Source organism: Carya illinoinensis, chromosome 11 (genome assembly GCF_018687715.1).
Source record: "Carya illinoinensis cultivar Pawnee chromosome 11, C.illinoinensisPawnee_v1, whole genome shotgun sequence".
Lineage (NCBI taxonomy): Eukaryota > Viridiplantae > Streptophyta > Magnoliopsida > Fagales > Juglandaceae > Carya > Carya illinoinensis.
In genome coordinates, this window is record NC_056762.1 from 17514781 (window position 1) to 17575728 (window position 60948).

Genomic DNA, 60948 nt, shown 5'->3' on the forward strand with positions numbered 1-60948 from the left:
CTTGGATAGAAAACTAGAGAGACTCTCGCAACTATTCCTTTTGGAAGCAATTGTAAGTATTTTGTGTGACCAACTTCCACTTGTGGTTTGGCAGAGATTTGAAGCATCAGGATATGCAACACACGGTCACACATCCCCATTCATGACATGCAATGTAATCTACTGATAATTTAGTTAGTAACATACAATAATCGCATAATCATTGCATCATACTATCTAAAACATAACCTCATAATCATTGCATAACCAAAGTTCAGCCTCTTAAGACTGCTTGAAATGTTTACACATTAAACTTTAAACATTAACAAATGGAGATTTTTTTTTTTTTATAGGGAAAATTCATTATAAAACTGAGAATTACAATGAATTATTATACACCCAAACAACTTGGGAGATAGGCATAGAGTAACATCCTCCCACATGACTACATCATCTACATGCCAAGCATAACGAGCCAACCCATGAGCAGCCTCATTACCTAATCTATGGACATGTTGGACAATACATGAATTAAACCTTCTCATTAAACTCTTAGTTTCCTATAGCAGATGAAATAAAATTGAAAATGATGCTGTTGTTTTATCTTGGATAGCCTTGATCATCATCAAACGGTCACTCTCCAAAAAGATGCAACATCTTGTTCTTTTTTACTGACAGCAGAGCAGAACCTCACCTTTCTAGTGTCTTAGAATTGCTCCCATCCCAGGCTTTTGTTGATTTGAAAACATAGCTCCATCAACATTTAGTTTAACAAAGCCAAGAGAAGGGGGTTCCAACTGCAATGATATTTCAATTTGGATTGTGGAATACTTATCTGTTCTTAAGAATATTTCTGCATAGACAAAGCATGAGCAACTATCTGCATTGGACTTAAAACTATCTGATCAGGCACCATCTTGTTCCTCCTAAACCAAAAGCCTGAAACCAGTAAAAAGAACAACCCCACATCTTCGATTGAGCCTTCTCCATGGATATACAATGTAGTTTCTAAAAACCTTCTTTGAACTTCTTTGTCAAGCACATCAAGCAGAAACTATCTCCAAGTAGTTTGAATAGAGAGGTAGTGTAATAAGGCATGTGAGATACATTCTAGAGCTTGTCTACACAAACTGCATATAGGATCCACATTGACATGCTTTTACAGTAAATTCTTTGTAGTGGGTAGACAATTCTCACATGCCCTCCAAGCAAAACTCTTCACCTTACGAGGGATTTTGATCTTCCAAAACCTTTTGCATAGAGGCACAACTGATGATGATGAGAGCTTCCAACATATGATCCTATCTCTTTTCCTGTCTACAACTTACAAGCACTTTTAACACTGACTCTTCCATCCTTTTCTTTCTTCCATATTCTTTAATCTTCCCCACCATCTGGACTGAGTATAATCTTTAAAATATCTGTAGCAATGCTTGGATTGAATAGAGCTCTAATCTTTTGGACATCCCACCATTTTGTATTGCTGTCAATAAGAATGTCAATTGTTTCATTCATCACCTACACAATACTAACACCCCTTTAGCAGACAATTTTTAGCCACCCATATTTCCCTCCAAGCATAAGAAGGGTTGTATCCCAGCTTTTAGTAACAAAAAATTAGAATGTGGGAAGTAGTTTGCCTTAAACAAGTGTAGAAGAGTATCCTTTTCTTGTAATATCCTTTGGCTTGTTTTGCCCAAAGTGCCATGTTAAACTTCTTGGGACCTTTAAACCCCGAACCTCCATAGAATTTAGAAGTACACATCTTGCTCCAATTCACCCAATGAATCTTCCTTTCATTTTCTTTTCTACCCCATCAAAAATGTGCCATCATCCCTTCCAACTTCTTACATAAGCATTCAGACAACTTGAAGCAACTCATATCATAAGTTGGAAAAGATAAAGCAATAGCTTTAACCAAAATTTTCTTGCCACCTTGTGACAATTGTTTTTCTTTCCTTAAATCTCCTTATTCCTTCTTGGTTAAGAGGGGCTTTATAAAAACTCTTACTTAGAGCATCTGTCTAATGCGCTAGATAATACGCAGGACCATCTCTATAAACATGAGTATCATCTCTAACTGTTGATCCAAGTTGTGACGCTCCCAAATTTTGCTTAGGATTGGACGAACATTTGAAGCGTCGAGACATGCAACACAAGATTACCTGCCTCGTCCATGACATAAAAGATTCAATGTACCTAACATGCATCTAACATTATACAATATTTGTAGTGAATAAATTTTTTGTTTAGCAATACTATGCACCAAACTAAAAATATCCCAAATGCTTAAAACATACTTCATACACAAAGGTAATTATAGCAAGTTAACAGAAAATCTCCACATAGGTTAATGATGCATGCATGGCAGTAAAAACATGAATGCATAGTCAAATTCATAAGTAATTATAGCACAACTTGACATACAACATAGCATAACTGATATAACTTAAACTAAAACGTGAGCTGAACTTGACTTGACATGAACTTGATTTGAAACTTGACTTAACATGAACTTACTCTGAAACTTGACTTGATTTGAACTTGATCTGAAACTTATTCTTTAACAACTTAAACTCAACTTCTTGGGCGCTACATGGGTCCCCTAGAGCCATGTGTCCCTACCGGTTACCACATCACAATACAGGTCTCTGGACCAATTGTGAGTGCATTAATACATACTCCACAGTTGTTGTGGCCCCATGTATTCTACGTGTCACTGATAGAGCTGAAATATTGCATGTTTTAGCTATTTAAAACCAATGTATTTTAAATTCTTCGTGACACTATTATTGGTTTTAGATGGAAAAATAGTTAATAAGCATAAATACGAATTGTAATTTTTAATTGATTGATATCATGTTTATGCTTAATTTTATAACTATAATTGGACAATATTTCCTCACATATATAGTTTATTTTTATAATCTATTTTTTTCTTTTAATTTATTTTTGAGTGTTATTTTTCTTCTTCTTATTTTCAGCTTAAATAAAATTCAGATGGAATTCGGTTGGAACTTGTGACCAAAAGTGCATATTAATTGAGAGGAACGAAGAGAAGAAATGAAGAAGTGTACTTGAGCAGCTAAAAATAAAGACGAAGACTTTCTTACTTGGTTGTTTAAAGATGCATGAAGAAAGCAATTTTCGGTGGATAAATACATACAACGTAAAAGTCAAGAACAAGTTTGGCAAAAGAAGAAGTGAAGGACAGAAGGGAATGGAGCTGGACGTATACAGAAAGAATGATGGTTGGTGCAGCTAATTGATTGATTGGCTTTTTACGTTGATAGAGGAGAGGAAATCGGCGCTTGATTGAATTGAAAAGAGAAGTCGGTGGATTATTTCTTTATTTTCCAAGGGCTTGGTGTTTAGTTCCAGAAATAAGAGTCGATTGATTAAAGATAAAGCAAGGTGTCGTGTGATATTTGGCTGAATAGAAATGGAGATTGACATGGGAAGTAAACGTGTGATTGAAATAAATGCTGGAAACGTGAAGACGTGGGAGACGCTGGTAGAAAGAAGCTTGAGTTTTCTGACTTTATGTTGGACGGTAGAGATAAAGAGGGTTTTGAAGTGAGTAGAGGTTGGTGTGTAAAGAAAGAGTGTCGTGATTAAAGGGGAGTGAAGAGTGGAAAATCGGTGGTGATTGGCTGGAATAAATTATTGTGATTGGAGGAGTGGATGACTAGGAGCAGCTATATATATATATGATGCTGGACGTGTAGTTGGGGGGAGGCAATTGGTTGGAGAGGGATAAAGTGAGAGGGTTACATGGGACATAGGGAGGAGTTGAGGTGTGTTGGTCATGAGTAGAGAGGGAGAGAAGAGATAGGAAAGAGTGAAAGGGATAGGTGGGGAGTTGAGAGAGGGAGAGACGTGTACGTTGGTTGAAGAGAGGGAGAAGAGATACGGATTGAGAGAGTTGAGGGGAGACGGCTGGAAATATTTCTTTCTTGGAGATGTGTAGGCCGGCTGGAGTAATCTAATTGGATAGGATTTATTTTGGTGGAGAAAGGAACATGATGAGATTGATGCTTGAGTTTAACGTGGAGTTGAAGTGGTTGAAGTTTTATTTTTTGCTTCTTTATGTTTTTCGTTTGGCATATGGTGGGGCTGCAGCTTCTTCTTGATGAATACCTTTTAATTTCAATTTCTGTTTTATTGTGAGCTTTATTCCTCTGTATCAATTGGATTTCAGATTTTGTTGTTTTTAAGTTATTGCTTAGTATTTCTTGTGTTAGTTATTTAATGGAGAATACTTATGTGATTACTATAGTATTTGCAATGAATATGTTTGGCTAAATTTTCATACTAAGGTTAGAGGTGAAGTTTAATGATTTACATATTGTTTCCGAATCCACGTAAAATCTATTTTGCGAGCTTGATTGATTGAAAGATTTTATTTGGATAATTTGATTATCTATATACTCGTCTTGATTCATTGTGATTTCCGAATACAGTGAATACTTGAGGAATCCCTGTGGTATTCGAATAGATTTATAAATGTTTTAATCATCAATCGTTCACGCTCAATCATAAGCGTCTGTTTTTCTTGATCTTAAATGCTAAATCTACCAATTAAATGGAATCATTATTCTAGTTTAATTGAAGTAAATTAATCGGAAACAATATCATAAATTATTAGACTGATCCTCGAAACCTTAGTCTTTTTCCATTCATTTTATCATTTTAGTTTGATTCATTTTATCAATCTTCATTTGATTGCACGTTTCTTTTAGTAATTTCGTTTCATTATCTGAATTTATTTTCTTTATCACAAAAGTCAATCCCTGTGGATTCGATCCTGTAAGATACTACAACACCTGTATACTTGCAGGTAAAACTGCACTAGAGTTTTGATTCATTAATTTGAGTCAGAGTTTAGTCGCAACAAGTTTTTGGCGCCGTTGCCGGGGATTGCAACGTGTGATAATTGTTTTTTTTGTTTTTAGAAAAAAAAAAAATTTAGTAATCTTTTGCTAATTATTTTTCATATCCTTTTTGCAGGTACGATTTGTTTTCCAGAAAAGAGAGCATGTAACATTGCTTCCATCTTCATACCATTTGGTAATCTCATTCAAAAAAATATATATATATATAAATAAATAGATAAAAAAATAAAAAAAAAATTTACTTTCTTGCTTGTTTTGCATTTTGTTTATTTTGTTTATTTTTAATATTTGAATGTGCTTGATCCTCTATGATGAATGATCTCGTGGCAACATGATCAAACGGGTAGATTGAGAAGAGAGGAAATTGTTTTAAAAGAATTGGTTAATACTTTGTGAGGTGATTCTGAAAATTCTCATACCATGGCTGACAATCGTAGTGTTCATGACGAACTAGAAAATGAAGAGGCACAAAATAATCTGCAAATGAGAACTTTGCGTGAATATTTGCAGCCTACAAGGACAAGTACTCCATCTTGTATGATTTTTCCTACGAATATGGGAAATTTTGATTTAAAACCGGGAGTAATCCAATTACTTCCCAAGTTTCATGGCTTGGATTCAGAAAGTCCTTATTTGCATCTAAAAGAATTTGAAGAAGTTTGTGCAACTTTACAAAACCAAACTATCAATGATGATGTTGTTAGATTAAAGTTGTTTCCATTCTCTTTGAAAGAAAAAGCTAAGAATTGGTTGAACTCCTTGAGACCAAGATCTATTGGCACATGGCAAGAAATGCAAAGGGAATTTCTAAAAAAGTTTTTTCCTACTCATAGGACCAACACTCTTCGCAGAAATATTATGAATTTTTCTCAAAAGGAAAATGAAACATTTTTTCAGTGTTGGGAACGTTTTAAAGAATTGTTGCTAACTTGCCCACATCATGGCTATGAAACTTGGCGCACCATTAGTTTCTTCTATGAAGGTTTAACATCTCAAATGCGTCAGTTTGTAGAAATGATGTGTAATGGTGATTTTCTAAATAAAGATCCTGATGACGCTTGGGACTATTTTGACCAGTTAGCTGAAAATGCCCAATCTTGGGATAACACAGATCGTTCTGATTGGTCAAATAAGCCCAAACTCAGTGCCATGTCTCAAGAAGGTATGTATGTTCTTAAAGGAAATGATGATGTGAATGCTAGGATAGCAAGTCTGACAAGAAAAGTCGAAGCCATGGAACTTAGGAAGGTAAATCCGGTTAAGGCCAGTGAAAAAGAAGAAGAAAATTGTGGCATTTGTGAGATTAGTGGACACCTAACTCAGGATTGTCCAACAATCCCCGCTTTTAAAGAGGTGTTGCACGAACAAGCAAATGTCATGAATTCTTATAGAAGACCATTTTCTTCCCCATATTCGGAAACATATAATCCTGGATGGAGAAATCACCCCAACTTTAGTTGGAGGAATGAATCTAATCAAAATCAAAATCCTTAAGGGCCATCTTCTTCTAGTCCTTATGTGCCTCCACATAAGAAAACCCTTGAGGAAACATTACAGGCTTTTATGCAGGGACAAGCAAATATCAACACTCAGACAATGCAGGCCATTACTGAGGTGAGAAGTTCTATCAGCGACTTGACCTCTGCATTACATGCTCAAGAAAAGGGTAAGTTTCCTGCTCAACCTCAGCCAAATCCAAAAGGTAAATTTGAGGTAAGAAATTCAAATCCCTCTGATTCAAAATTTGAACATGCCAAGTCCATCACCACTCTACGCAATGGAAAAATAATTGATAAGAGTATTTCAACAACGAAAGTTGATGAGACCAACAACTCTTTAAATTCCAAGAGTGATGGTGGACTTGAGAAGGTTGAATTAGATGTGCCTGTGAAAGCCCCAATACCTGCACCATTTCCCCAAAGATTGCAACATTCTCACAAATTGGTTCAAAATGCTGATATTCTTGAAATTTTTAAACAAGTAAAAATCAACATTCCTTTGTTGGATGCAATCAAACAGATTCCTTCGTATGCTAAGTTTTTGAAAGATTTATGCACAGTGAAGCGTACGATGAAGGTGCAGAAAAAGGCTTTTCTCACTGAGCAGGTAAGTGCCATCCTCCAGAACAATTCTCCACCAAAGTACAAAGATCCGGGTTGTCCAACAATTTCCTGCGTGATTGGAAATTTTAAAATTGAAAAAGCTTTACTTGACCTCGGAGCTAGTGTTAACCTCCTACCCTACTCGGTATATGAGCAGTTGGGTCTTGGTGAGCTTAAACCCACCAAGGTAACACTCCAACTTGCTGACCGTTCAATTAAAATACCGAGAGGGATAGTTGAGGATGTGCTAGTTCAAGTAGGAAAATTTTATTTTCCAGTGGATTTCATTGTTTTGGATACGGAACCTGTCTTTGATGTTTGCACTCAAATTCCTATAATTTTGGGTAGGCCATTTCTTGCGACCTCAAATGCTTTAATAAATTGTAGGAGTGGTGTGATGGTGATTTCTTTTGGCAACGTGACTTTGGAGTTGAATATTTTCAATATTTGTAAACAACCTGGTGATGATGATGATGTGCAGGAAGTAAATCTGATCCAAACTCTTGTTCAAAATAAATTTGATTTGTTAAGTTTTTCTGACCCTCTTGAGGCTTGTTTGGTTCATGGTGAAAATTTTGATGATGATTCTGTGCTTGCATCTATGAATTTTTTGCTAGAATCTACTCGTATAATGGACACTGATAAATGGAGAACACGTTTTGAGGAATTACCACCTCATGATGTCGTGTCTCTCCCTTCAAGTGTGCAAACACCAAAACTCGACTTGAAACCTCTACCTGCTGATCTCAAATATGCATTTTTAGGCCAAGCAGAGACATTACCAGTGGTCATTTCATCAAGACTGGATGAAATTCAGGAGAAAAAATTAATTGGTGTTCTCATTGAACACAAAGAGGCAATAGGATGGACCATAGCTGATATCAAAGGTATCAGTCCTTTGATTTGTACCCACAAGATTTATCTAGAGGACAATTCTAAACCCTCTAGAGAAATGCAGCGTAGACTGAACCCCAACATGAAAGAAGTTGTCAAAGCAGAGGTGTTAAAACTTCTGGATGTAGGGATCATTTACCCTATTTCTGACAGCAAATGGGTTAGTCCCACGCAGGTGGTACCCAAGAAATCTGGTGTGACTGTAGTTAAGAATGCTAACAATGAATTGATCCCAACTAGAGTTACTACTGGTTGGCGTATGTGCATTGACTACAGAAAACTGAATTCTGTCACCAGAAAGGATCATTTTCCCCTACCATTCATGGATCAAATCATTGAACGTGTAGCGGGCCATAAGTTCTATTGCTTCCTAGATGGTTATTCTGGATATAACCAAATTGAGATTGCTCCTGAAGATCAAGAAGAGACCACTTTTACATGTCCATTTGGTACCTTTGCATATCGAAGGATGCCATTCGGACTTTGTAATGCTCCTGCTACATTTCAACGATGCATGATGAGCATATTCAGTGACATGGTAGAGCGTTTCGTTGAAATATTCATGGATGATTTTTCTATTTTTGGGGATTCATTTGATGAATGTTTGACTCATTTGGAAAAAGTGCTGATTAGATGCAAAGAAAAGAATTTGATTTTAAACTGGGAGAAGTGTCATTTTATGGTCACTCAAGGGATTGTTCTTGGTCACATTGTTTCTTCTCAAGGTTTTGAAGTGGACAAGGCCAAAATTGAATTAATTTCTAAATTGCCCATCCCAAAGAACATCAGGGATATCAGATCTTTTCTAGGTCATGCAGGTTTTTACAGGAGGTTCATTAAAGGCTTCAGCACAATTTCTAGACCTTTGTGCAATTTATTGTCAAAGGAAAATTCTTTTGTGTGGACTGATGATTGTGAGTTAGCTTTTACAAAGCTAAAAGGTATGTTGATTTCAGCCCCAATTATGCAATCACCTGATTGGAATTTACCATTTGAGATTATGTGTGATGCTAGTGATTATGCTGTTGGAGCTGTGTTGGGCCAACGTAGGGACAAAAAGCCTTGTGTTATTTATTATGCAAGTAGAACTTTAAACAGTGCTCAAATGAATTATTCAACAACTGAAAAAGAGCTACTTGCAGTAATTTTTGCACTTGACAAATTTCGCTCTTATTTGATTGGATCTCAAATTGTCATCTTTACTGATCATGCTGCGTTAAAGTACCTTTTAGTGAAAAAAGATGCAAAGCCCAGGTTACTTAGATGGATCCTTTTGGTTCAAGAATTTGATTTGATAATCAAAGATAAAAAAGGAGTTGAGAATGTTGTTGCTGATCATCTGTCTAGACTTGTTCTTTCAGATTCCGTAGAGACAGTTCCTATTAAAGACACATTTCCAGATGAGCAACTCTTTGGTATATCTCAAGTGCCATGGTACGCTGACATTGCTAATTTTCTTGCTACAGGTGAAATTCCTCACATTTGGACTCAACAAGATAAGAGGAAATTTTTTGTGGAGGTAAGAAAATTCTTTTGGGATGATCCATATCTGTTTAAATATTGCCCAGATCAGATAATTAGATGATGTGTTCCCAATAACGAATTTCAAAGTGTGATATCTTTTTGTCACTCTGGGGCATGTGGTGGCCACTTTTCTGGAAAGAAAACTGCTTTTAAAATTTTGCAATGTGGCTTCTATTGGCCTACCATTTTCAAAGACACCCATGAATTTTGTAAAACTTGTGAGCGCTGTCAAAAATTGGGAGGGATTACCCGCCGGAATATGATGCCATTAAATCCAATCTTGGTTGTTGAAATATTTGATTGTTGGGGCATTGATTTCATGGGACCCTTCCCAGTTTCTTTTGGCAATCTCTATATTTTGGTAGCTGTGGATTATGTGTCCAAATGGATTGAGGCTATTCCATGCAAAAACAATGACCACAAAGTGGTACTGAAATTTCTGAAAGAAAATATTTTATCAAGGTTTGGAACACCTCGAGCCATTATCAGTGATGGGGGTAAGCATTTTTGTAATAAGCCTTTCGAGGCCTTAATGCGAAAATATGGTATTATCCATAAGGTTGCTACCCCTTATCATCCACAGACAAGTGGCCAAGTTGAGGTATCTAATCGGAAGATCAAAAAATTTTTGGAAAAGACGGTTAACCCAAGCCGCAAAGATTGGTCTTTACGACTAACTGACGCACTTTGGGCATACCGTACTGCTTTTAAAACCCCGATTGGTATGTCCCCATATCGACTCATTTTTGGAAAGGCATGTCACTTACCTGTGGAATTGGAACACAAAGCTTATTAGGCAATCAAGAAATTTAATTTTGATTGGGATAAAGCTTGCTCTCTTCGTAAGTTTCAGCTTAATGAGTTAGAGGAAATCAGGAATGAAGCTTACGAAAATTCTCGTATTACCAAGGAGAGAATGAAAATTTTTCATGACAAAAATATTTTTCGAAAATCTTTTAAGCCTTCACAAAAAGTTTTGTTGTATAATTCAAGGCTCCATTTGTTTCCTGGCAAACTTTGATCCCGATGGATTGGTCCCTTTGTTGTAAAAACTGTTTATCCTTTTGGGGCCATTGAGATAGAAAATCCAGAGAATGGTAATGTTTTTAAGGTTAATGGACAAAGGTTGAAATCATTTTTGGATGATTTTACTCCAGAGGTTGAGTCCACTACTCTGGAGGATCCTGCGTATCAGAATTAATTTCTGATTCCTCATTGTATATACCGTATGTGTTTGTTTTGTTTTTCCTTCTTTTGTTTTCTTTTGTGTTTTTAACTTTGACAGAAATCTACTCCTTGTGTGCACTCGAGTATCTCAGGTGAATTCTTTCCTCTCTGTTTAATCATTTTCGCATCAATATATGTTCTGCAGTGTTTATCTTGCTTCAATTCATGCCTGTATAGCATACATCATCGAACATTCAATTGCTGAACATTGAGGACAATGTCACATTTAGTTGGGGGGAGGGTTTTCTGTTGAAAATTTAGTAGTACCTAATAATAAAAATAAAAAAAAAAACATAAAAAAAATTGTGAGGGACATTGAAACAAAAATGATTAACACACACTTCTGGCATGTTTGTTAGATTTGAGTATCTTGGTGGAGTAGTTGAGCGGAATTATTTTGTGAAGATTTATTTTCAACCTTAAGCATAGAACATGACTTATGATGCATCATATTTTGTTGAGGAGTGACTTGAAACACCGGGATGCGATATTTACAAAAATAAGAATTAGTTTGATTTGTACAGAATGAAGGGCAAGTTTTGAAAGAACATTTTGCACATGCTTACACTTGTAGTGTTCCTCATTAATGTTCATTTATTTAAAACAGGAGAAGTAAACTGCAGGACTACCGAGCCATACTAGAAAAAAAAAAAAAAAAAAAGAAAGAAAGAAAGAAAGAAAGAAAGAAAAAAAATCATGTAATTTTTCCTGAATAAAGAGCTAGAAACAGTTACCCAAAACTTTGGGGGTTGAATGTTCAACCTTTAAACAGAGTTGGCGTGAAAACTGCTAGTCCCTTAGGCTTTGAGGTAGTTAGAATCAATAATGATTAATCTTAAGGTTGAAAAATCCTATGATAAATCATGTTTATTAGTGAGGAACATACAGAAGTTTAGCCACGCACACATATCTGAGTTCTAAGATATTTGCCCTAATTCTATGTGAACAATTATTGAGACTTTCCTTGTGGATACAACTCCTGGTGTTGAGTAGTCACGAATCAATTTTTTGTGAGAATTCAGAATTATGTTTGATTGTTTTTGTTTGAATTTCAAGCTTTATGTAATATTCATCTCAATTAATTTTCACTATTTTGCTCAAGGATTAGCAAAAAGCTAGTTGGGGGGTGTGATTGAGCTGAAATATTGCATGTTTTAGCTATTTAAAACCAATGTATTTTAAATTCTTTGTGACACTATTATTGGTTTTAGATGGAAAAATAGTTAATAAGCATAAATACGAATTGTAATTTTTAATTGATTGATATCATGTTTATGCTTAATTTTGTAACTATAATTGGACAATATTTCCTCACATATATAGTTTATTTTTATAATCTATTTTTTTCTTTTAATTTATTTTTGAGTGTTATTTTTCTTCTTCTTATTTTCAGCTTAAATAAAATTCAGATGGAATTCGGTTGGAACTTGTGACCAAAAGTGCATATTAATTGAGAGGAAAGAAGAGAAGAAATGAAGAAGTGTACTTGAGCAGCTAAAAATAAAGACGAAGACTTTCTTACTTGGTTGTTTAAAGATGCATGAAGAAAGCAATTTTCGGTGGATAAATACATACAACGTAAAAGTCAAGAACAAGTTTGGCAAAAGAAGAAGTGAAGGACAGAAGGGAATGGAGCTGGACGTATACAGAAAGAATGATGGTTGGTGCAGCTAATTGATTGATTGGCTTTTTACATTGATAGAGGAGAGGAAATCGGCGCTTGATTGAATTGAAAAGAGAAGTCGGTGGATTATTTCTTTATTTTCCAGGGGCTTGGTGTTTAGTTCCAGAAATAAGAGTCGATTGATTAAAGATAAAGCAAGGTGTCGTGTGATATTTGGCTGAATAGAAATAGAGATTGACATGGGAAGTAAACGTGTGATTGAAATAAATGCTGGAAACGTGAAGACGTGGGAGACGCTGGTAGAAAGAAGCTTGAGTTTTCTGACTTTATGCTGGACGGTAGAGATAAAGAGGGTTTTGAAGTGAGTAGAGGTTGGTGTGTAAAGAAAGAGTGCCGTGATTAAATGGGAGTAAAGAGTGGAAAATCGGTGGTGATTGGCTGGAATAAATTATTGTGATTGGAGGAGTGGACGACTAGGAGCAGCTATATATATATATATATATATATATGATGCTGGACGTGTAGTTGGGGGGAGGCAGTTGGTTGGAGAGGTATAAAGTGAGAGGGTTACGTGGGACATAGGGAGGAGTTGAGGTGTGTTGGTCATGAGTAGAGAGGGAGAGAAGAGATAGGAAAGAGTGAAAGGGATAGGTGGGGAGTTGAGAGAGGGAGAGACGTGTAGGTCGGTTGAAGAGAGGGAGAAGAGATACGGATTGAGAGAGTTGAGGGGAGACGGCTGGAAATATTTCTTTCTTGGAGATGTGTAGGCCGGCTGGAGTAATCTAGTTGGATAGGATTTATTTTGGTGGAGAAAGGAACATGATGAGATTGATGCTTGAGTTTAACGTGGAGTTGAAGTGATTGGAGTTTTATTTTTTGCTTCTTTATGTTTTTCGTTTGGCATATGGTGGGGCTGCAGCTTCTTCTTGATGAATACCTTTTAATTTCAATTTCTGTTTTATTGTGAGCTTTATTCCTCTGTATCAATTCGATTTCAGATTTTGTTGTTTTTAAGTTATTGCTTAGTATTTCTTGTGTTAGTTATTTAATGGAGAATACTTATGTGATTACTATAGTATTTGCAATGAATATGTTTGGCTAAATTTTCATACTAAGGTTAGAGGTGAACTTTAATGATTTACATATTGTTTCCGAATCCACGTAAAATCTATTTTGCGAGCTTGATTGATTGAAAGATTTTATTTGGATAATTTGATTATCTATATACTCGTCTTGATTCATTGTGATTTCCGAATACAGTGAATGCTTGAGGAATCCCTGTGGTATTCGAATAGATTTATAAATGTTTTAATCATCAATCGTTCACGCTCAATCATAAGCGTCTGTTTTTCTCGATCTTAAATGTTAAATCTACCAATTAAACGGAATCATTATTCTAGTTTAATTGAAGTAAATTAATCGGAAACAATATCATAAATTATTAGACTGATCCTCAAAACCTTAGTCTTTTTCCATTCATTTTATCATTTTAGTTTGATTCATTTTATCAATCTTCATTTGATTGCACGTTTCTTTTAGTAATTTCATTTCATTGTCTGAATTTATTTTCTTTATCACAAAAGTCAATCCCTGTGGATTCGATCCTGTAAGATACTACAACACCTGTATACTTGCAGGTAAAACTGCACTAGATTTTTGATTCATTAATTTGAGTCAGAGTTTAGTCGCAACAGTCACAATTGCTGTGTCTCACGTAATGTATACGCCACAATTTTTGTGACCCCATACTTCATGTGCCACACTCACTGTTGACCCCACGAAACTGAATGTATTCTACGTGTCACAATTGCTGTGTCTCACGTAGTGTATGTGCCATAATTATTGTGACCCCATATTTCATGCTCCACAGTTGTTGTGGGCCCATGAATTATATTGAAATGAAATGTGGCTCCATCGGCATCAGTGCTTAGCGCGCTCCGGTGACCAGCTAGTTAGGTCCCTGCCTACTACCCATTGATAGTATTTTCTCAACTCAGGAAATTTCACACCTATTTAAACACTCCAGCATGAATAAAAGAGTTTCACTAGGATATTTAGCCATCCTAACACTTAGGGTCTTGATTGACATGAATAACTTGACTTGACTGTTCTCAAAATACATGCACTATATTTTGACGAAACATGACTAGAATACGAAATGTGACTAGAATATGAAAGGATAGAAGCCCTGACGTAAGATAACATGACTTGAATATAACTCGAAATACATGACTAAATTGAGATAAAAACATTTCATAACATGACATAAACATGTAACAGACAATATTTCATAACATGGTATCACATGTAACGGACAACATACTTAACATGACATACTTGCAATAGTGAACATGACATGACATATATGTAATAGATGGCCTACTTAACATGATGTACTTGTAATGTATAATAATACGTGATAGAATATTTTGTGTAACAGATGAATAACTCATGACAGAATAAATTCTGTGTAACATACAAATATTTGATAACTTGGCATGGCATGACATATATCATAACACTCATACATACACTGTAGTTCCTTTACTTAGCACACATACACAGTAAATTGCTAGTAAGTTAGAGCTAACTTATCTCGATCTCTGCGTTTCTTATGGAAGCTCATGCGCGATCATGAGAAACTATAAATAGCGATTCTAAAAGTTAGAACTTAAATCAATAAAAATTTAAAATATGGAAAAATACTAACTTAGAGTAAAATTTCCATTTTACCCTCTACATGTAAAAAAATGACCATTTTACCCCTAACTTGAGAATTTTGCATGGTAACTCCAAAAGTCACCAAAATTACATGCCTCATGTACATTTTATCATAAACTCAAATATCAATTTTGAAAAATTTAAAACTAATCACAACTACGAAAATTCCATAGGGTCAAAATTCCCATATGTTATTTCCATTGATTTTTTGTTTCTAATTTGTTTTGATCAACCTCTTGATCCACGATTTATAAAAGTGATCCTCAAACGAAAATATCACATGATTTAAAAAGGTATCCTAAAACATATCTAAGCTTAAAATTCAAGATCACATGGTTAAAACTCAACCAAACATAAATTTAGCCAAGAACATCAACACTTTGGCCTATCCGAATATCTCTTTGCATAAAATTTCATATATTTAAAACTATCATAAAATATCTTCAAAATAACATTCTAAAATGTATATAAGAGGCTTAGTATCATCCAATAAAGTTATCAAAACCATTGGAATATGTTTTAACTGTTTTTCCTCTTCCAGTTTCTAATTTTCTAGATCGAAGAAAATATTTTATCAAAACCTTTAATCATGCAACAAATCCTCAACCAATAATCATATACACATGTTAAAAATACTCCATAAAAATTTCGAAACAAGATCTATCCATTAGCTTGGTCAAAAACTCCAAAATATAACATACTCTCCAGTTTATCGCCCAGAATGACCTTTCTGGGGTTTAAATAGAACAAATGATCTTCAAATAGAACAAATAAGATATCCAAGTTAACTAGAATAAAAAAAGAACAACTTTTATGAAGGAAAATTTGTGAGAAAATACTTACAAAAACTTAGAAATGGGCATGCAAAAGAACTCCTAAAAGCTGTCTGAGAGAGTGTTTGATGTTCTTTCAATGAAAAGTGTAAAGAAAGATGAATTTCTTGGGGAGTGGGCTGGAGATATTTTTGCACAAGATATGAAAGAGGTTGAGGCTTGAGTGTTGGCCTTTCTTACCCAATAAAATACACAAAAATCAGCTCAAGATATTTCCTAATGGTGAAGTGTAGACTTGGAAGAGTGAGGTGGCTCTTTAGCTTTTCCCTTCTAGAACCTTCTAGGACCTCTTGAATATATCTGATTAGCCATGTGGGGGATGAAATTTCTTGGCCAAAAGAAATGCTAAGGTCCCCATTTCATGGGCCTAAACCGAATGGGCCTCAATTTGGGGTTTTAAGAGGGTTTGGGTTGCTATCAAGCCCAAATCCAATTCTCCAGGCCCAATCAAATATCCAAAGTTAAAAAGGTTAGATCATGATGTTTTAAATTAAATTTGAAGGATTAATAACATGTGGAAGTAATTTAATCAAGTAATTAAACATAATACTAGAAACCAATTCAGTTAGGATTCTGAGATCTATCTTACGATTTGGATAAAACCATTTAGGATTTCAGTTTTAACTTGATTTTGGGTTCTTAGTTGGATTCCAACCATATATGGTTTTACTAGGTTATAAATCCTCTTTGGTTTGGCATAATTTCATTGGCGGATGGAATAGGATTTTTGCTTAGGTGGCATGATCTCACTCCTTGATTCCTTCAAATCCATCAGACGTTCCTCATGGTGCCAAGCATCTAATACTATTCATCATGTGTTGCTATGATTTTGCCAAGTGTCTAAATAAAAATTTTCTAACTTAATTAGACATTCTACACTGTGATTTTGAAAACACTGCACTTGGTGCGCTTATCGAGGTGACTATTCACTTCAAAAAAGTGCATGATAAACTTAGTACCAAAAAATCCTAAATATTCAAATGAACCTACAGTGAAAATCATTTATATAAATTCAGCCTCGAAGTGCCCCTAAAAATAAACTATGTGATTAGTCTAAAACCTATGCGATTGGTTGATTCGTGAAAACTTATGGAATCTTCACGAATTCTTAAAGCCAATAGAAATTCAACCATTGAATCTCTAGCGGGCTGTTACACAAGTTCAGTTCCTTCTCTATGATCTAGATCAATTGACTCACGTCCATATCCAACCTGTGGTCCTACCATAACTTCTGCCACGGCAGTTTAGAAAATAAAGGGGTAAGATTCCATGAAAATCTTAGTAAGTTAGCAACCAACATACAGTGAGATAACATAAACATGATAAATAATAAACATAAAATGCATGAATGTAGAAAACATACTTTTCTTTCTTTCGTCTAGATTTCTTTGTAGAAACATGTCCTCAATAACTTTCAAATAAACATAAAACATTTTCTTACAGAGAACACTTGTTCAAAGAAATAGAGTTTTGCATTTCTTTTCAAAACATCTTGCTCAACATATGGTAACATCACAGCTCTCCATTTTTCACTTCGAGTACCTACTGGATTTATTTCATCATATTTGTGTAGTTAAACTTTCATACTTTCATTCATAGGTGTACCCAATAGACCAAGGTACTATTTACATATGACAATCACCCTGGAATCCTTTTAACAGGATCCAACCATTGTCAATTGATTGTTCTTCGGTCACCACTCCATTTTTACTCACTCCATAGTGGACAGAGGAATTCCACTACGATACTTCCCCATCCTAGCATTTGGGATTGTGATAAAAATATTTATTTCATGCTATGCATATGACAAACATATTGAATGGCATGTGCTTTTGTTCAAGAATCAAACTTCGCAAGAAATATCATAACTTTAAACATGTCAATTTGTAAGAATGATTGGATATGTAAATGTTTATAAAAACATTACATGCCTCATGGAATCCGAATATTCATGAGATATATGCAAGGTAATTCATGCTCAAAATCAACATTTATACATGTATCATCTAAAAGTAGGTTAGAGACCAACTTACAATGTTCTTGAGTGTGTGAAGAGGCTAAAATTATGTGACGCCCTTAAATCCCCACGTATGGACACGGGGAAATCCAGACGTCCGGATGATGACAACACGGGTCACCACCCTAACGACGAGTGCCAAGTGTGTGTAAAAGCAACAAATGTAGAAAAAGAAACACGCAGTGGATAAACAAGTCATATAACTAAGTACCAGAATTTTTTTTTGTTTAACACAAAGCTGTTCAAAACATACATAATTAAATATTACAAGATACAAGTATGGTTCAAAGCCAACTACAAAGCATAAACTTCAACTCAAAACTCCGGCAGAGTTGCATCCTCGGGTTCAGCCTCCTCCTCCTCCTCAATCTCTGCATCAAAATCTACGGTACCGAAAATGGTGCCGCAGGTAAATAAGATCCAAACACCACTAGATAAAAGCATATTAAAACTCAAACACTATGCATGAAAGAAAAGCCAATGCACATGACCCGTAAAACCATATTTTTCCACACATGCCAAAACCCATTTGGCCCAAAAACATAACCTTTAAAAACCAGCCATTGCCATTATCCCAGATAATGGCCCAAAACAATAAACCACCATTTTCCCAGAAAATGGATCACATAGCCTCAAACCAAATCTCGCCATTTTTCCAGAAAATGGCCCATATCCGAAAACCATAAAACCGATCCAATTATTGCATGCACCATGACCTCCCCTAGGGATCATCCGCACACTCTAGCTCTGTGCCACACCACAGGTAATGACTACGCGAATGACACCTAAACGAGCGATGCCTAGTACTCGCGTTCAGCGTGTCCCTAGCCAGGCCATCCTCTAGTCCCCGCCACTCTAGGGACTACAGAATCGACAAGACAACGTTACCGTATCGTGCGATCCGGTCATCACCCAGCGACAACCCAGGGGATGTCACTCAGTATTATCTACTCCCGAGTGACCAGAGGAGCTCGACCGAGATAATAACCCATCCTGGCTTGGGGTCGTGAGACACACGCACCCGAAAATCCATTTACGCCAAAAAAACATGATTTTTCTCAATTAAATAAAAAGCACATGAATGCACCATGTAAATGCAACCTCAAGGCACAAATCAACAACACAATCACAAATCAACAAACCAAGCAACTCCGTCCTCAATCCATCCGACCCCCGAACTCCTCGGACTCAGTCCAGAATCAACCAACCAGCAGATAAATAATTATTGTAAGAGCAAAATATATTTAAATCTAAAAGTAGAGTTTGAAAAATACTTACAGCGCTATACGGTATTTTTTGAAAGCTCGCAGTGTTACAAACGATGGAGAAAAAGCAATGTAACAGTGTATTTTACACTGTGGCCGTGGGTAATAAATTACCCACTTTCGAATGGGGACAAACCAAGACACGAAATTGATAGGGAAGGGTCTAGGGATGTTTATAAAGCTAGTGGAAGTGAGCTTTGGCCATGGGTGGCGGTGGAAACGAAAAAAGACCAAATCGGAGTTGAGCTCGTGGGAGCTGCTCTGGCAATGGATCGAGGCCGAAAATGGGTGGGTTAGGCCGGCAAGAGGTAGGGGAAGAAGCTGTGAAGAGGTGGTGGCCGGTGGTGGAGCGACGACGCCGGAAAAGCTCAAAAATCTTGTGGCTTGGAGGAGCTCGTGGCTGCTAACGGTGGCTCGGATGGAGGTGAAACTTGGTGGGGATGTTCACCGGTGGGAGGGGAAGAAAACTGGGTGGGTGGTGTTAGCCACCTCGCAGGTGAGCGGCAGTTTTGGGCTGAGAAAGTAACCGGCGACAGAGAGAGAAGGGAGAGCTGGTCATCAAATAAAATAAAAACCAATTTAAAATACAATAATTTAAAATAAAAGAACTAATATATTAATTAAATTAAAAACACTCATTCAATGAAAATATATGTAAAAGCGGGTCATCACATCCTCCCCCCCTTAAAAACAAATTTCAACCTTGAAATTTGCAAGATCAAACACCAGCGCCAAAAAGATACAGGATACAACTCTGAACATAATTGAGAAATACACATCATCGACAACTCCCAACAAATCCAAAGGTTATTATCTTCACACCATGAATTGCTAATATTGACGACGTCTCTACTTTACCTTTCGAATTTTCATCCTATTCCAACTCTGGTAACCTAATAGCCACTTCCAAAGTTAACCATCAATAAACGGAATTTGCATGATCAAAAGATTAATCTCCCATTAAAACTTCGAATCACTACTAATTCCTCAAAATCAACATAAAATTTGAATTTCTAAGTATCTACAAAAATCATGCTTTTGCGTGCACTCTGATAACTCGTCAAAATACATAAAGGTTATATCCTCATAAATTATCATCATCAAGTACAAGCTCAATCCACACCTAATCACAAGAAAACCTTTATCACATTTCCATAGAAAATAATATACCTCCAAACACCACAAATCTCCACTCATTCCTTAGTTGGCCATCGTTGCCCAAATTAAAAAAAAAAAACAACCTTCCGCAAAAATACATCCATTGATTGATGATAGAAATTAGTACTAATCAACCTCCAGGCCCCAAATTGAAAACACATAACATCATCCCAAAATACACCTGTCTATTCTAAAGATAAGGAACATATCCAAAAGGCCCAAGTCCTTCCCGGCCAACCAACGAGAGCGCCTATAACCTCTATCCGATACCCCACACTTCAAGTTCATTACCTATATTTTGAATAGCATCTAATCTTGCAATAATTAACTCACTATAAACTACCATTGACTTTACCTAGACATAATCGAAACGCTCTTGGTAGCTCACCCACCTACTTGTAATCTCAAAAACTCTAGTTTTAGCACAACTAATTCCTTCAATAGCACTTCACAAATAAATTTCAATACAGGTCATACTGTTTAAACATTCAATCCATCAAAACTATTAACCAACACTCATGGATCCTAATGCTTTATTACTTCATACATATGATTATGCTACCCACCTTTGATGCATAAGTTTCAACTTCCAAGATTTCCAAGATTATATACCACACATGGTGACCTAACAATCTCTTTCCAAGTTAATTAACAATATCCCTAATTCTCCCAACTGGATACTTGATCTCCAAAGAAAAGTATAGCCTCACAAATTTAAATTCCTATCACTTCAAGTCACAAAAATTTCTCAAGATAAACACAACAGTTGCTTTAAACCATCATCCCAATGGGTAATCCGCTTTGACTGCACATTCCATTCAACTTACCAAACAACTCAAAGCCAAAATCTCTTGAATTTAATATTATCACACAGATTCCTCTTCAACTCCTACCAAGCCAAAAATAGATGAGACTAAGGCCAGCACTCCCTGAAATCCATACACACTTACCATAACTACTCATCGATCTCATGTACTCTTAGCCAACACCATAAATCATTCAAACGTACAAGTGATCCATTACCACATTTCCATCATCTAGACTTATATCCTCAACTCAACAAGATTCATTTCTAAATCTACTCAACTTATATCCTTAAATCAGCAAATAGACATTGCTTAAAGTTTGGTATCGAGAATGACCTTAAACCTGCTAAGAATCCATTCCCAAAAGTCTACGGATCATATGACCTCAAATTCAATCGTATTCAATACCAACACAAAATCTACTATTTCAACACCCTAATGGACCTACATCTTTCAAATCAACAAAAATCATTTCCCAAAATCTGCTACTACAACCTCAGGTTAACAATAATTATTTTCTAAACTAGCTCGATATCTTCAATCCTCAAAGAAATACACGAACTAGATCATTACCTCCAATCCTCAAAGAAGAAAAATTTTCATATCAATACTCAACTCTAATCAACCCTATTTTAACGTTACAGCCTAATCAATCTCCAAAATAAATCATACTAGCATACCAATCCTGCGAAACTAAGAACTTCAATCTCCTTAAAAAAAAAAAACCAGTCCCTCAAATCTGCGACTCTATAACCTTAAATTATGCAAAACTCCTTCCCCCAAAATCCGTTAGGTCAAAGAACTTGTATCTAATAATAAAACAATCGACTCCCAAAACTTCCAAAATCTAAAATCTTAAATAAAAACCAATCATTTCCTAAAATTTGCAAAACCTTAAAACTTTGCTAAAACTTCATAAAATCTATCCTTGAAATTTGTTGAACTTACAACCTACTACATTATAGACCATTTCATAAACTCCACGGAACCCAAGAACTCAATTATTCTACTTCCCTAAAAGATCACCCAGATCATGTCATTCTCTCTCCAAGCCTCGATAATATACAATACAAACCACACAAGGCGTTCATCACAAAAGATTAGATTAGACACATACCTGCCATGACTCCAGCATTCTGAGTCTCCGTAACCTCGCCTCCAACGGTACCAAGAGTCACTGCATACATTCGAGCCTGAGCTAATTGCCTCTGGTTAGTTCTACCACTACGACGAGCTCCACGGCTTTCTTGAACTCGCCTAGGGCACTCACGAGCAAAATGCCCCGTTTGACCGCATTCAAAACATTGGTTACTACCCAGACGACACTCGTCTCCGTGAGCTCTATTACATTTGCCACAAACTGGAACTCGGCCTCCCATACGCACACTGGGGGCTGCCAACGATCGGATTCCTGTCCTCTGCATAAACTTTTGTGGTGATCCAGAACTGCTTCCTTCACCATCAATGTTCAGCCTCTTCTGACCTAGAGGGGAGCCCACATTCAAACCAACCTCACGCTCTGCTAGAGTGGCCAAATCAACTAATTCTTGAAAAGTTGTAATCCGATGGCAAACTACCATTTTGCGTATATCTGGTTGCAAGCCTTCCTGAAAACGCTTGGCCTGCATCTCCTCCGTGGCGATGAGGTGGGGAGCAAATCGCCCAAGCTCTATAAATCTTCGAGCGTAATGTTCCACTGTCATACTCCCTTGGACCAAGCTTGCGAACTCCCTTGCTTTTTGCCGCCTCACAGAAGCAGGAAAGAATCGATCATTAAATTCTTTCTTAAAGCGCTGCCAGGTCACAGCAACAAAAGACCCCAATTCCGACTCTAACATTACTCTTTTTGTATTCCACCATTCAGAAGCCGTGCCTTGTAACAGATAACTGGCATAAAGTACTTGTTGCGCCCCAGTGCAACCACATACTTCAAACGTTCTTTCTAAATCTCTAACCCACTTTCCAGCCCCAAGTGGATCCTCTTCTCCCATAAAGGGTGGAGTTCTATGCACTAGAAAGCGCTCATAGGTGCATCTAGCTTGCATCACTCCACTAGGCCCTTCTTGCTGTGGCCAAAACCCTCCTTGTTGTGCCCTAAAATTCTGCTGCATGAACTCAGTCATTTGCCTTGCGCTTGGGCTATGGCATCATCTCTCGACGTATCGTCCCGAGGCTCCTGAGAAGACTTTCTTGGCCTCACCATTTTCCTGCCACAGCACAACCTTTGACCCCCTTTAAGAAAACAAATAAAACCAACATAAAACCAAAAACCAAAACCAAACCACACAACAAGAACCAAAAAGAAACCAGCATGCAATAACATAACTAAATAAATAAATACAAGCAAACTAGCTCAAATAAATTCAAAACAAATCAAATAACAACTTTAAAAACATTTTGGTACTACCTACCGGGACAAGTGGTTTTACCCAGAGCCAAACCGCTCTGATACCACCTGTGACGCCCCCAAATCCCCATGTATGGACACGGGGAAATCGCGACGTCCGGATGATAACGACACGGGTCACCACCCTAACGACGAGTGCCAAGTGTGTGTAAAAGCAACAAATGTGCAAAAAGAAACACGCAGTGGATAAATAAGTCATATAACTAAGTACTAGAATTTTTCTTTGTTTAACACAAAGCTGTTCAAAACATACATAATTAAATATTACAAGATACAAGTATGGTTCAAAGCCAACCACAAAGCATAAACTTCAACTCAAAACTCCGGCGGAGCTGCATCCTTGGGCTCAGCCTCCTCCTCCTCCTCGATCTCTGCATCAAAATCTACGGTATCAAAAATGGTGCCGTAGGTAAGTAGATCCAAACACCACTAGATAAAAGCATATTTAAACTCAAAAAATATGCATGAAAGAAAAGCCAATGCACATGACCTGTAAAACCATATTTTTCCATGCACGCCAAAACCCATTTGGCCCAAAAACCTAACCTTTAAAAACCAGCCATCGCCATTATCCTAGATAATGGCCCAAAACAATAAACCACCATTTTCCCAGAAAATGGATCTCATAGCCTCAAACCAAATCTTGCCATTTTCCCAGAAAATGGCCCGTATCCAAAAACCATAAAACCAATCCAATTATTGTATGCACCATGACCTCCCCTAGGGATCATCCGCATACTCTGACTTTGTGCCACACTGCAGGTAATGACTACGCGTGTGACACCTAAACGAGCGATGCCAAGTACTCGCGCGCAGCACGTCCCTGGCTAAGCCATCCTCTAGTCCCCGCCACTCTAGGGAGCACGGAGTCGACACGACAGCGTTACTGTATCGTGCGATCCGGTCGTCGCCGAGCTACAACCTAGGGGATGTCACTTAGTATTATCCACTCCCGAGTGACCATAGGAGCTCCACCGAGATAATAACCCATCTCAGCTTGGGGTCGTGAGACACACGCACCCGAAAATCCATTTAAGCCAATAAAACAGGATTTTTCTCAATTAAATAAAAAGCACATGAATGCACCAGGTACATGCAACCTCAAGGCACAAATCAACAACCCAAACACAAATCAACAAACCAAGCAACTCCGTCCTCAATCCATCCGACCCCCGAACTCCTCGGACTCAGTTCGGAATCAACCAACCAGCAGATAAATAATTATTGTAAGAGCAAAATATATTTAAATCTAAAAGTAGAGTTTGGAAAATACTTACAGTGCTATACGGTATTTTTTGAAAGCTCACGGCGTTGCAAATGACGGAGAAAAAGCAACGTAACAGTGTATTTTACACTGTGGCCATGGGTAATAAATTACCCACTTTCAAACGGGGACAAACCAAGACACGAAATTGATAGGGAAGAGTCTAGGGATGTTTATGAAGCTAGTGGAAGTGAGCTTTGGCCGTGGCGATGGAAACGGCGGTGGAAGCAGAAAAAGACCAAATCGGAGTTGAGCTCATGGAGCTGCTCCGGCAACAGATCGAGGTCGAAAATGGGTGGGTGAGGCCGGCAAGAGGTAGGGGAAGAATCTGTGAAGAGGTGGTGGCCGGAGGTGGAGCGACAGCGTCGGAAAAGCTCAAAAATCGTGTGGCTTGGAAGAGCTCGTGGCGGCTAACGGTGGCTCGGATGGAGGTGAAACTTGGTGGGGATATTCACTGGTGGGAGGGGAAGAAAACTGGGTGGGTGGTGTCAGCCACGTCACGGGCGAACGGCAGTTCTGTGCTGAGAAAGCAACCGGCGACAGAGAGAGAAGGGAGAGCTGGTGCAGCGACTTCCAGTCGTGCGTGGCGGTTAACAGCTGCACGGATGGCCTTGAAAATTGGTGGGGGTGATCACCGGCCAGAGGGGGTTCGAACGGCGAGGGTGGTGTTGACCACACCGGCCGGCGGCCGCAGGTCTGGGTGAGTCAAAGGGTCAGCGACGGGAAGGAGAAAGGGAGCAACTCGGGCATGCGGGAAGAAAAGGAAGAAGAAAGAAGAAGAAAAGAAAGAAAAAGAAAGAAAAAGTAAGAAGAAAAAGAAAAAAGAGAAAAGAAAAATAAAAGATGAGGAAAAAGAAATGAGGTCTAGTCCTCACTCCGGAAACCAAAAACTGATCTGCCGAAAATGATAATAAAAACATAAAATGACTAAAATAAATTAAACACCACATCAAATAAAATAAAAATCAATTTAAAATACAATAATTTAAAATAAAAGAACTAATATATTAATTAAATTAAAAACACTCATTCAGTGAAAGTATACGTAAAAGCGGGTCATCACAAATTAAGAAATGACTTTCATTAAAATTCTTTTCTTAACCCTATAAACCGTGGTATGCATGCTGGTGTTCATCTTGGTGATGTTCATATTCACTTTGTAGCCAATGCATTGATAATGGAAGCTTTTGAGAGGGAGGGCTTTGTTCATCTGGTGGACTTGGGCATGAGCCTAGGATTGCCCCAAGGTCATCAATGGCAGAGGCTAATTATCAAATGGAAAAACACGTGGAGAGGAAATACTTTCAATGTGTATTAATTTGTAAAATAATACAAGGTATTTATACTACTTACAAAGAGTCAAATAAAAACGTGTGTAATTACATGTAAGGACATAGTAAAATAACATATTACAATAAAAAGTTTATACAAGATATTATAGAATGTAATACTCCCTGTGACGCCCCCAAATTCTGTTTGGGATCAAACGGACATTTGAAGCGACAAGACATGAAACACAAGGTTACCTGCCCCCGTTCATGACATATAAGACGCAATGTTCCTAACATGCATCTAACATTATGCAATATTCGTAGCGGATAATTTTTTTCTTTAGCAATACTATGCACCAAATTGAAAATATCCCAAATGCTTAAAACATACTTCATACATAAAGACCCATTGAACAGATCACAACACTAGTCCAAAATGGTTATGATCCAAAAAGTACTAGAGATGCAACTCCATTGTACAAGTAGTAATTTACGTTAACTACTATATTAACATTGACGTCGCACCGTCGCTTAGTCAACTGTGTCTAGTTGATCAGCTCCTGATTTTCCTTCAGGTCCTGTAACAAAATCTACCATTCGGGGGGAATGGTAGTTGGGACTACCAAAGTGAGATTTGATTACAAATCTCAGTAAGTTAACAAAAAACATCCATACAAGCTAATGATACATGGATGACAGTAAAAGCATAAATGCATAATCAAATTCAAAAGTAATTAAAGCATAACTTGGCGTACAACATAGAATAATTGACATAACTTAAATTGAAACATGAACTGAACTTGACTTGACATGAACTTGATCTGAAATTAATAGGAAAAATACATACTCCATAGTTGTTGTGGCCCCATGTATTCTACGTGTAAATACATACTCCACAGTTGTTGTGGCCTCATGTATTCTACGTGTCACAATTGCTGTGTCTCACGTAGTGTATGCATCACAATTGCTGTGACCCCATACATAAGTAATCAAGATGAAACGTGACTGGAATACGAAAGGACTGAAGCCTTGACGTAACATAACGTGACTTGAACATAACTTGAAATACATGACCAACTTGAGATAGAAATATTTCGTAACATGGCATAACATATAATAGACAACATATTTAACATGACATACTTGCAACAGTGAATATTACATGACTTGACATACATGTAATAGATGGCATACTAAGCATGATGTACTTGTAATGTACAGCAATACATGACAGAATATATTATGTAACAGATAAAAACTGATGACAGAATAAATTCTGTATAACAAACAATTACGTGATGACTTGGCATAGCATGAAATATATTATAACACACATACATACACTGTAGTTCCTTTACTTAGCACACATACACAGCAGACTGCTAGTAAGTTAAAAACTAACTTACCTCAATTTTCGCATTTCTTATAAAACTTTAAGCGCGATCACGAGGAACTGTAATTAGTGATTCTAAAAGTTAGCACTAAATCACTAATAAATTGAAATATATAAAATACTAACTTAAAGAGTAAAATTTTACTCTTTACATGTAGGAAAATGACCGTTTTACCCATAATTTAAGGATTTTGCATACTAACTCCAAAAGTCACCAAAATTTACATGCCTCATGTAAATTTTATCCTCAACTCAAATATCAATTTAGAAAAATTTAAAACTAATCACAACAATTAAAACTCCATAGGGCCGAAATTCTCATATGCTATTTCCATTGATTTTTGTTTCCAACTTGTTTTGATCAACCTTTTGATCTATGACTTATAAATATGTGATCTTCAAACCAAACCATCACGTGGTTTAAAAAGATGTCCTAAAACATATATAAGCTTCTAATTCAAGATCACATGGTTAAAAATTAACCAAAACATAAAATTATCCAAGAACATCCACGCTTTGGCTTATTTGAATATCTCTTTGCATAAAATTTCATATCTTTGAAACTAACATCAAATATCTTCAAAATAATAATATAACATGTATATAAGATGCTTATAATCCTCCAATAAAATTATCAAAGTCGTTGGAATAGGTTTAGACCACCAAAGAGTTAAACTTTCTCAAAATAGAAACTGTTTTTCCTTTTCCAGTTTCTAAGTTTCTAAATCTAAGAAAATATTTCATCAAAACATTTAATCATGCAAAAATCCTCAACCAATAGTCATATATACATGTTAACAATACTCGATAAAAATTTCGGACCAATATCTATCGATTAGCTTGGTCAAAAACTCCAAACTATAACATATTCTCTAGTTTATCTTCCAGAATGACCTTTCTATAGTTTACATAATATTTGACTGACCAAATGATCTTCAAATAGGACAAATAAGATATCCACATAAAGTAGACTCAAAAAGGAACAACTTATATGAAGGAGACTTTATGATAAAACACTTACAAAAGTTTCAAAATGGGCATGCAAAAGAACTCCTAAAAGCTGTCCGAGAGAGAGTGTTTGATATTCTTTTAATGGAAAGTATAAATGAAAATAATTTCGTGGGGAGAGGTGGCTGGGGATACTTATGGATGAGATATGGAAGAGATGAGGCTGAAATGAGAGTTAAGTGTAGGACTCTCTTACCCGGAGTGAGAGTGGAGTGTAGGACTCTCTTACCTAATAATATCTACAAAAATCAATTCAAGATATTTTTACCCAATAATATCCACGAAATTAGCTTAAAATATTTTTATCTAATAATATCCACAAAATTAGCTTAAGATATTTTTATCCAATAATATCTACAGTTTTGAACAGACGTTTTGTCCGAAAATATGAAAAAATGTTATTGCGCCATAAGACCTTAAATAACCCTCCGAGTCTAATGGCACAAACCATAATACATTTTGACACTTCTAACTATCTCCAATAATCAAAAACACGCTTCTAATACCATGGTAAATAATAACACTAACTATGTAGTTAGACAAAAACCTATACGATTAATGGATTCGTGAAAACTTATGGGGTATTCACGAGGTTCCTAAAGTTAATAGAAGTTTCAAAATTGAATTTCTAGCGGGCTGTTACAATCTTCCCTCCTAAAAAAAAGATTTCGTCCTCGAAATCGAAGTAAGAAATAACAAGTTAAGGAATAGGTGTTGCTTACCAACTTGCTGTCTATCCCGTATATATTTGCCTTTGAGATTATGTCATTCCTTAACTCTCTTACTTTAATCAACAATTATATTATACTTCTTTCCACAAGGTTGGCCAAGTTGTATCGATACACTCTCCAAACCTAAAACTTCAAGTAAATAATCTTCCGAAACTCTTCTTTAGAAAAATATATGCGATATACTTTAAGTGTTCTTATAAATACCATAATTAGTAGAGAATTCATCAAAATTAAGCCGTTAACCTCTCCCTCTCTCTCTCTTTTTATTTTTTATTTTTAACAAAATCGGTGGCCCTCTGTTTTAGACCAGACAACTCTGATCCGTATGATTTTTATAGGTCTTTTGTAGCTGTCAAGCGCAGCATAGGTATGACACTACTTTGGTCTTCTGTAGTTGTCAGGCGCCGCAGCTATGATACTATATTGCTCTTCTGTAGTTGTCAGGCACCGCAGCTATGATACTACATTGCTCTTGTCTCTTGTAGAGAAATGCTTCACGAGAGATGATTCGTCATAATTTTCTCTATAAAAGAATTATTCAGTTCATCTTCTTTCACATCTCATCTTCTTCACTTTTCTGAAATTAATCTGCATTCTTACTCTGCAATCTCTTTCTGCTTACTCACTTTTGCAATGGCTCATCAATCTTCTCATTACCAAAACATGAGGTATTCTGCACCTCGTTCACCAGTTTTTTATGCTTCTTCCATAGGTGCTATAATGCAATCCAATAATGATCTGACTAATAAGTCAGATAATGAACTTATCTACGAGCTTGTGAGTCTCGGTACTCGATACTCATCAGCCATTGTCACATATTCTCAGCGACTGCAATCCAGGACTGGTGGGGTTGACAAACTCCACGAGAATATTTCTATCCTTCAGAGGCTTCTTATGGAATCTAACATGAAGATAGAAGCAGTAAAGCGAGAGAACAGAGATTTAAAATCTTTGCTTAACTCTTCTTTCCGAGTGGCTACTCCTTTAGATAGGAAAGGCATGCAGATTTTTGAAGAGCAAGAGCGTTTAAAGATTGAGGCAAAGAGCCTCAAATTTCTGTAATTTTGCTTTATGATAATAAAATAATACTTCACAAATATTCATATTTGTGTTTCTATCTTCTGGTAGATGTTTTATGTGCTCCATTTTATTTCTTTCAGGGATTTTCATATATATGACATGATCCAATGACTCATATAAATATGCATTTAATCATGCATATCCAAACTCTCAGTAATCTTCAAGTTAATAAAAACCTCAAGGAGTTCTTGTGACGCCCCCAAATCCCCATGCACGGACACGGGAAAATCGAGATGTCCGGATGATGACATCACGGGTCACCACCCTAACGACGTGTGCCAAAAGTGTGCAAAAGCAACAAATGTGCACGAAGGGATACGCAGCGGATAGCAAAGTCATATAACTAAGTACCAGAATTTTTCTTAATTTAATACAAAGCTGTTCAAAACATACATATTAAAATATTACAGAACACAAACATAATTTTAAACTAAATACAAAGCATAAACTTCAGCACCCCAGCGGAGCTGCGTCCTCGGGCTCAGCCTCCTCCTCCTCATCCTCGATCTCTGCACCAAAATCAACGGAACCAAAAATGGTGCCGCAGGTAAGTAAAATCCAAACACCACCAGATAAAAACATATAGAACTTAGACAATATGCGTGAAGTGATGCCAATGCGCAAAACCCATAAAATTATATTTTTCCACACACGCCAAAAACCCATTTGGCCCACAAAAACATATCCTTAAAACCAAGTCTCGTCATTATCCCAGATAATGGCCCAAACCACCATTTTCCCAAAAAATGGATCAAAAGCCTCGAAAACCAACATCGCCATTTTCCCAAAAAATGGCCCACATCCGAAAACCATAAAAACAATCCGGTTATGCATGCACCATGATCTCCCCTAGGGATCACCCGCACACCCTGGCTCTGTGCCACACCGTAGGTAACGACTACGCATGTGACACCTAAACGAGCGATGCCCAGACTCGCGCCCCGCGCGTACCTGGCCAGGCCATCCACTAGTCCCCGCCACTCTAGGGACCACGAAGTCGACACGACAACGTTACCGTATCGTGCGATCCGGTCATCGCCCTGCGACAACCCAGGAGATGTCACTCAGTTTTATCCACTCCCGAGTGACCAGATGAGCTCCACCGAGATAATAACCCATCCCGGCTTGGGCTCGTGAGACACACGCACCCAAAAACCATTTACGCCAATAAAACTGAATTTTATCGATTAAAACAATATGCACATAAACACAATATGCAACTCACGCCTCATGGCTCAAATAATCAAGTAAACACAAACAAGCAAAACCAAGCACTCCGTCCTCAATCCATCCGACCCCGGAACTCCTCGGACTCAGTCCGGAATCAGCCAACCAACAACAATTAATTATTGAAAGAGAAAAATATATTTAAATCTAAAAGTAGGGTTTGGAAAATACTTATAGCGCTATACAGTATTTTTAAAAAGCTTGCGGCGTTGCAAACAGCGGAAGGAAAGCAACGTAACAATGAAAATTCACTGTGGCCGTGGGTTGTAAAATACCCACTTTTGAACGGGGACAAACCAAGGCTTGGAATTGATAGAGAATGGCCTTAAGATATTTATGAAGCTAAGAAAAATGAGTTTTGGCCGTGGGTGGTGGTGGAAATGGCGGTAGAAGGCCAAAAAGGGGCTGAATGAAGTTGAGCTCGTGGGAGCTACTCCGGCAATGGATCGAGGCCGGAAATGGGTGGTTTAGGTTGGGAAGAGGTAGGGGAAGAAGCTACGAAGAGATGGTGGCCGGAGGTGGTGCGACGACGCCGGAAATGGTGAAAAACCCTATGGCTTGGAGGACCTCGTGGTGGCTAACAGTGGCTCGGATGGAGGTGAAACTTGGTGGGAATGTTCACTGCTGAGAGGGCAAGAAAACTGAGTGGGTGGTGTAGGCCACGCCGCCGGCGAGCGGCAGTTCTGGGCTGCGAAAGCAACCGGCGACAGAGGCAAAAATAGAGCAGTTGCAGCGACTTCCGGCGGCTCTCAAAGGCTAACGGCTGGTCTGATGGCTCTAAAAATTGGTGGGAATGATCTCTGGTGGAAGCGGAAGAGAATGGTGGTGGCGGTGCACTAAACGGTGGCCGGACGGCAGAGAACTGGGCGGTCAAAGTGGAGGCGACGGGAAGGAGAAAAGAGAGGAGCTGCGCACGGGGAGAGGGGGAAAACGGGAAGAAAAAGAAGAAGAAAAAAAGAAGAAAAGAAAGAAAAGAAGAAAAGAAAAGGAAAAAGGGAAAAAGAAAAAGAAAAGAAAAGAAATGAGGTCCAATCCTCAGCTCTGGAGTCCAACAACTGATCCAATGAAAATAAGTTTAAAAGCAATAAAACTAAGAAAATATTTTAAAAACAACGTAAAGCTAAAATATAATAATTAACTAGTAAAAAAAAACTATTTAATTTTAGGGCTTTGCTAGATGCAGTCGGCAAATGCAGTCTGCATGCAGTCGGCTGTACGGAATAAATAAAAATATTTTTTTTCATGGCTGTACAGAATGAATAAAAAAAAGTTATAAAAATAATTTTTTTTTTCATATAGGTCCCATATTAATTCATTTTTTTCAAAGCGACTGCACGCCGACTGCATTTGCCGACTGCACAAATCATTTCTCTTAATTTTAAATCCAAAGACAAGCTAAAATAAATTAAACAGCAATTTAAATTCAACAGCAATTAAAATCCAATTAAAATCCGATAATTTCAAATAAAAGAACTATTATATTAATTAAATTAAAATATTCCTTCAGTGAAAATACACATAAAAACAGGGTGTCACAGTTCTACTGGTCTAGGACTAACTTACTTCTTTATAATCGCAACAATCAGTCATCTTCCTAGGTGGTACTTCGATAACTGACCAGTTAATAACTTAAACTTGAGACTTTCTCTCTTATGATTGTCATAACTCTTCTATCCATCATGAGTTATCAATTATTCTAACTCTAAATGATTTGTTCCTAATGTTCACATAAATCCTCAAGACCAAGATTTTACTCCCCATATAATAGTCTTCAAAAGAAGATCGATCTATGTATCCATAAAGATAGTGCTTTGCTAGAAATCATTTACTGACGGCGTGGTAATACTATTATCATAAATGAATCCTACTAAGGCTAAAGCTTCTCCTAATCAAATTACTCTTCCAAACACAATTTCTATCATATTCTCAGAATCAAAACAATTCTCCAAATATGTGGAATACCATTCATCAATCCTACATATCCTTTCTCATATTACTAAAAGGTATTCTATATCTACATTGGTATGAACAATAATACTTCTAATGAAAATTGTTACTCTTACCACTAGGGTAACAATTTAGCTTCCAAGCTGAATTCTCAAGCACTACCACAATTAATAGAAACAATGACTCGTTTGAATCAAACAATGTACAATTTACCAACCACAATGACTTGACCTACTCCAAAATAACAATAATGCAATACTACCATCAATTGCAATCAGATCAACGTTAACTATGTTTACCTCAACTAATCTTTCATCCATCGGGAATTTCTGATCCTCTTGATTGTTATCTCCCTTAGGATTCCAAGGTATTCTATCACGAGTCATGTGTCCCTTCTTGAAACACACGAGTATATGTATTAAAACCACATACTGCCTTTCATACCTTAAGAAATTCAAACCTACTGACATCTAAAATTTCAAGCCTAATGTTTGGTGCATTTCCTAAGGACATGTGGATTTACTGCCTAGAGACGTATTGCTCTGATAACACCCTGTGACGCCCACAAATTCCGTTTGGGATCGGATGGACATTTGAAGCGTCGAGACATGCAACACAAGGTTACTTGCCCCCGTTCATGACATATAAGATGTAATGTTCCTAACATGCATCTAACATTATGCAATATTCGCAGCGGATAATTTTTTTCTTTAGCAATACTATGCACCAAATTGAAAATATCCCAAATGCTTAAAACATACTTCATACATAAAGACCCATTGAACAGATCACAACACTAGTCCAAAATGGTTATGATCCAAAAAGTATTAGAGATGCAACTCCATTGTAAGTAGTAATTTACGTTAACTACTATATTAACATTGACGTCGCACCGTCGCTTAGTCAACTGTGTCTAGTTGATTAGCTCCTGATTCTCCTTCAGGTCCTGTAACAAGATCTACCATTCGGGGGGAATGGTAGTTGGGAATTCCAAAGTGAGATTTGATTACAAATCTCAGTTAGTTAACAAAAAACATCCACACAATCTAATGATGCATGGATGACAGTAAAAGCATAAATGCATAATCAAATTCATCAGTAATTAAAGCATAACTTGGCGTACAACATAGAATAATTGACATAACTTAAATTGAAACATAAACTGAACTTGACTTGACATGAACTTGATCTGAAACTTGACTTAACAGGAAAAATACATACTCCACAATTGTTGTGGTCCCATGTATTCTACGTATAAATACATACTCCACAGTTGTTGTGGCCCCATGTATTCTACGGAAACTTATTCTTTAACTGCTTAAATACATACTCCACAGTTGTTGTGGCCCCATGTATTCTACGTGTCACATTGTTGTGTCTCGCGTAGTGTATGCATCACAATTGCTGTGACCCCATACATAAGTAATCAAGATGAAACGTGACTGGAATACGAAAGGACTGAAGCTCTGACGTAACATAACGTGACTTGAACATAACTTGAAATACATGACCAACTTGAGATAGAAATATTTCGTAACATAGCATAACATATAACAGACAACATATTTAACATGACATACCTGCAACAGTGAATATTACATGAATTGATATACATGTAATAGATGGCATACTTAGCATGATGTACTTGTAATGTACAGCAATACATGACAGAATATATTATGTAACAGATAAAAACTGATGACAGAATAAATTCTGTATAACAAACAATTACGTGATGACTTGGCATGGCATGACATATATTATAACACACACACATACACTGTAATTCCTTTACTTAGCACACATACACAGTAGACTGCTAGTAAGTTAAAAGCTAACTTACCTCGATTTCTGCATTTCTTATAAAACTTTAAGTGCGATCACGAGGAACTGTAATTAGTGGTTCTAAAAGTTAGCACTAAATCACTAATAAATTGAAATATATAAAATACTAACTTAAAGAGTAAAATTTTACTCTTTACATGTAGGAAAATGACCGTTTTACCCATAACTTAAGGATTTTGCATACTAACTCCAAAAGTCACCAAAATTTACATGCCTCATGTAAATTTTATCCTCAACTCAAATATCAATTTAGAAAAATTTAAAACTAATCACAACTATTAAAACTCCATAGGGTCGAAATTCTCATATGCTATTTCTATTGATTTTTGTTTCTAACTTGTTTTGATCAACCTTCTGATCTATGACTTATAAATATGTGATCTTCAAACCAAACCATCACGTGGTTTAAAAAGATGTCCTAAAACATATATAAGCTTCTAATTCAAGATCACATGGTTAAAAATTAACCAAAACATAAATTTAGCCAAGAACATCCAAGCTTTAGCTTATTTGAATATCTCTTTGCATAAAATTTCATATCTTTGAAACTAACATCAAATATCTTCAAAATAATAACATAACATGTATATAAGATGCTTAGGATCCTCCAATAAAATTATCAAAGTCGTTGGAATAGGTTTAGACCACCAAAGAGTTAAACTTTCTCAGAACAGAAACTGTTTTTCCTCTTCCAGTTTCTAAGTTTCTAAATCTAAGAAAATATTTCATCAAAACCTTTAATCATGCAAACATCCTCAACCAATAGTCATATATACATGTTAAAAATACTCCATAAAAATTTCGGACCAATATCTATCCATTGGCTTGGTCAAAAACTCCAAACTATAACATATTCTCCAATTTATCTTCCAAAATGACCTTTCTATAGTTTACATAATATTTGACTAACCAAATGATATTCAAATAGGACAAATAAGATATCCACATAAACTAGACTAAAAAAGGAACAACTTATATGAAGGAGACTTTATGATAAAACACTTACAAAAGCTTCAAAATGGGCATGCAAAAGAACTCCTAAAAGCTGTCCGAGAGAGAGTGTTTGATATTCTTTTAATGGAAAGTATAAATGAAAATAATTACGTGGGGAGAGGTGGCTGGAGATACTTATGGATGAGATATGGAAGAGATGAGGCTGGAGTGAGAGTTAAGTGTAGGACTCTCTTACCCGGAGTGAGAGTGGAGTGTAGGACTCTCTTACCTAATAATATCTACAAAAATCAATTCAAGATATTTTTACCCAATAATATCCACGAAATTTGCTTAAAATATTTTTATCTAATAATATCCACAAAATTAGCTTAAGATATTTTTATCCAATAATATCTACAGTTTTGAACAGACGTTTTGTCCAAAAATATGAAAAAATGTTATTGCGCCATAAGACCTTAAATAACCCTCCGAGTCTAATGGCACAAACCATAATACATTTTGACACTTCTAACTATCTCCAATAATCAAAAACACATTTCTAATACCATGGTAAATAATAACACTAACTATGTAGTTAGACAAAAACCTATACGATTAATGGATTCGTGAAAACTTATGGGCTCTTCACGAGGTTCCTAAAGTTAGTAGAAATTTCACAATTGAATTTCTAGCGGGCTGTTACACTCCCTCTCAAGATTGGGAGTAAATGGAATGAACTCCCATCTTGGCTATCAATGTAAAAAATTGTTGGCTACCCAAGGCTTTTAGTAAGTGATGAAGTGTTAGAAATGCATAATTAAGTTGTTTTAGTGAGTGATTTAGTACATCAAATAAGGGTTGAACACTTAACTATGCATCAAATTTTAACACTTAATAAAAAATTTATTGATACTAATATTTTGCACATCAAAGTTTCATCTTTGCCCTTGAAATAATTAAACTATAATATCATTTTATTTATATATTGTAGGGCATTTATGGAAGGAAAGAAAGAGTGGGGACCTCTGAGGAAATAGAGAAATTGATTATGGTTTTGGTGGAACCCAATCTAATGGCAACCAATCGCACTTCAACTCTGGACGTGCAGCAGGTCAGCAAAAAGGAATCACGTAGAGCAGGACCTAAAAGTAGAGGAAACGGAGTGGTCCAAGGGCACCGAATGGAAGAGAGTTTATTTTTTTCATTTTTTCTTTTTCAAGTTTTTTTGGAGTCGGTCGGTTGGAATTTATTTAGATTTTTTTTTTGGGTTATCGTTCCAGACCGTGAGGTAGTGAGGGATTTTATTTTTTTGCTTTACATTGTTTTTTGTTTTCGTTTTAGGAAGGGAGTCTGCAGAAGCAGCACTCTCCCTCGTCTGGAGTTTATTTCTTTCATTTCTAAGTTTTGAGTAGTTTTACTTTACGTTATTTCAGACGTAGACCTTAGTCGGCTGTTTTTCATTTACTTGCTTTTAGTTTTAGTTTCTCGGATGGACGGGAGTGAATCTCTCTCAAAGCTTTCATTTTTATTTTTCTTTGTTTCGGCGTTTAGTCGAGTTTTCTTCTTTTTCATTCTTAGTGTTTGAGTTTTGACGTTTCTGAGTGGTTCCAAACTTGGGGATTGTTGGCTGGTTTGGATTTAATTTTTCTCCTACTTTAGTTCTACGTTTGACGTTACCGACTGGGGGTTTCCAGATTTGTGCTTTCTCGGCTAGTTTATTTTATTTTCATTACGTTTCCCAGCTTTATTTTCTTAACATTTCCAGATTAGTTTCATTCGGCTAGTTTTATTTATTCTTTTTCATTTATTTTCATACAACAACTTAAAATGTTAGGGTTTATTATTTTTGAGCATTTTACTAATTTAGAGATGATAGGCTAGATTTTTGGGCTTGGGGTTCGATGAGTAACCTATGACTGTTTTGAGGTGGATTTTCTTCAATGTTATGTGATTTCAGTAATTAACTTGTTGGATGATATTTCAGTTTACATCTAGAAAGGATTGAAGTTCTTTGTTTTTGGTTTAGATTAGCTGTAGACGTAAAGGCGCAATTGATACTTGAACAAGTAATAAGACTTTGATGGCTTTTTTTCACTATTTTACAATTGTTATATAATTTGTCAAGTAGTTTTATTAGGCTAAGAATTGAGGTTCATTGTTATATTATCCAATCATGACTTCTAGGAATGGGAGCTTGGTTGAGAGAAGATGAAAAGAGAAGTAAATCCATCTCCAAATCAGTGGGTGAAAATTGCATCCCAAGTGTTCGTTTTATTGTTTCTTACAAGTTTAATTCATTTGCTACACACTTTCTCTAAGCCTCTTAGTTTTGGTAATTTTAGAATCATAGATTTATTTTTATTGTTTGTTTAATTCGAGCTTGAACTTCCAAAACAACCACTAATCATACTCTTAATTCAGTCCACACTTCCTTAGTAAATAGTCACCATTTTAGTTCAAGACTTTCTTCTTTTCGAAAATTTTTTTTTGTCACCATAAACTTCAATATTTTATCTTGTAATTATAAAAGGTTTGCTTAATACCCATTGTCCCTGTGAATTCGATCTTGGGATTTACCCTTGTATTACTTTGACAGCTTCTACGCTTGGAAGACGAAATTATAAGCTGATCAGTAAGGACATCAGCAAGTTGATGTTGAGAAGGAACATGAAATGTCTTAAGAATCCTAGCTTGAAGTTTGTCCGTATAAAATGGCAATCATGCTCAATATGTTTTGTACGCTCGTGAAAATGATATTAGCAGCAATATAAAGAGCAACTGTGTTATCACAGAACAAAAGAGCACTATTAGAATGAGAAACTCTAAAATCTGAGAGTAAGGAAAGAAGCCAAACAATTGCACAAGTTGTAATGGCCATAGAATGGTATTCCACCTCTGCAGATGAACGAGAAACTATTTTAACTTCCAAGACATCAAGGAATCTCCAAGAAAAACACAGTAGCCTGTGATAGATCTACGAGTATCAGGGCATGAAACCCAATTTGAATCTGTAAAAGCTTTGATCTAAAATGAAGAGTTAGCTAGAAAAAATAATACATGTCCTGGAGTGGACTTGCCATACTGTAGAATACAATAAGCTGCTTGTAAGTGAGGCTCATGGGGCTTGTCCATATACTAACTAAGTCGATGAACAGAAAAGGTGAGATCATGCTGTGTAATGGTAAGATAAAACAATCTACCAATTCATCTTCTAAACACAGTAGGATCAGCTAATAAAGTACCACTTTCTTTACTCAGTTTCAAATCCTGTTCCATTGGAAAGGCTGCTGGTTTAGCACCAAGAAACCCACCATCTTGTAATATCTCAAGTGCATACTTACGTTGACAAAAGGAAATACCTTGAGAATATCTTGCAACTTCCAAACCAAGGAAGTATTTAAGCTGACCCTGATCTTTTAGCTTAAATTTAGTGCCCAATAACAGTTTCAAATCATCAACAGCATATGAAGCAGTACTGACAATTAAGATATCATCAACATACACAAGAAATGCAATAAAAGAAGCACCATTGGAACGAGTAAACAATGAATAATTAGTTTTGGACTGATTAAAATTAAGTGCAAGAAAAGTATTGAAAATTTTGGAAAACCATTGACGAGATGCTTCTTGCAATCCATAAAGGGACTTGTTTTAATTTGTACACTTTAGACTCCCCCCTTTTTTTTTTTTTTGAAAGGAAAGTTGCTTGTATATTCAACTTAATGACAAAGAAGAGTACATATTACAGTAAGGCTGACCGACCCTTGTAGATGACTCCTTAGAAACTTCTAAAGCTTCCTTAGCTAAACAATGAGCTTTTTGGTTGCCACATCTCTTAACAAAAGAAACACTGAAATGAGCAAAATTAGAGAGTAGGATTCTAGTTTCTGACATGACCAGACCTACACTGTCCCACCTCTCCTTATGAAGACCAAGCCCTTGGACAGCCTGCAGGGAATCACCCTCCAAGACTACTAAGGACAGGTTTAGCTCGGATGCAAACACTGCAGCTTGAAGTCCTCCTATAGCCTCTGCCAGCAATGGAGCAACACAGCCTGTGACGCCCCCAAATCCCTACGCACGGACACAGGGAAATCGAGACGTCCGGATGATGACATCACGGGTCACCACCTCTACGACGTGTGCCAAGTGTGTGCAAAGGCAACAAAGTGCACGAGAAAAACGCAGTGAAAAGCAAGTCAATAACTAAGTACCAGAATTTTTCTTGTTTAATACAAAGCTATTCCAAAACGTACATAAATAAAATATTACCAAAACACGCATATAATATAATATCAAATACAAAGCATCACATCAGCAACCCGGCGGAGCCGCATCCTCGGGCTCAGCCTCCTCCTCCTCATCCTCGAACTCTGCACCAAAAGCTACGGAACCAAAAATGGTACCGCAGGTAAGCAAAACCCAAACACCACCAGATAAAAACACATAGAACTCAAACAACATGGATGCAAGAAAAGCCAATGCACATGTCCCGCAAAACCACATTTTTACCACGCACGCCAAAAACCCATTTGGCCCAATAAAAACATATCCTTAAAACCAATCCTCGCCATTATCCCAGATAATGGCCCAAACCACCATTTTCCCAGAAAATGGATCAAAAGCCTCAAAACCAAAACTCGTCATTTTCCCAGAAAATGGCCCACATCCGAAAACCATAAAAACAATCCGGTTATGCATGCACCATGATCTCCCCTAGGGATCACCCGCACACCCTGGCTCTGTGCCACACCGCAGGTAACGACTACGCATGTGACACCTAAACGAGCGATGCCCAGACTCGCGCCCCGCGCGTACCTGGCCAGGCCATCCTCGAGCCCTCGCCAGCGAAGGGCCACGGAGTCGGTGAGTAGAGCGATGCCCAGACTCGCGCCCCGCGCGTACCTGGCCGGGCCATCCTCTAGCCCCGCTCCCGTCGTCGCCCAGCGACAACTCAGGGGACATCACTCAGTATTATCCACTCCCGAGTGACCAGAGGAGCTCCACCGAGATAATAACCCATCCCGGCTTGAGCTCGTGAGACACACGCACCCGAAAATCCACTCACGCCAGCAAAACAGGATTTCTCAAATAAAATAAAATACACGAGCATGCACCATACAAATGCAATTATCAATGCACAAAACAAACAACCAACCATAAAACAATAAATCAAGCAACTCCGTCCTCCATCCATCCGACCCCCGAACTCCTCGGACTCAGTCCGGAATCAACCAACGAGCAGATAAAATAAATTGAATGAGCGATATATATTTAAATCTGAAAATAGGGTTTGGAAAATACTTACAGCGCTATATGAAAATTTTAGAAAACACCCGGCGTTGCAAACGGCGATGAAAAAGCAACGTTACAGTGAAAAATCACCGTGGCCGTGGGTTGTGAAATACCCACTTTTGAACGGGGACAAACCAGGGCTTGGGATCGATAGAGAATGGTCTAGGGATGATTGTGAAGCTATTGGAAGTGGTGGTTGGCCGTGGGTGGCGGCGAAAACGCCGGAAAGAGGCCGGATTTCCCAAAAAGGAAAGCTAGCTCGTGGGAGCTGTTCCGGTGGTCCTTGGAGGCCGGAAATAGGTGGGTTAGGACGGCAAGGGACCGGTGATGAAGTGGTGAAGAAATGGTGGCCGGAGGTGGAGTGACGGCGGCGGATCGGAGCAAAAACCGTGCAAGCTTTGGAGGGTTTTTCCGGCCAAACGGCCGGCCGGATGGGGGTGGGTTTTGGTGGGGAGGTGCGCCGGAGGGAGACGAGTCGACCGGTGCCGGCGGTGAGCCGCACGGTGGCCGGACGGCGGCAGGTCGAGGGGTTGAAGGCTCCGGCGTGAGAGAGGAGGAGAGAGAGAGGGACAGGGGGGTCGAGCGGGAAGGAGAGGAAAAAAAGAAAAAGAAAGAAAAAAGAGAAAAAGAAAGGAAAAAGAAAGAAGAAAAAAGAGAAAAAGGAAAAAAAGAAAAAGGAAAAAGAAAAGAGGTGTATGGAAAGAAGATGAGGTCTAATCCTCATTCCGGGAAAACAACACTAAACCGCCGCAAAGATATTAAAAACTGCAAACAACTAAAAGAAATAAAACACAACATCAATTAAATTAAAAACTAATTTTAAAACACAATAATTTAAAATAAATAAGCTAATATATTAATTAAAATAAAAACAACCATTTCAGCGAAAATACAAGCGAAAGCGGGTCATCACATCCTCCCCCCTTAAAACAAATTTCGTCCTCGAAATTTGCAAGATCAACCACCAACTTAAAGCAAGCCACATAACGCACATAAACCAACTGTGACCAAGATTAAGAAACCTATCTTCAGCATTCAAACAAGTATGGGTACTGCTCCCTCATGTCCGCTACTCGCTCCCAAGAGAAGTCTTGAGCTAACGAATCTCTCCAAGCCACTTTAACCAAAGGTATCGTCTTAGACCTCAACTGTTGCTCCTTCCAATCCATGATCTGCGACGGAACAACCTCATAAGTGAGATCCGTTTGCAACTGAATACCCGCTGGGTCGACAAAGCGTGGCTCTTGCTGTCCAAAGCTCTTCTTCAGGGATGATACGTGGAAGACATCATGAACATCCCCAAAATAATCTGGCAAAGCAACTCTATAGGCGACGGACCCTACCTTCTCCAGAATCTGAAAAGGGCCGACATACCTTGGATCTAGCTTCCTCTTCTTACCAAAACGCTTAACACCTCTCATGGGAGAGACTTTGAGATAAACCCAATCACCAACTTCAAAAGACAACTCTCTCCTCCTGGTATCAGCGTAGCTTTTCTGGCGACTTTGAGCTGCCGCCATTTTATCTCTGATGATCCGGACTTGGCTTTGCATTTCTTGAATTATTTCGGGTCCAAATATCCTACTCTCCCCGACTTCATCCCAACACAAGGGCGACCTGCACTTTCTCCCATAAAGAGCTTCGTAGGGAGCCATCTAAATGGTCGCATGGAAGCTGTTATTATATGCAAATTCGATGAGCGGCAAATGGTTTTCCCAACTCCCTTGAAAATCCATGACACATGCTCGCAACATGTCTTCAAGGGTCTGAATTGTGCGCTCTGACTGGCCGTCTGTCTGTGGGTGATATGCAGTACTGAACTTCAACTTAGTACCCAAAGCTGCCTGCAAACTCTTCCAGAACTGCGACGTGAACCTCGGGTCTCGATCCGACACTATACTCTTTGGTATGCCGTGCAGCCGCACTATCTCCTTGACATACAAGCGGGTCAACTTACCCAAAGAGTCGGTGTTATTAACAGGCAGAAAATGAGCACTCTTCGTTAACCGGTCAACAATTACCCAAACAGAATTTTTCCCACTAGGCGTTCTCGGCAAACCCACTACAAAGTCCATCGTGATGTCATCCCATTTCCACTCAGGAATAGGGAGGGGTTGGAGCATACCTGCAGGTCTTTGATGCTCGGCCTTCACTTGCCGACATGTGTGGCATTTCTCAACATACAAGGCAATATCCTTCTTCATTCCATCCCACCAGTAATTTTTCCTCAAGTCCCGATACATCTTTGTACTGCCGGGATGAACTGAATAAGGGGCCGCATGAGCTTCTGCCATGATCCGTTCTTTGAAATCTGAGTCCTTGGGGACCACTCTGCGATCTTGGAACCGAAGTATCCCATCATTATCCATTTTATAGTGCAACGGCCCTCGAGATTTTTTGACTCTTTTTCTGATGTTCAGCAGCTTCGGATCCTTCCTTTGGAGAGTATTCAATTCTTCAAAATCAGTTACCCGAATATCAAGAACTGAAGATAAAACCTCTTCTTGCTGCGAACTCTCTATAAGAAGCCTTCTCATCCCACAAAGCAACGAATCCAATTCTGACGGCTCGGCTTCATCTTCCAAGTGTGACTTCTGGCTCAAAGCATCAGCAACTATATTAGCCTTGCCCGGATGGTACTTGATCTCACACTGATAGTCACTGATTAGCTCCAGCCATCGCCTCTGCCTCATATTCAGATTTTTCTGGGAAAACAAATGCTTCAAGCTCTTGTGATCAGTAAATACCTCGCAAGCTTCCCTATACAAGAAGTGCCGCTAGATCTTGAGGGCAAAAACAATCGCAGCCAATTCTAGATCGTGCGTTGGATAATTCTTCTCATGGTCCTTTAGCTAACGAGATGCATAGGCAACAACCCGTCCTTCCTGCATAAGGACACAACCCAAACCAAACTTAGACGCATCACTGAAGACTACGAATGGCTTATGCGGTTCTGGGAGCGCTAACACCGGTGCCGTCGTCAACCGGTTCTTTAATTCCTGGAAGCTTCTATCACATTTCTCTGACCAAACAAACTCTGTATTCTTCCGAGTCAAAGCTGTGAGAGGTCCAGATAGGCGAGCAAAACCCTCTACAAATCTTCGGTAATACCCGACCAGCCCCAAGAAACTCCGGATCTTGCGCACTGTAGTCGGGCGCTGCCATGACAAAATGGCTTCTACCTTACTAGGATCAACAGCCACTCCGTCTCAGGAAATTACATGCCCAAGAAATTTAACTTCTTCTAACCAGAATTCACACTTGCTGAGCTTGGCGTACAGCTGGTGTTCTCTCAATTTCCTAAGTACCAGACGAAGATGATACACATGCTCTTCAACATCTCGGGAATAAATTAGAATATCATCAATAAATACTACCACAAAGGAATCTAGATAAGGTCGAAACACTCGATTCATTAAATCCATGAAAGCAGCAGGGGCATTAGCTAACCCAAACGGCATCACCTTAAATTCATAATGCCCATACCTCGACCTGAAGGCAGTTTTAGGCACATCCTTGTCTCTGATCCTCAGCTGGTAGTATCCTGACCTCAGATCAATTTTAGAGAACACGGTTGCTCCTTGAAGCTGATCAAATAAATCATCAATCCGCGGGAGAGGATATTTATTTTTGATGGTCACTTTATTCAATTCCCGATAATCTATGCACATACGGAGGGTTCCATCTTTCTTTTTAACAAATAAAACTGGTGCACCCCACGGCGACGTACTAGGCTGAATAAATCCCTTCTCTACCAGTTCTTGCAACTGAGTCTTCAACTCTTTTAATTCAGCCGATGCCATGCGATAAGGAGGTTTATGCACAGGAGCCGCTCTAGGTTCCAATTCTATAACAAATTCCATTTCCCGAATAGGGGTAGTCCGGGCAAGTCATCCACAAACACATCGAGGAATTCTTCTACAACTGTCTGCCAACGACTTCTCATCAGACGGCGTGGACACCATCTGAACCAAGAATGCATCCGCTCCCCATGCAATCTCTCTTCTTGCTTGAATCGCCGATATAATTATCGGCTTTTCTTTTAATTTACTCCCCTCAAATTCTAGACAATCACCATCTGGAAGCTGAAAGCTAATTTTCCGACTTCTGCAATTAATACTAGCAGAATATCGGTATAGCCAATCCATTCCGAGGATGATATCAAAACCCAACAGCTTGAACACCACCAAATCAGCATCCAAGAATCTCCCCTCAAAATTTAATGGGCATCCCAAAGCAACCTTGGAACACCACACCATTTCACCATCGGGTAAAGCCACTACCATAGCCTTCGGCAACGGTTCCGTGACCAAATTACACACCCGTGCAAACGTGGAAGATACAAATGACTGCGACGCACCGGAATCAAACAAAGTACAAGCATAAAACTCATACAAACGGACTCTTCCTGAACCAAACACATCAACCCATGAAATCCAAAAAACAAAGAATAAACCAAATACACCAAAAATTAAATCCAACTTAAAATTAAATTATTCCATACCTGTGATTACTCCAGCATCATGGGTCGCTGGCGCCTCATCGTCCACCTCTCCGGGTGTGACAGCATAAACCCGGGCTTGCACTGTTTGTCTCGGGTTTGTTCTTCCACCGCGTCTACCTCCACGGCTTCCTTGAACTGTTCTTGGACATTCTCGGGCAAAGTGACCCTGCTGGCCACAATTATAACATCGAGCCCCACCAGAAGGGCACTCACCCACATGGGCTCTATTGCAAACTCCGCAAACAGGCACACGTCCTCCCATGCGAACACTTGAAGATGCTTGCGGTCGAGTCCCGGTCCGCTGAACAAATTTCTGAGGCGAACCCGAGCTGCTTCATTCACCAGAAAAACTCCGCCTCTTATGTCCCGGAGCGGAGCCCATACTTAGATTGTTTTCTCGTTCCACCAGGGTGGCCACATCCACTAATTCCTGAAAAGTGGATATCCGATGGCTGACCACCATACGGCATATATCAGGGCGCAGTCCCTCCTGAAAACGATCAGCTCGCATCTCCTCTGTGGCGATAAGGTGAGGAGCAAATGATGCGACTAAAATCTGACTCAAATTAATGAATCAAAAATCTAGTGCAGTTTTACCTGCAAGTATACAGGCGTTGTAGTATCTTACAGGATCGAATCCACAGGGAAAGGTTACTTAAAATTAAACTTGTTGAGAAAAATGTGAAAAACTTCACAAAGAGAAAATAAGAGGATGATATGTACAATGGATGGAAAAGTGCAATGAAAATCAAAATTTACTGGTCGTGAACCAGATTCATGTTTGTTGGATTTAAGTGCAGCGATGAAATGTAAGGAATTAAAATGCAAGAAAGTAAATTAAAATTGCTGAAATTAATAGACTGAAATTTAAAGGAGCAAGAAAAATAAATGACATTAATTTAAATAGCGGAATTAAAGGTGCAAGGATAAATAAATGACAGTAATTTAAATAGACAGAAATTAAAGGTGAAAGGAAAAATAAAAGACATTAAACTGAAATTAAATAAAAACAGGAATTGTAAGGAATAAACTTGATGTTTGGAAATCGAGACTGCGTTCTCTAATCCAAAAATCTGAACTTCCAGATAAAATGATTTCTCAAATAAAATGAACTCTCCAAATAAAATGAATCCTAAAATAAATTGAACTTTCAAATAAAATACACACCGTGGAAACAACTTCCTTCTTCTTAACCGAAAAGAAACTAAGACCAAAACTTAAAACTGAAAACTGCCTCTTCTAAACAGAAACTAAAACAAGAAAACAAAAACTCAAAACTATGCCCACATCAAGGTCTGAACGGAAAGCAATGAAAGAAAACTTTAAACTAAGCTGCTGCTTCTTCTAAAAAGAAAGTAAACTAAGACCAAAACTAAAACTCCTCCCCACGAAGACTCCTGAGTCTGAATGAAAAGCATAACAAAAAAACTAAACTAAACTAAGCTACTGTCCGAATCTCCCCTTGTTGAATAAAAACCTTCCTTTTATAGCCGTGGTGATCTTCTGCTGCAGGTTGTGTTTTAATGTTTTCTGCACTGCATGTGCTTCTGTGTTTGAATGGTCTGCATGATGTCTGGTGAGTTGGTGTGTATCTTTCTGTCCGAGTGCTTTCTGTGCTGCAGGTTTATTGCTGCTGTACAGCGTGTCTCTTCCTTCTCCTGCTGCTACACGTTCAGCTCCAGCTCAGTCCATGTGCTTGTGTGTTGTTCTATAGTCGTGTTGCCCAACCGTGTGCTTGTGTGAGGTGTCCGAATGTGTGCTTTTCCTTGCTGCACTTTTCTTTCTTCTGCTGACCTGCTTTATCTGCTGTCATGCGTGCATGTGTTTGCTGCAGTGTTGCTGAATGTGGTCCGAGTGATGATTGCTGCATGTGTGAAAAGCAAGCCGCACCTCACCTTTCTCTTTTCTTTAATGACCACGTTCAGCTGTGCAGCTTCCACTCATCACTCTCCCACGTTCAGTCCACTCATTACTCTCCTTTCCGTGCTCCAGCAGTGGCTGAATGGTGAATGTCTGCTGTCATGCATGTGTGTGGTTTGTTGGCATGTTTCCGAATGATGTGAGTCGAATGAAGCTGTGAATGAGGCAGATAGCTGTGGTCTTGCATGTGTATTACATGTTGTCCGAATGATGAATGACTGCCAGCTGTGTTGAGTGAGTGCTGCAGCAGCTTCCGTTGAGGCATGTGAGCATGAGCATGTGTGCTTTGTATGTTTGCCGATTTTCAACACTACTTTAATAAGCACAAGTTTGAATATAGGGCCATTTAGTTTGTTTATTTTGGTTTGAGTCCAGCCCTATTTGTTACCACGTACCCACTGCCCACATTTACATTTCAAAGGACATCAAGCAAGCACAATGAAAAACATTTTCCTTTTGCACATTTGTCTCAGCCCTTGCCTATTCTCAATCAAGCTTTGGGTCCATACCTTCTTCACCATCATCCTCTATCTTTCTTCCAACTCAATATCACCACCTACACTGCATCATGCACATATGGTTGTCATTTGTTCACAAACAATAAAAATAACACTCAAAAATAAATTAAAAGAAAAATAGACTATCACAAATAAACTATATATGCGAGGAAATATTGTCCCATTAAATCATAGTTATAAAATTAAGCATAAACTCATGCTTTTAATCAATTTAAATCATAACTTGCATTTATTCTTATTAACCATTTTTTCCATTTAAAACCAATAATAATGTCATGATTAATTTAAAATACATTGGTTTTAAATAGTTAAAATGTGCAATATTCTAGCTCAATCAGCAAATCGCTCAAGTTCTATGAATCTCCGGGCGTACTGTTCCACTGTCGCGGCCTCTTGGACCAAATTTGAGAACTCTCTCGCCTTTTGCTTCCTTACCGATGCGGGAAAGAAGCGGTCATTAAACTCCTTCTTGAAGTGTTGCCAGGTCACCGCAGCGAAAGATCCCAATTCTGATTCCAGCATCACCCTCTTGGTATCCCACCAATCAGACGACATGCCTTGCAAGAGATAGCTGGCATAGAGTACCTGTTGCGCCTCGGTGCATCCACACACCTCAAATGTTCTCTCCAGGTCCTTGATCCACTTTCCAGCTCGAAGCGGATCCTCTTCTCCAATGAAGTGTGGAGTCCTATGCGCTAGAAAGCGCTCATAGGTGCACCCGGCTTGCACCATGCTGCTAGATCCTCCTGGGTAAGGCCAAGGCCCTCCCTGATATGGCCAAGGACCTCCTGGTTGCGGCCAAAATCCTTCTTGTTGCGGACAAGGCCCTCCTTGTGGCGGCTAGGGACCCCCTTGTTGTGGCCAAGGTCCCCCTGGTTGTGGTCAAGGCCCTGTCTGTTGTGGCCTATAATTTTGCTGCATAAACTCCGTCATCTGCCGTATGGCTTGAGCTATGGAGTCATCTCTTGATGTATTGTCCCGTGGCTCCTGAGTAGATTTCTTTGGCCTTCCCATTTTCCTGCCACCACAACCTTTGACCCCCTTTCAGAAAAGCAAAAACAAATAAAACCAACAACCAACAAAACAGAACCAAAAACCAACACCACATCACACCAAAACAAAAGAAACAACTTGTAAAAACATAACTAAATAAATAAAACAAATAAACAAACTCAAACAAATAAAACAAATAAAACAAATAAAATAACTGTACTTAACATAATTAAAATACAACCTTAAAAGCATTCTAGTACTACCTACGGGACATGTGGTTTTACCTAGAGCCAAACCGCTATGATACCACCTGTGACTCCCCCAAATCCCTACGCACGGACACGGGGAAATCGAGACGTCCGGATGATGACATCACGGGTCACCACCTCTACGACGTGTGCCAAGTGTGTGCAAAGGCAACAAAGTGCACGAGAAAAACGCAGCGAAAAGCAAGTCAATAACTAAGTACCAGAATTTTTCTTGTTTAATACAAAGCTATTCCAAAACGTACATATATAAAATATTACCAAAACACGCATATAATATAATATCAAATACAAAGCATCACATCAGCAACCCGGCGGAGCCGCATCCTCGGGCTCAGCCTCCTCCTCCTCATCCTCGAACTCTGCACCAAAAGCTACGGAACCAAAAATGGTACCGCAGGTAAGCAAAACCCAAACACCACCAGATAAAAACACATAGAACTCAAACAACATGGATGCAAGAAAAGCCAATGCACATGTCCCGCAAAACCACATTTTTACCACGCACGCCAAAAACCCATTTGGCCCAATAAAAACATATCCTTAAAACCAATCCTCGCCATTATCCCAGATAATGGCCCAAACCACCATTTTCCCAGAAAATGGATCAAAAGCCTCAAAACCAAAACTCGTCATTTTCCCAGAAAATGGCCCACATCCGAAAACCATAAAAACAATCCGGTTATGCATGCACCATGATCTCCCCTAGGGATCACCCGCACACCCTGGCTCTGTGCCACACCGCAGGTAACGACTACGCATGTGATACCTAAATGAGCGATGCCCAGACTCGCGCCTCGCGCGTACCTGGCCAGGCCATCCTCTAGCCCTCGCCAGCGAAGGGCCACGGAGTCGGTGAGTAGAGCGATGCCCAGACTCGCGCCCCGCGCGTACCTGGCCGGGCCATCCTCTAGCCCCGCTCCCGTCGTCGCCCAGCGACAACTCAGGGGACATCACTCAGTATTATCCACTTCCGAGTGACCAGAGGAGCTCCACCGAGATAATAACCCATCCCGGCTTGAGCTCGTGAGACACACGCACCCGAAAATCCACTCACGCCAGCAAAACAGGATTTCTCAAATAAAATAAAATACACGAGCATGCACCATGCAAATGCAATTATCAATGCACAAAACAAACAACCAACCATAAAACAATAAATCAAGCAACTCCGTCCTCCATCCATCCAACCCCCGAACTCCTCGGACTCAGTCCGGAATCAACCAACGAGCAGATAAAATAAATTGAATGAGCGATATATATTTAAATCTGAAAATAGGGTTTGGAAAATACTTACAGCGCTATATGAAAATTTTAGAAAACACCCGGCGTTGCAAACGGCGATGAAAAAGCAACGTTACAGTGAAAAATCACTGTGGCCGTGGGTTGTGAAATACCCACTTTTGAACGGGGACAAACCAGGGCTTGGGATTGATAGAGAATGGTCTAGGGATGATTGTGAAGCTATTGGAAGTGGTGGTTGGCCGTGGGTGGCGGCAAAAACGCCGGAAAGAGGCTGGATTTCCCAAAAACGAAAGCTAGCTCGTGGGAGCTTTTCCGGTGGTCGTTGGAGGCCGGAAATAGGTGGGTTAGGACGGCAAGGGACCGGTGATGAAGTGGTGAAGAAATGGTGGCCGGAGGTGGAGTGACGGCGGCGGATCGGAGCAAAAACCGTGCAAGCTTTGGAGGGTTTTTCCGGCCAAACGGCCGGCCGGATGGGGGTGGGTTTTGGTGGGGAGGTACGCCGGAGGGAGATGAGTCGACCGGTGCCGGCGGTGAGCCGCACGGTGGCCGGACGGCAGCAGGTCGAGGGGTTGAAGGCTCCGGCGTGAGAGAGGAGGAGAGAGAGAGGGACAGGGGGGTCGAGCGGGAAGGAGAGGAAAAAAAGAAAAAGAAAGAAAAAAGAGAAAAATAAAGGAAAAAGAAAGAAGAAAAAAGAGAAAAAGGAAAAAGAAAAGAGGTGTAGGGAAAGAAGATGAGGTCTAATCCTCATTCCGGGAAAACAACACTAAACCGCCGCAAAGATATTAAAAACTGCAAACAACTAAAAGAAATAAAACACAACATCAATTAAATTAAAAACTAATTTTAAAACACAATAATTTAAAATAAATAAGCTAATATATTAATTAAAATAAAAACAACCATTTCAGCGAAAATACAAGCGAAAGCGGGTCATCACACAGCCTTCCTTAGCTACCTTCTTTACAGCAACCACACTACCGCTATGGTCACGAGCTATCAGACCAATCCCCACCCTGTCACGAGCTTCACTCAAAGCTGCATTTTAATTTATCTTAACAACACCCTCTAGTGGTGGAGTCCAACTTCATGCCTGGTTGGTGTGCAAATGGGAGGCTGACATTGGAACCACATGAGCTAGTTTAAAGGCCTCAAGTTGCTGGCCAGCCCTCTGTGCTAGAACTCTAGGATGCAGAAAGGATCCCTCATAAACCAACTTGTTTCTCCTCTGCCAGATATCCCTTGCTGTCATAGCAAAAGCCCCCAGCGTTTGTAAGTCATATTGTTCCCTTAACCCCTCAATTATCTTGAAGAAACTCTCTGCCCTCACCGAGCTCTTTTGGATTCTTTTTGGTCCACAACTCCACACATCCATGGCTGAGGGACAGTTCCCAAGAATATGGCCCACTGTCTCATCAGAACTGCAGCAGACTGGACACAAGGGAGAGCTGACTATCTTCTTCTTAAAAAGATTCGACATTGTAGGCAATGACTCTAAGCAAGCTCTCCACAGGAAGACCTTTACTGCATTGGGAATCTTTAGTTTCCAAAAACAAGTCCAGTTTTTGAAATTAAGTGCTCCACTTGATGACTGACCCTTCTGACCTGTTGTAAGTTCCTTTTACAAATGATATGCACTCCTAACTGTGAATCCACCATCCTTAGTGCCTAGCCAGACAAGTCTATCCTTTGCCCCACTCGTGCTCACATGAATCTTCTAGATAATTACAGCATTTGTAGGGCCAAGCAACCTTAAGATCTTTTCTCTGTCCCACTGTTTGGTGTCTTCATTAATTAGTTCAGCTACCAAAGCTTCCTCAACAATGTTTTGCCTGTGTCCCTGAACCATAAAAGATGAAGGTTGAGGTAACCATCTATCCTTCCATATTTTGGTCTCCTTTCCATTACCAATTCTCCACATAGATCCTTTCTCAATTAGAGCCCTTGAGGACCAAATACTCCTCCAAATAAGAGATGGTCTGGCCCCCAATTTGGCCTGAAGAAAGCTAGAGTTCCTGAAGTATGAAAACCAGCAGGAATTGTCATATAAACTTCCTCAAATAAATCATCATCTAAGAAAGCGTTATTCACATCAAGTTGAACCAAAGACCAATTATGAACGGCAGCTATGGCAAGAAGTGTACGAACAATAACTATTTTTGCTACATGTGAAAAAGTTTCAGAATAATCCAACCCTTCACTTTGGGTATACTCCTTAGCAACCAATTGAATTTTGTAACGCTCAATAGAACCATCAGCTCTATATTTGATTTTCTAGACCCATTTACATCCAATGGGATTTTTTTCCCCAGTAGGTAAAGAGGTAAGAGTCCAGATATTATTATTTTTCAAGACTAGAATCTTGGCCGCCATAACATCTCTCTAATGAGAGTGCTTGACTACCTGATAATAAAACTCGAGCTCTAAATTAGCAGTAGTAGCTAAAGCAAAGGATTTATGTTTAGGTGATAACCTATGATGAGAAAGAGAAGGATTAAGATCATATGGAGTACCTGCTATTATAGGAACAGAACCTGTCGAATTTGATGCAAAGTGTGTAGTAAGAGAGTTGCAATAATAATGCTGCAAACAACCAGGAGCTCCTCTATGTCTAGATGATTTACGGATTGGAAGAGAGACTATTTAAGGTTATGTTTGAGATTTTGCAAGTGGTTCAAAATCTATATGAACATGTGTAGATGATGAGTGTTGTGGTTTAGGAGCTGCATGAACTTGAGATGTATGAGAAGCTGCATTTGGTGAAAAAAAATCCTCAACAGGGAATGAAGACTCAGTTGAAGGCATATGATAATGTTCAAGTGTTGATGATTGACTTGGAACAGAATTAAAATGCACTGAAGTCGAAGTAGGAGGTGAAACAAAAGGTATGGAAAAAGAAGATTATAAGCAAAGACATGCTCATGAAAAGCAACATGTCTTGAAACGAAAGTATAGTTTGTAGCAAGATCTAAGAGCTTATAGCCCTTAATGCCAAAGGGATAACCAAGAAAGATACACTGTTGGGCTCTAGGATCAAACTTAGATCTTGATCTAAGTAGAGGGGATGCAAAACAGAGATAGCCAAAAGTTCTAAGATGATCATAAGTGGGAGGGGACTGAAAGAGTAGTTCACGAGGTGATTTATTTCCCAATAAAGGCATAGGAAATCTATTTATAAGATGAGTAGCTATAAGAATGGCATCACCTCAAAATGGAAGAGGTAAATTGGAATGAAACATTAAGGCCCGAGTAGGGTTGAAGAGATGTTGATGTTTACGCACAACAACAGAATTCTGTTAAAGAGTTTCAACACGACTCAAATGATGGATAACACCTTAGATTTAAGAAAGGATGTTAAGAAAAATTTAGTGCCATGATCAGTATAAATTTTCTTAACTTTTGTGTGGAATTGTGTTTTAATAAGTTTGAAATATTAAGGAATAAGAGAAGAAACTTTAGACTTGCATTTTAAAAGATAAATCCATGTGGCCCGTGTACAATCATCAACAATTGTTAGAAAAAATTTATAACCTTCAACAGTGGGGGTAGAAAAAGGCCCCCATACATCACAATGAATCAAATCAAATAGAAATGCAGAAATATGAGAATTATTAGGAAAATGTAATTTCTTTTGTTTGGGTAAAGGACAAACAAGGCATGGAGAATCAGTATTCAACATATCAAGCACAAATTTATGTAGAAATTTCATCCTTGGAATAGAAGGATGACCTAATCTATTATGTCAAAGTTCAAACAAGGCATGTTGAGGATTTTGAGCAAACAAACAATTGTCTAGCTAAATTGGAATATATTACAGGCAAAGAGTTTGAGTGAAGTAAATCATCAGGAGAAGAGCTTAATTGTTGCAAAAAGTAAAGGCCTCGAGTCAGGTCCTATATAGAAACAAAATAAAAAGAAAAAGAAAAAGAAAAAAGATAGGTAGAAAGTTAGAGTCAGGGTTAACTTGCTAACAGAAATTAATTTGAATGAAAAAGCTGGAATAAAAAGAACATCTGTAACATATACACTTTGGCCATTTGGAATCTTGACAGTAGTGTTAATGACTGGAATGAAGGAAGAAAAATAAGATGTAGATAGAACCAAGTGATTTGTGGCTCCCGAATCAATAATCCAAGAAAAGGAAGCAGGATTAGTAGGTACAATAAGATTGGAAGAAAAAATAGATGGAATATGAGATAAGCCATTTACGTGTATTTTCACTGAAGGGATGTTTTTAATTTAATTAATATATTAGTTTATTTATTTTAAATTAATGTGTTTTAATTGGTTTTTAATTTATTTGAGGTGGTGTTTAATTTATTTTAGTCGTTTTACGGTTTTTAATATCGTTTTCGGCGAATCTGTTTTTGGTTTCCGGAGTGAGGATTGGACCTCATTTCTTTTCTTTTCTCTTTTTCTTTTTTCCCTTTTCCTTTTTCTTTTTCTTCTTTTCTTCTTTTCTTCCTTTTTTCTTCCTCTTTTCCTTCCCGGTTTCTCTCTCCCCGCGTAGCACTTCTCTCTTTTCTCCTTCCCGTCGCCGCCCCTTTGACCGCCCAGTTCTCTGCCATCCAGCCACCGTTTAGTGCACCACCACCACCATTCTCTTCCCCTTCCACCAGAGATCATCCCCACCAATTTACAAAGCCATCGGACCAACCGTTAGCCTTCGAGAGCTGCCGGAAGTCGCTGTACCTGCTTTGTTTTTGCCCCTATCGCCGGTTGCTTTCACAGCCTAGAACCGCTGCTCGCCTGTGGCGTGGCCTACACCACCCACCCAATTTTCTTCCCCTCTCACCGGTGAACATCTCCACCAAGTTTCACCTCCATCCGAGCCACCATTAGCCGCCACGAGCTCCTCCAAGCCATACGGTTTTTCACCGTTTCTGGCACCGTCACACCACCTCCGGCCACCATATTTTCACAACTTCTTCTCCTACCTCTTGCCAACCTAAACCACCCATTTCCGACCTCGATCCATTGCTGGAGCAGCTCCCACGAGCTCAACTTCGTTTAGCCCCTTTTTGGCCTTCGACCGCCATTTCCACCACCACCCACGGCCAAAACTCATTTCCCTTAGCTTCATAAATATCTCAAGGCCATTCCCTATCAATCCCAAGCCTTGGTTTCTCCCCGTTCAAAAGTGGGTATTTTACAACCCACGACCACAGTGAATTTGCACTGTTACGTTGCCTTCCTTCGGCCGTTTGCAATGCCGCGTGTTTTCTAAAAATACCATATAGCGCTGTAAGTATTTTCCAAACCCTACTTTCAGATTTAAATACATTTTGCTCATTCAATAATTATTTATCTGTTGGTTGGCTGATTCCGGACTGAGTCCGAGGAGTTCGGGGGTCGGATGGATGGAGGACGAAGTTGCTTGTTTTATTGATTTATGGATGGTTGTTTATTTTTGTGCATTGATATCGCATTTACATGGTGCATGCACATGCATTTTTATTTAATTGAGAAAAGCCTGTTTTATTGGCGTAAGTGGATTTTCGGGTGCGTGTGTATCATGACCCCAAGCCGAGATGGGGTATTATCTCGGTGGAGCTCCTCTGGTCACTCGAGAGCGGAATAAACTGAGTGACGTCCCCTGAGTTGTTGCTGGGCGACGACGGGAGCGGGGGCTAGGGGATGCTTGGCTACGAACGCGCAGGGCGCGGAACCGGGCATCGCTCTACGCACCGACTCCGTGGCCCTTCGCTGGCGAGGGCTAGAGGATGCTTGGCTACGAACGTGCGGGGCGCGGAACTGAGCATCGCTCGTTAGGTGTCACATGCATGGTCGTAACCTGCGATGTGGCACTGGAGCCAGGGTGTGCGGATGACCCCTAGGGAAGGTCATGGTGCATACGGATTAATTGGATAATGGGTTGAGATGGATATGGGCCAAATGTGACTTTTGGCGTGATATTTGGAAATGATGTGTTTTTGGGCCAAATGGGATTTTTGGCGTGCGTGGAAAAAAATATGTTTTTATGGGTTTTGAGATGTGGTTTATGAGACATGTGCATTGGGCATACTTCATGCATATTGTTTGAGTTTTATATATTTTTATTTGGTGGTGTTTGGATTTTACTTACCTGCGGCGCCATTTTTTGGTTCCGTAGATTTTGGTGCAGGGTTCGAGGAGGAGGAGGAGGCTGAGCCGGAGGATGCGGCTCCGCCGGAGTTTTGAGTTGAAGTTGTGCTTTGTAGCTGTTTTTAAAACTATATTTGTGTTATGTAATATTTTATTTATGTATGTTTTAAACAGCTTGTATTATATTAAGAAAAATTCTGGTACTTAGTTATATGACTTTCGTTATCCGCTGTATTTCCTTTTGCACATTTGTTGCTCTTACACACACTTGGCACTCGTCTTAGGGTGGTGACCCGGGTTGTCATCATCCGGACGTCTCGATTTTCCCGTGTCCGTGCGTGTGGATTTGGGGGCATCACATAAGCCTATACTAGCAATTTGAACAGAGGACGTAGAGGAAACTGCATTAGCAGTGTGTTGTGCAATAGAGGTAACAGGATCTGACGGCTAAAGCATAAGCAGTAACTACCGATATTGAGATTGAGTTAATGAAATGGGAGAGGCAGCCGAGGAAATTTTGTCAGAGATAACTTGATTGGCCATGGATTGTTGTTGTGGCTTGAACTTGTATCCAGGAGGAAAACCATGAAGCTTGAAGCGCTTCTCAATGACATGACCAACAAGACCACAATGCTTGCACATAGGACACTTTCTTGAACATAGGCTTCACAAATTGATTAGTATCATACTTAATAGTAAAAGCATGATTGTCATGTGAAGATGCAGGAGATATACAAATCTCACGCTTGTTCATCTTGTAAAACAAGGTTGAAAACCTTGTTAAGAGTAGGCATCGGATCCATTTAGAGAATCTGAGCCCTAACAGAGGCAAAGGTCTCATTCAAACCAACAAGAAATTGAAGCATACGCTCTTGTTGAACATAGGAATTAACAGTTTGAACAGCTCCACAGGAACAAATCAAAACTGGTTTGTAATTGATTAATTTGTCCCAAAAACGTTTCAGCTTAGTAAAATAGGCATTAATAGTCAACTGGCCTTGAGAAAGAGTCAAGATCGACTTTTGTAACTAGAAAATACGGGGGCCATTCTTCTGAGAAAAGGTCCTCGAGATCATTCTAGATCTCATGTGCTATATTGATGTAGAGAATACTAGCAGAAATCTCAGATGAAGTAGAGTTAAGAATCCAGGAGATTACCATATTATTATAGCGTAGCCAAGAAGCAAGCGTTGGATCACCAAGATTTGAAGGTTTGAGAATGCATCCATCGACAAACCCTAACTTGTTCGTCGCAGACAATGCCATGTGCATCGATCGACACATTGAGTGATAGTTATCACCATTGAGAGATTGAGTAACGAGAATAGTACCAGGACTATCTCCTAGATGAAGGAAGAATAGACTCGATGTTTCTTCCATGGGAGAAGAAGGCTTCAGAGCCATGGGAGAAAAGAGAAAATCACAAAAGTCATGTGGAAGAAGACTCTAGAAATCTAATACCATATCAAATGTAAAAACAAGTGGAAAGGAAATACTTTCAGTGTGTATTAATTTGTAAAATAATACAAGGTATTTATACTAGTTACAGTAAAGTAAAAAGTGCGTAATTACATGTAAGGACACAGTAAAATAATATATTACAATAAAAACTTTATACAAGATATTATAAAATGTAATCATAGTACAAAGCCTAGCCAACCATGCTGTCAAACTAGTTAGCTGCCTTTGAATAACTGGTGTTGGAGACTATGCTAAACGCCTCCAAGAAATCGGGTACGAGTTAGAGCTCTATGCCAAGAGCTTGGGATTGAACTTTGATTTTTTAATGCTGAAAGGCAACTTGGAAAACCTTAAAATTGAACATTTCAAAATCCTTGATGGGGAGATTCTTGTCATCAATAGCATCCTGCATTTGCATCATGTAGTGAAAGAGAACCGAGGAGCTTTGAATTCAGTTTTATAGACATTACACGAGCTATCACCAAAGCTCCTAGTGCTAGTTGAGCAAGAATCAAGCCATAATGGGCTATTCTTTATAAGTAGACTCATGGAGGCATTGCATTGCTACTCAACCATCTTTGACTCCCTAGATACAATGCTGCCCAACTATGACACAGAGCCAAGATGGAGCAGTTCTTTTTTGCTGAAGAGATTAAGAACATAGTAAGCTCCAAGGGGCTGGCCAAGGTGGAAGGGCATGAAAAGATCGATGAATGGTGGTGGAGGATGAGTCAGAATAGCTTGCAGGCCATGCCAGTTAAGGTGATATCGGAGACCAAACAATGGCTAGGAAAGATTAATGCCCGTGAGGTTTACACAATTATGGAGGAGAAGGGCTACTTGGTTCTTGGGTGGAAGTCGAAGCTTATCCTTGCGTCTTCTTGCAGGAGATGGTCCTAATTCTGAGGAAAACAGCAATGATGATTTTGACATATAATAAAGCAAATCTGCTAGCAACAAAGGATGTAGTGCAGCACAAGACTTCAGTGTAACAAATTAACAATATTGCGGTCCAAAAAAAAAAATGTAACATTTTGTAAACTATTTATCTTGAATGATTTGCAATAATGAGGATTACACATTTTGTTGTCCGTAATGTGTTGAAAAGCCATCCATGTGCAATTGATAATTCTTATGTTTCTTTCATGATATTTAAAAGCTATATGAAATATGATTGCTTTTGATATCACCTTAGGATTATGAAATCATCACTTATCCTCTCATACGTGGACTAGACTTCCTCTTAATAAATTGGCTTAAAACATGAAATTAGATCTAATTAAATCAGATGAAATACAAACTCAAAATTTGAACTCAGAATCTCTACTCTGATACCATGTGAAATTTAACATGGATGACAAGTCACATTTTTTTTTCCCAAAAATAACCAAGGAATATCCTTTCAAAATTCTCATGTAAAGAAATCCACCAGATTAATCTAGCTATGAAAATATATCAAACAAGTTGTACTTTTACTAAGTATTTTATTTCAATATAATTGCATGCAATCGCCGAGGGGAAAAAATCATCATCTACGAGGGCTGGATGATTATCTTTTATTCTACGGATAAAAAATTCTTTTGTTCTGTTCACAGTAGTTGCATTAAAGATAAAGGACGTTCTGCGCATATTATGCACTCATTGGCTTTCATGTTTTTTCTTAAACATCCATAAACTATAAATACAGTTCTAATGCACGTGCCAAGTTAAGGACTTAACTTCAATAAGCAAACTCATTATGGTAAAAGTACGGCAACAGTCCTATGACACAAAATTACCACATCCAGGTCGAAACTGATTAGGAGAACTATTTCCTAATCCATAAAGTTGAAAATAATCCACTTAATTTTGGCTGCCTACGAAGAAAGTAGAAAGGATCATCTGAACCATCTGGTTCTAGTGCCAAATGATTTTCAAAAATTTTTGGATTTATATTTGCTAAAAGCCCATCTGAGTTTTCAAATATGTTTATTGTTTTAAAATAGACTACGGACCTAAAGATCTCTATTTTAGTGGATTATAATTTTCTTTGGGTTTGATATTTAGGTTAAAAATCTTTTTTATGGACCGAGATAAATTTTTTGAACAAGTTTAGATTTTTTTTTAAAGTTTTAAATCGAGGTCTAATTTATTTATGGATCCAGCCCATGATTTGTTTTTCAAAGATTTTTTTTTAACATTTTCAAATAGATTAGGGTTAAGAATCCATTTTCTCTTTAAAAACTCTTAAATCCACCTATATACATCTTTACTTGCACGACTCTAGCACTCCCATGCAAGTATGTCTCTCTTTCTTCATCACTAGGGTTTTCCGTTGGCCTATATATAGATACTCTTATATCTCTCATGCATGATGAAACTCCAACAAAAGAGGTTGTCGCAATCTCAATTCAGTGAAAACCTCCTTCACGTAGTGCTGTAGCCACTTCTCCTAGCCTGCTACACCTCCATGCCATGATAAGGCACCCTACACCAATGTCCTCAGCCATGGGAAACACCACTCAGTAGCAACCC

General features: G+C 38.5%; 1 non-coding gene and 1 pseudogene across 1 annotated transcript; one reads left to right on the top strand and one right to left on the bottom strand.

Annotated features, from left to right (window-relative positions):
• Positions 1-5717: 5717 nt before the first annotated feature.
• On the bottom strand, positions 5718-5821 carry LOC122283574. Its single transcript, XR_006230972.1, has one exon. It is a non-coding gene; the product is annotated as a small nucleolar RNA R71 (small nucleolar RNA).
• A 20012-nt stretch (positions 5822-25833) lies between these two features.
• Positions 25834-59334, top strand: LOC122282271 (annotated as a pseudogene).
• Positions 59335-60948: the final 1614 nt, after the last annotated feature.